The sequence below is a fragment of the Carcharodon carcharias genome, chromosome 2, assembly GCF_017639515.1.
Source record: "Carcharodon carcharias isolate sCarCar2 chromosome 2, sCarCar2.pri, whole genome shotgun sequence".
Classification (NCBI taxonomy): Eukaryota; Metazoa; Chordata; class Chondrichthyes; order Lamniformes; family Lamnidae; genus Carcharodon; species Carcharodon carcharias.
Genome location: NC_054468.1, coordinates 101,160,557 through 101,232,645, shown reverse-complemented (window position 1 = coordinate 101,232,645; position 72,089 = coordinate 101,160,557).

Genomic DNA, 72,089 nt, shown 5'->3' with positions numbered 1-72,089 from the left:
ACATGGATTAATGAATAAGCTTATCTATTGGTTTTGGCAATATGTTGGAGTGTCAGTTTGCTGCTTCTAATATCATACCACTCTTCAGTGTCCCTTCAATACTGTGTAACTTTCCTCAACTGTTGTGACTGTTTAAAAGTGCCTCACCTTCTGCAAAAATTGTTTGGCAGGAACCTTTTGATTCCTTTGAAGCACATTAGTCAAGCTTGTTTTTTTTAGTCAGCACATAGGTTGGTTACTCAACCACATGGAATAACCTCTATTATTGACCAGTGGTTGTTAAGCTCATTTCAAACCCTGAAATAAGGTGTAATGAAGGCTTCTGAAGCAGTGATTTTCACAGCCATTTTTCTGAGCACTGCAACGTTGAATACAGAGCAAGATGTGAGGCAGAGGAGAAAGAGAATTGGCTCATGGGTGAATGCAGCAGGATCTGGAAAGGCTTTTATAAGTAGAGAAATCTGCTACAGTAGAATGATAGAATTACAGCACAGAAGGAGGCTAACCTGTCATACCTGTGCTGGCTTTTTGAAAACTGTCCAACTTAATCCCACATGCCTGCATGTTCCCCGCCCCTCTGCAAATCAATCCTCCAATGAGTACATGTCCAATGGCCCTTTAAAAGTTTCCCTGGAAGCTGATCCCACTGCCATTTCAGATAAAGAATTTCAGATCTTAAAAACCTTCTATATGATTTTTGTTCTCTCCTTTCCCCTCTAATTATTTTGTCAATTATTTTAACCATATGACCCAGTGCCAGAGGAAACAATTTCTCCCTATTTGCTCTTTATATTATCTGTGCAGAATTTTGAACACCTCCATTACCACTTAACCACCTCTGCTCTATAGAGAGTAATCCCAATTTCCCCAATCTCTCCATATGGCTAAACTCCCTCATCCCTGGTTGGATTTCCAGCATCCGCAGTTTTTTGCTTTTATCTTTTAAGATCCTAGTAAACTTCCCCTGGAACCTCTCCTTAGCCTTCACACCGTTTCTAAAGTTCAATACTCGGTATTAATACTCCAGCTGAGGACTAAACAGTGAGTTGTCATGGTTTAGCATGACATCCCTGTCTTTGTACTCAGTGCCCCAATTTATCAAGCCATATGCTTTCTTAACAGTTTTATCAACTTGTCCTGCCACCGTGCAGCTTTGTGAATGTACCTCCTCAGATCCCTCTGCTTTTGTACCTACTTCAAAATAGGACTTTTCGGATGATTTTGCCTCCCCATTCACACTTATTCCTATTAAATTGTATCTGCCATGTACATGCCCATTTCACCAGACTATCTGTGTACTCCTGTAGTCTGCCAGGGCTGGAAAATTACAGCTAATTGCAGAGAGAAGATTGGACAGGCTGTGGTTATTCTCCTTGGAACAGAGGAAGCTGAGGGGAGATTTAATTGAGATGTACTAAATTGAGGAGTCTGGATAGAATGGATGGGAAGGGCCTATTTACTTTAGCAGAGAGGTCAGTGACTAGGGGGCATGGATTTAAAGTGATTGGTAGAAAGGTTAGAGCGGAGATGTGCAAAATCTTCTCAGCCAGAGGGGACACTGGAACTGGTAAGGGTCTGGAACTCACTGCCTGAAAGGGTAATAGAAGCAGAAACTCTCCACGTATTTAAAAGTTATCTGGATATGCACCTCAAGTGCCATAACCTGCAGGGCTATGGACCAAATGCTGGAAAGTGGGATTAGGCTGGGTGGCTTGTTTTTCAGCCGGCACAGACATGATGGGCCAAGTGGCCTTTTTCTGTGTCATAAACTTTCTATGATTCCATCATTATATTTGCTCACTATTTATTACTTTGTTAAGTTTTGTGTCACCTGCAAACTTCAACGTTGTACAATTCTGTTCGCTATACAAAAGCCAAGTGATTTATATATGACAAGCAACACAATGCTGATTCTCTGCAGACTCCACTGGATACTTCTCTCCAGTCAGAAAAAAATCCCTTTATCACTACTCACTGCTTCCTATCCCTTTCACCATTTACATCATAAGACCATAAAATCATAAGAAATAGAAACAGGAATGGGCCATTCGGCCCCTCAAGCTTCTCCACCATTCAATAAGACTATGTCTGATCTGATTGTGGCCTTAACTCCACTTTTCTGCCTACCTCCCATAACCCTTAACTCCCCTACTGATCAAACATGGGAAACCCATTATTTTTAAACTGTGTTCCCTGGTTGTAGATTCCCCCACGAGGGGAAACATCCTCTCAGCATCTACCCTGTCAAACTTCCTCAGACTCTTATATGTTTTAATAAGATCACCTCTCATTCTTCTAAACTCTGAGTTACCACTGTCTCTTTAATACCATGCACTTCTATTCTTTGAACAATTTTGTTATGAGGGTACTTTATAAAATATCTTTTGAAAATCTACATATACAATACCTACTACATGAGTAGACTGATGGGGCGGTAATTGGCTGGGTTGTATTTATCCTGCTTTTTATTTGTGTACAGGACATACCTGGACAATTTTCCACATGGCCGGGTAGATGCCACTGTTGTAGCTGTACAAGAACAGATTGGCTAGGAGCATGGCAAGTTCTGGAGCACAAGTCTTCAGTACTAAAAACAAAAAACTGCGGATGCTGAAAATCCAAAACAAAAACAGAATTACCTGGAAAAACTCAGCAGGTCTGGCAGCATCGGCGGAGAAAAAAAGAGTTGATGTTTTGAGTCCTCACGACCCTTCAAGAGAACTAGGTGAATCCAAGGAGATGGGTGAAATATAAGCTGGATTAAGATTAAGGTGCGTGTGGGGGGGGACGGGGTTGGGGGGAGGGGGGGGGCGGGGGGTGGTGTTGGGTGTGGGGAGAGAAGTGGAGGGGGATGGTGTGGTTGTAGGGACAAGCAAGCAGTGATAGGAGCAGATCATCAAAAGATGTCACAGACAAAAGAACAAAAGAACACAGAGGTGTTGAAGTTGGTGATATTATCTAAACGAATGTGCTAATTAAGAATGGATGGTAGGGCATTCAAGGTATAGCTCTAATGGGGGTGGGGGGAGCATAAAAGATTTAAAAATATTTTAAAATAATGGAAATAGGTGGGAAAAGAAAAATCTATATAAATTATTGGAAAAAACAAAAGGAAGAGGGAAGAAACAGAAAGGGGGTGGGGATGGAGGAGAGAGTTCAAGACCTAAAATTGTTGAATTCAATATTCAGTCGGAAGGCTCTAAAGTGCCTAGTCAGAAGATGAGGTGCTGTTCCTCCAGTTTGTGTTGGGCTTCACTGGAACAATGCAGCAAGCCAAGGACAGACATGTGGGCAAGAGAGCAGGGTGGAGTGTTAAAATGGCAAGCGACAGGGAGGTTTGGGTCATTCTTGCGGACGGACCGCAGGTGTTCTGCAAAGCAGTCGCCCAGTTTACGTTTGGTCTCTCCAATGTAGAGGAGACTGCATTGGAAGCAACGAATACAGTAGACTAAGTTGGGGGAAATGCAAGTGAAATGCTGCTTCATCGAAAGGTGTGTTTGGGCCCTTGGACGGTGAGGAGAGAGGAAGTGAAGGGGCAGTTGTTACATCTTTTGCGTGGGCAATGGGAGGTACCATAGGTGGGGGTTGAGGAGTAGGGGGTGATGGAAGAGTGGACCAGGGTGTCCCGGAGGGAATGATCCCTACGGAATGCCGACAGGGGGGGTGAAGGGAAGATGTGTTTGGTGGTGGCATCATGCTGGAGTTGGCGGAAATGGCGGAGGATGATCCTTTGAATGCGGAGGCTGGTGGGGTGATAGGTGAGGACAAGGGGGACCCTATCATGTTTCTGGGAGGGAGGAGAAGGCGTGAGGGTGGATGTGCGGGAGATGGGCCGGACACAGTTGAGGGCCCTGTCAACAACCGTGGGTGGAAAAGCTCGGTTAAGGAAGAAGGAGAAGATCAAGAGGAGGTAAGAATCCAGAGGGAGGGGTCCAGGTGGAGGGAGAATATTGGAGGTGAGTAAAAAGATCCGTTGAATGGGGAGAGGAACTGTTTTTGAAGGAAGCATCATCGGAACAGATGCGATGGAGGCTAAGGAACTGAGAGAATGGGATGGAGTCCTTACAGGAAGCGGGGTGTGAGGAGCTGTAGTCGAGGTAGCTGTGAGAGTCGGTAGGCTTGTAATGGATATTGGTAGACAGTCTATCACCAGAGATTGAGACAGAGAGGTCAAGGAAGGGAAGGGAAGTATCAGAGATGGACCACGTGAAAATGATGGAGGGGTGGAGATTGGAAGCAAAATTAATAAATTTTTCCAAATCCCGACGAGAGCATGAAGCAGCACCGAAGTAATCATCGATGCAAAGGTTTTGGTTTCATACCCTTACGCCCTCATCTCAATGAATTTCGGGCTTGGCACGATGCTGAACTCTTCTTCCGCCATCTTCATCTCCTGGCTCACTTCTTTGGGCAGGAGTCCTCTCCCCATTCAATGGATCCTTTTACCCACCTCCAATATTCTCCCTCCACCTGGACCCCTCCCTCTGGATTCTTACCTTCTCTTGACCTTTTCATTGAGAACTGTCGGCGCGACATTAGTCGTCTCAATTTCTCTGCTCCTCTCACCCATTCTCATCTGTCTCTCTCTGAATTTACTGCACTCCATTCTCTCAGGTCCAATCCTGACATTGTCATCAAACCCGCCGACAAGGGTGGTGCTGTTGTTGTCTGGCGCATTGACATCTACCTCGCAGAGGCTGAGTGTCAACTCGCAGACACTTCCTCCTACCTCTCCCTGGACCATGACCCCACCACTGAACACCAAGCCATTGTTTCCAGGACTGTCACTGACCTCATCTCCTCTGGGGATCTTCCTCCCACAGCTTCCAACCTGACAGTCGCCCAACCTCTGACGGCCCGCTTCTACCTCCTGCCCAAAATCCACAAACAGAACTATCCCGGTATACCGATCGTGTCAGCTTGCTCCTGCCCCACGGAACTCATTTCTCGTTATCTTGACTCCCTTCTCTCTCCCCTTGTCCAGTCCCTTCCCACCTACATCCGTGATTCCTCTGACACCTTATGTCACATCAACAATTTCCAGTTCCCTGGCCCCAACCGCTTCCTCTTCCCCATGGACGTCCAATCCCTCTACACCTCCATCCCCCACCAGGATGGTCTGAGGGCCCTTAGCTTCTTCCTCGAACAGAGGACCGAACAATCCCCATCCACCACTACTCTCCTCCGTCTGGCTGAACTTTTCTCACACTGAACAATTTTTCCTTCAACTCCTCTCACTTCCTCCAAATAAAAAGGTGTGGCTATGGGTACCCGCATGGGCCCCAGCTATGCCTGTCTCTTTATGGGGTATGTGGAACATTCCTTGTTCCAGTCCTACTCCGGCCCCCTTCCACAACTCTTTCTCCAGTACATTGATGATTACTTCGGTTCTGCTTCATGCTCTCGTTGGGACTTGGAAAAATTTATTAATTTTGCTTCCAATCTCCACCTCGCCATCATTTTCACATGGTCCATCTCTGACACTTCCCTTCCTTTCCTTGACCTCTCTGTCTCAATCTCTGGTGATAGACTGTCCACCAATATCCATTACAAGCCTACCGACTCCCACAGCTACCTCGACTACAGCTCCTCACACCCCGCTTCCTGTAAGGACTCCATCCCATTCCCTCAGTTCTTTCACCTCCATCGCATCTGTTCTGATGATGCTACCTTCAAAAACAGTTCCTCTGACATGTCCTCCTTCTTCCTTAACCGAGGTTTTCCACCCACGGTTGTTGACAGGGCCCTCAACCGTGTCCGGCCCATCTCCTGCGCATCCGCCCTCACGCTTTCTCTTCCCTCCCAGAAACATGAGAGGGTCCCCCTTGTCCTCACTTATCACCTCACCAGCCTCCACATTCAAAGGATCATCCTCCACCATTTCCGCCAACTCCAGCATGATGCCACCACCAAACACATCTTCCCTTCACTCTCCCTGTCGGCATTCCGTAGGGATCGTTCCCTCCGGGACACCCTGGTCCACTCCTCCATCAACCCCTACTCCTCAACCCCCACCTATGGCACCTCCTCATGCCCATGCAAATGATGTAATACCTGCCCCTTCACTTCCTCTCTCCTTACTGTCCAAGGGCCCAAACACTCCTTTCAATGAAGAGCATTTCATTTGCATTTCCCCCAACGTAGTCTACTGTATTCGTTGCTCACAATGTGATCTCCTCTACATTGGAGAGACCAAACGTAAACTGGGCGACAGTTTTGCAGAACACCTGCGATCTGTCCGCAAGAATGACCCAAACCTCCCTGTCGCTTGCCATTTTAACACTCCACCCTGCTCTCTTGCCCACATGTTTGTCCTTGGCTTGCTGCATTGTTCCAGTGAAGCCCAACACAAACTGGAGGAACAGCATCTCATCTTCCGACTAGGCACTTTACAGCCTTCCGGACTGAATATTGAATTCAACAACTTTAGGTCTTGAACTCTCTCCTCCATCCCCACCCCCTTTCTGTTTCTTCCCTCTTCCTTTTGTTTTTTTCCAATAATTTATATAGACTTTTCTTTTCCCACCTATTTCCATTATTTTAAAATATTTTTACATCTTTTATGCTCCCCCCACCCCCACTAGAGCTATACCTTGAGTGCCCTACCATCCATTCTTAATTAGCACATTCGTTTAGATAATATCACCAACTTCAACACCTCTGTGTTCTTTTGTTCTTTTGACTGTGACATCTTTTGATGATCTGCTCCTATCATTGCTTGCTTGTCTCTACAACCACACCACCCCCCCTCCACTTCTCTCCCCCCACCCAAACCCCCCCTCACACACCTTAAACCAGCTTACATTTCACCCCTCTCCTTGGATTCACCTAGTTCTGTTGAAGGGTCATGCGGACTCGAAACGTCAACTCTTTTCTTCTCCACCGATGCTGCCAGTCTTCGGTATTAAGCTGGTATATTGTCAGGGCCCATAGCTTTTGAGTATCCAGTGCCTTCAGCCATTTCTTGATATCACATGGAATGAATCAAATTGCTGAAGACTGGCATCTGTGATGCTGGGGACCTCTGGAGGAGGCCAAGAGATATTATCCACTCAGCACTTCTGGCTGAAGACTGTAGTAAATGCTTCAGCCTTATCTTTTGCAATGTGCTGGGCTCCCCCATCATTGAGGATGGGGATATTTGTGGAGCCTCCTTCTCCAGTGAGTTGTTTAATTGTCCACCACCATTCACATTTGGCAGGACTGCAGAGCTTAGATTGGATCTGTTGGTTGTGGGATTGCTTAGCTCAACCTATCACTTGCTGTTTCTGCTGTTTGGCACACAAGTAGTCCTGTATTATAGCTTCACCAAGTTGACACTTCATTTTTAGCTATGCCTGGTGCTGCTCCTGGCATGCCCTCCTACACCCTTCATTGTACCAGGGTTGATCCCCTGGCTTGGTGGTAATGATCGTGAGGGGGATATGCCGGGTCATGAGCTTACAGATTCTGGTAGAGTACAATCTGCTGCTGCTGATGGCCCACAGCACCTCATGGATGTCTAGTTTTGAGTTGCTAGACCTGTTCAAAATCTATCCCATTTAGTGCAGTGGTAGTGCCACACAACATGATGGAGGGTATCCTCAATGTGAAGGCAGGACTTCATATCCACAACGACTGTGCGGTTGTCACTCCTACCAATACTGTCATGGACAGATGTATCTGTGGCAGGCAGGTTGGTGAGGTTGAGGTCAAGTATTTTTTCCCCTCTTGTTGGTTCCCTCGCCACCTGTCGCAGACCCAGTCTAGCAGCTACGCCCTTTCAGACTCAGCCAGCTCAGTCAGTAGTGGTGCTAGTGAGTCAGTCTTGGTGATGGACATTGAATTCCCCCACCCAGAGTACATTCTCTGCCCTTGCCACCCTCAGTGCTTCCTCCAAGTGATGTTCAACATGGAGGATCACTGATTCATCAGCTGAGGGAGGACAGTACGTGGTAATCAGCAGGAGGTTTCCTTGCCCATGTTTGACCTGATGCCACAAGACTTCATGGAGTCCGTAATAAATGTTGCGGAATTCCAGGGTAACTCCCTTCCGACTGGATATCACTGTGCCACCACCTCTGCTGGACCTGTCCTGCTGGTGGGACATAAGTCATTGAAGAAGGCAGGGCATGTTGAGAGAGCAGTTAATAAAGCATATTGTATCCTATGTTTTATTAATAAGGGGCATTGTGTACAAGAGTAAGGAGGTCATGTTGAATTTGTATAAGACACTAGTTAGGCCTCATCTAGAGTGCTGCATCCAGTTCTAGGCACCATACTTGAGGAAAGATGTGAAGGCACTGGAGAGAGAACAGAGGAGATTCACAGGAATGGTTCTCAGGATAAAGAACTGCAGCTAGGATGAGAGATTGGAGAGGTCGTGATTGTTTTCCTTGGAGAAAAGGAGGCTGAGAGGAGACTTGGACAGAGTAAATAGTGAGAAACTGTTCCCAATCAGGACAACATCAAGAACTAGAGGGCACAGATACAAAATAATTAGCAAAAGGAGTAAATGTGATGTGAGGATTTTTTTTTCACCCGGAGGGGGGTTGGAGTCTGGAACAAACTTCCTGAGAGGGTGGTGGAGGCAGGTTCGATCGAGGTATTAAAAAGGGAATTGGATTGTTGTCTGAAAAGAAAGAATGTCCAAGGTTATGGGGATAAGGCAGGGGAGTGGGACTGGGAAGAATGCTCTTTCAGAGAGCCAGTACAGAATAGATGGGCCAAATGGCCTCCTTCTGCACTGTAAAGATTCTGTGATACTGTTCTGTGAGACAATTGCTGTTTTTAGATTCTCAGTTGAAGAATGAAAAGCAGACATCTCCTCTCATCATTTACATTCTTTACCTTTTTTTACATCTTTTGTTCTGTCACTTGCTCGGTGTTTTCCTCTGTCACTTTCTTTGAGTCTACCTGGTCCTTTCTTTGGATGTTTTTCTGAAACAATGATAAGTATTTGATAATAGATTTCTGCCTAAAACTTACGTCAGAAATATCTATGCCTCACATTCCATCTTGTTTATAAACCATTTGGAAAAATAAACAAATCATTCCTGTTCGAGAAGACATGTACCAGGAGGTAACATATTAGCTCAGAGAACCACATTGATATGTAGGGGAAATTCTTCATGGTATATTGCTCAGAATTTCACACTCTGGAAATTCAGCCACAGCCTCAGCAGACACAGTTTTTCAGGGATGTTCAGGGCTTATTGTTCAGATGCTAGAGAAGATATATAAAGACATTAAAAAAAATGTATTTTATTTAAAAACTGACACATTTAATTGTTTAGGCTGTGTCTATGTGCACTGCAGTGTTGTCTGGTGTACAGGTACACAGCCAAAGCTGAGGTATTTGAGGTTTAATTGAATGCCAGCGCGTTCAGCATTAAATCTGGCAAATATAATATGAGCCATTCACTGACCAGCAGGCTGGAGACAGGCAGTGCAGCCTTCAAATTCCATGCTAAAGCCCCCAAGTTCAGGCAGGGCACAGCACTAACACTCAAGTTCAAAGAGTGCACAATGCTTATACTCTGACGTTCTGATGATTGAAACCACTGAAACTCCCGGATTCCAACAATGTACAATGTTGACATTCAGGAAATGCTCCTGAGTTCAGTGTACACACAACGCTAACAAGACTGAGTTTAGAGAGCACATAGCACTAACACTCCTAAGTTCAGAGAATGAAAAAGGTTAATAGTCAAGAATTCAGTGAATATACAAATGCCTATACCCCAAAACTCATAAAACCTACAACTCTCACACGAAGGAGTTCAGGCAATGAACTGTGCTAACACACCCAAGTTCAGAAAATGCTCAGAGTTTATCCTCCCAAGCTCAGATTGAGCTGCATCTTGTCATCATCCTCCACGAACCTTGCGGATATGAGGGCCTCCCAAGTGTGCCTGCCTCACCAGTGCGATGGCCTCACTGCGTCAACCTCACCTTCGAAGACCTCGTCATCATCATCCCCTTCGACATCCTCCTCCTTGGAGGAGAGGTGCAGTTCTTCCTCAGCCAGGTCCTCCCACTGTTGCAGCGCCAGGTTGTGAAGCATGCAGCAAGCGATGATGATGCACGACACCCTCTGGGGACTGGATTGCAGTGCTCCACTGGACCTGTCAAGGCACTGGAACCTCGTTTTCAAAATGCCAATAGTTTGCTCCACCAAACTCCGGGTCACGGCATGAGCCTCATTGTACCGTCACTCTGCTGCAGTCTGAGGCAACCGCATGGACATCATCAGTCACGGCCTCTGTGGGTAACCTTTGTTCCTGAGGAACCAGCCCTGCAGCCTCTGTGGACCCTGGAAGACTTCAGGGATCTGAGACCTGTTGAGGTTGTAGGAGTAAGGACACTCCCTGGAAACTGTGTGCAGACCTACAGGATGCATTTGTGGTGGTCGCACACCAGCTGCACATTCAGTTTGTGGAAGCCCTTGTGGTTGACGTAGTTCATCGCTTGTTGCCACGGAGATCTGAGCGTCACATGAGTGCAGTCGATGGCACCCTGCACCTGTGGGAAACCTGAGATCTGGGAAAATCCCAACACTCTTGCTTCCTGAGCAGAATACAAAAACTCTGTGCCTTCGCAAAGATGACATCCATAACCTCCTGGATATATTTGTCTGTGGAGGCTTGTGAGATCCCACACAGATCACCTGTGGAGCTCTCGAAGGAGCCACTCGTGTAAACATTGATTGGCGCAGCTACTTTTACGGCCACTGGCAGTGGATACCCTTTGCATCCCAATGGCACCAAATCCTGCACATGGTGACAGAAGTGACCAACCAGTTCCCGAGACATGTCCAGTTTTCAGCTACACTCGGTCATGTTAAAGGAAGGTCTTGCCTCACAAATTTGATTGAATTCTTTGAGGAAGTGACAAGAAGGGTTGATGAAGGTAGTGCAATGGATGTTGTGTACATGGATTTTAGCAAGTATTTGACAAGGTCCCACATGGCAGATTGTTCAGGAAAGTAAAAGCCTATGGGATTCAGGGTAATGTGGCAAACTGGATAAAAGGTTGGCTTTGTAACAGGAAACAAAGGGTAATGGTCGATGGATGCCCTTGAGAATGGAAAGTTGTCTCAAGTGGTGTTGCACAGGGCTCGGTGTTGGAACACTTGCTGTTTGTGTTATATATTAATGATTTGGACGTGAATTTGGGGGACACGATTGAGAAATTTGCAGGTGACACAAAGATTGGCTGAGTAGTGGATAGTGTAGAGGATAGCCATAATCTCCAAAATGATATAGATGGGTTGGTGGAGTGGGCGATAAAGTGGCAGATGGATTTTAACATAGAGAGGTGTGAGGTCATACATTTAGGGAGGTCAAACGGTTACAGGGATTACACAATAAATGGGAATATACTAAGAGGGGTAGATGAAGTGAGAGATCTTGGCGTACAAGTACACAGGTCCCTGAAGGCAGCAGTTCAAGTAGACAAGGTTGTAAAGAAGGCATATGGAATGCTCTCCTTCACTGGCAGAGGTATAGAATATAAAAGTAAGGATATAATGTTGGAATTGTATAAAACACTGGTGAGGCCATAACTAGAGTATTGTGTGCAGTTCTGGTCATCACATTACAGGAAGGATGTAATAGCTCTGGAGACAGTGCAGAGGAGGTTTACAAGAATGTTGCCAGTGTTAGAAAAGTGGAGAGATTGGATAGGTTGGGGTTATTTTCCTTAGAACAAAGAAGGCTGAGAGGTGACTTGATTGAGGTGTACAAAATTATGAGGGGAATAGATAGACTGGACAGGATAAAATTGTTTCCAATGGTGGAGAATTCTAGAACCAGGGGACATAGATTCAAGATAAGTGGCAGAAGATGTAGGGGGGACATGAGGAAGAACTTTTTTACGCAGAGGTAGTGGGTGTCTGGAATTCGCTGCCCAAGTTGGTGGTAGAGGCAGAAACTTTAAACTCTTTTAAAAAGTACCTGGATCTGCACCTAAAATGCTGTAAGCTGCAGGGCTATGGGCCGGGTGCAAGAAGGTGGGATTAGAAAGGGCACCTAGGTGTCCTCGGGCTGGCATGTACAAGATGGGCCGAATGGCCTCCTTCTGTGTTGTAACTTTTCTATGGTTTTATGGTTCTATGTACAGGAATGACAGGTGCTGTCTATAGACCCTGAGTCTAGTGAGGCACATATGAATATGAGTAACAGCTCACTGTGGATCTTTAGCTGCATGCACAGGAGGCCCTGACACCCCTTCATCATAAGGGAGGTGCTCCTCCCATTGGTGAGGCAGGTGCCTCCACCACTCTCTTCTTCTTCTTTTTCTCTGTTTCCTGTAAGCCATGAGGCATCACACTAAATCACAGGCTCCATGATCCTGATGTCCTTCTTCTGCAGGATCAGAGAGAGAGAGACACATGGGTTAGCATATGTGTCCTAAGGACCTCTCTAGGTTAAGACTGAAGCTCCCTAAAAAAATGCCAGAGAGCATTGGCACCGCTGTGATGGCCTGTGTGTAGTGCACTTCCTGGCTGTCCGAAACCCCACCCACCTCCGCCCCACTCCACCTAACCAATTGGGGCAGCTTTGCCCATTGGACTGCATGCTGGGCTCTCTACTCAGGCACAGGCATTCTCCTAACCCACACTGCAAGGCGGCACTGTTAGCTTCAGCCATGGGGAGACTGGTCCAAACCTGAATAAAGATATTTCAGGCGGCTCTGAGCACCTCCACCAGTGACTGCTCGATGGCCGCCTCTCACAGGGGGATTGTACAACTGGCCCATTCGGCCATTTGTTCTGCTGCCCCAAAAAACACACATTAATTTGCTGTCTGCACCTGAGGGGTGAAAATTTCTGGAGCATTTGGTGGCACATTCATGCTTTTGTGTTGCTTGAGTGGACAGGAAAGATTCAGAGGCCCGAAAAGCATGTCAAAGGAGCTGCTGCTAAATGGTCTCAGTCCAGAAGAATGTTCACTTTTGACAAACTTTTCCAAGCACACGGCCGCTTCCTTCACCACCACCAACCCCACCCCCCCGGCTTGTGCTTCAGTCTTTCCTTCAGCCTCTGTTGCCTTTCCCCCCAAACACCCAGCATGTTGTTTTTTCCCCTTTTTATCCATTTGAGCAATGTGGACATTGCTGGCTAGGCCAGCATTTATTGCCCATCCCTAATTGCCCTTGAGAAGGTGGTAGTGAGCTGTCTTCTTGAACCGCTGCAGTCCATGTGGTGTAGGTACACCCACAGTGCTGTAGGAAGGGTGTTCAGGATTTTGACCCAGCAACTGTGAAGGAACGGTGATATATTTCCAAGTCAGGAAGGTGAGTGGCTTGGAGGGGAACTTCCAGGTGGTGGTGATCCCATCTATCTACTGCCCTTGATCTTCTAGATGGTAGTGGTCGTGGGTTTGGAATGTGTTGCCTAAGGAGGCTTGGTGAATTCCTGCAGAGCATCTTGTAGATGGTACACACTGCTGCTACTGTGCGTCAGTGGTGGAGGGAGTGAATATTTGTGGATGTGGTGCCAGTCAAACGGGCTGCTTTGTCCTGGATGGTGTCGAGCTTCTTGAGTGTTGTTGGAGCTGCACTCATTCAGGCAAGTGGGTAGTATTCCAACATACTCCTGACTTCTGCCTTATAGATGGTGAACAGGCTTTGGGGAGTCAGGAGGTGAGTTACTCGTTGCCAGATTCCTAGCCTCTGACCTGCTCTTGTAGCCACAGTATTTATATGGCTAGTCCAGTTCAGTTCCAGGTCAATGGTAACCCCCAGGATGTTGATAGTGGGGGATTCAGCAATGGGAAGCCATTGAATGTGAAGGGGTGAGGATTAGGTTCTCTCTTGTTGGAGATGGTCAGTGCCTGGCAGTTGTGTGGCATGAATGATACTTGTCACTTGTCAGCCCAAGCCTGGATATTGTCCAGGTCTTATTGCATTTGGACATGGACTGCTTCAGTATCTGAGGAGTCAGAAATGGTGCTGAACATTGTGCAATCGTCAGTGTACATCCCCACTTCTGACTTTATGATGGAAGGAAGGTCATTGATGAAGTAGTTGAAGATGGTTGGACCAAGGACATTACCCTGAGGAACCCCTGCAGTGATGTCCTGGAGCTGAGATGACCTCCAACTACAACAAACTTACATTGTTCTTGGACTACTCTAACCAGTGGAGAGTTTTCCTCCTGATTCCCATTGACCCCAGTTTTGCTAGGGCTCGTCATTGCCACACTTGGTCAAATGCTGCCTTGATGTGAAGGGCAGTCACTCTCACTTCATCTCAGGAGTTCAGCTCTTTTGTCCATGTTTGAGCCAAGGCTGTAATGAGGTCAGGTGCTGAGTGGCCCTGGTGGAACCCAAACTGAGCATCAGTGAGCAGGTTATTGCTAAGCAAGTGCCACTTGATAGCACTGTTGTTGACCCCTGCCGTAACTTTACTGATGATAGAGAGTAGACTGATGGGGCAATAATTGGCTGGGTTGGATTTGTCCTGCATTTTGAATACAGGACATACCTGGGCAGCTTTCCACATAGCTGGGTAGATGCCAGTGTTGTAGCTGTACTGGAACAGCCTGGCTGCAGTCTTTCCCTCAGCCTGTCCGTGCTGCCTTGCCACCACCCCCATCCCCTCCGCACCTCCCCTATCTGACCCACACCAGAGCCCTTGCCCTAGCCCTCACTGAAAGCCAGCCATGAAAAAGTGGCTTGCCTGTGCGCCCCTGAATGTGCAGTGCCTCATCGTTGATGTCCCATGGATGATGTTCATGATCGTTGCTCAAGGTTCTATGTTCTCACCTCTGTGTTCCCCTCAAAGTTCAGCTCACCAGGTGCACACTTTTTAAAGGCAGTCATGCAGCACATCATTCTGAAATCACACTGATGTGAGCGGTAAATTTGACGTGGGGCAATGATTCCGGTGAGCAGGGCTTTGAAATAGGTGTAAATGTATTAAAATGATGTTCCCAATATCTGGCAGCGGGAAACGCGGATTGAAAACTGGTTTAACGACAGAATAAAACTGATTTTTGTCCTTGGCATATTGTTCCACTGTCCTCAGTTGCCATGATGCCCAACGCCAAAAGCACAGGAAAATTCCCAGCCTCAGCGTTGAAATTACTGTGTTCAGGAAGCCAACAATGCAACAGCAATCAAGTTCAGGGAATGCTCATGTTCCTGAGTTCAGAGAGGCACAGCAATAATATTTCCACATTCAGACAATACACAGCACAGAAGGCACAGCGCTAACACTCTTCAACTACAGACAACACACAGCTAACACTTCATTTCAGGGAAAACACACCGGCGTTGACAGTAACGATCACACCTCAAGAATGAACACATATCACAGAATCACAGTGCAGAAGAGGCCCTTCGGCCTATCGAGCCTGCACTGAAACATGAGAAACACCTGACCTACCTACCTAATCCCATTTACCAGCACTTGGCCCATAGTCTTGAATGTTATGACATGCCAAGTGCTCATCCAAGTACTTTTTAAAGGATGTGAGGCAACCTGCCTCCACCACCCTCCCAGGCAGCACATTCCAGACCATCACCACCTTCTGGGTAAAAAAGTTTTTCCTCACATCCCCCCTAAACCTCCTGCCCCTCACCTTGAACTTATGTCCCCTTGTGACTGACCCTTCAACTAAGGGGAACAGCTGCTCCCTATCCACGCTGTCCTTGCCCCTCATAATCTTGTACACCTCGATCAGGTCACCGCTCAGTCTTCTCTGCCCCAGTGAAAACAACCCAAGTCTATCCAACCTCTCTTTATACGTATGTAAGGCGCTCCTGAGTTCAGAGAATATACAGCACTAATACTGCTGGGATCAGGCAAAAGACAAGACAGCACAGTCTGGACTTCAAATAATGCACTGTGTTCACATTCCTGAGTTCAGACAATGCATAGTGCTAACATTCTGGAGTTTTGTTTCAGCAAAACACACAGCATTAACAATCAGGGCTCCAGAGAACACAAAACATCCCAGAAAGTTCAGAAAATGCATTGTAGAAAACAAAGCAGTTCAGCCACAGGGTTAACATTGTTGAGTTTAGAAAGAGTTAAAGCTAAGGACACTAAGCTCAAATAACGTGAAGCATTCGCATGTTCAAATTCAGAAAATGTATTGATCTAACACACCACATTTCAAGGAGAGTGGAGCATCACGGCGATCCATGAATCCAGTTAATCATGTACTAACACTCCAAAGTACAGAGAACAAGCAGAATTAAAACTTGTGAATTAAAAAAAAACACACAATCAAGTTAGATGCATAGGAACAACACATCCTAGTTCAGTAAATAAGCAGCACTATCCCTAGCTCAGTGAGTACACAGCACTCTCACTAGTCCAGTGAATACACAGTGCTCTCCTTAGCTCAATGAATACACAGCGCTCTTCCTAGTTCAGTGTATTCACAGCACTCTCCCTAGTTCAGTGTATACACAGCACTCTTCTTAGTTCAGTGAATACACAATGCTCACACTAGCTCAGTGAATACACAGCACTCTCCCTAGTTCAGTGAAATTACAGCGCTCTCTCTAGCTCAGTGAATACACAGTGCTCTCCCTAGCTTAGTGATTACACAGTGCTCCCCCTAGTTCAGTGAATTTACAGCGCTCTCTCTAGCTCAGTGAATACACAATGCTCTCTCTTGCTAAATGATTACACAGTCCTTCCCCTAGTCCAGCGAATACTCAGCGCTCTCCCTTGTTCAGTGAATATACAGCACTCTCCCTAGTTCGGTAAATACCCAATGATCTCTCTGGTCCAGTGAATACACAGCGCGCTCACTAGCTCAGTGAATATACAGCACTCTCCCTAGATCAGTGAATACAAGGCAATCCCCCTATAAGTGTGAATGCAGAGCACTCTCCCTAGTTCAGAGAATATGCAGCGCTCTCCCTAGGTCAGTGAATATACAGGACTCTCTCTAGTTCAGTGAATACACAGCACTCTCCCTAGTTCAGTGAATACACAGCACTCTCCCTAGTTCAGTGAATACACAGTGCTCTCCCTAGTTCAGTGAATACACAATGCTCTCCCTAGTTCAGTGAATACACAGCATTCTCCCTAGTTCAGTGAATACACAGTGCTCTCCCTAGTTCAATGAATACACACGGCTCTCCCTATAAGTGTGAATGCAGAGCACTCTCCCTAGTTCAGAGAACATGCAGCGCTCTCCCTAGGTCAGTGAATATAGAGTGCTCTCCCTAGTTCAGTGAATACACAGCGCTCTCCCTAGCTCAGTGAATACACAGCGCTCTCCCTAGTTCTGTGAATACAGAGCACTCCCCCTGGTTCAGTTAGTACACAGTCCTCTCTCTAATTAAGTGATTACACAGCGCTCTCCCTAGCTCAGTACACAAGCTGTGCTATCTGTAATTCAGTGATTACACAGGACTCACCCTACTCCAGTGAATATACAGCACATTCCCTAGTTAGTGAACACACAGTGCTCTCACAAGTTCAGTGAATACACAGCGCTATCCCTAGTTCAGTGAATACAGAGCGCTCTGCCTAGTTCAGTGATTACACTGCAGTCCCCCTGGTTCAGTTAGTACACAGTACTCTCCCTAATTAAGTGATTACACAGTGCTCTCCCTAATTAAGTGATTACACAGTGCTCTCCCTAATTAAGTGATTACACAGTGCTCTCCCTAATTAAGTGATTACATAACGCTCTCCCTAATTAAGTGATTACATAACGCTCTCCCTAGTTCAGTGAATGTACAGTGCTCTTACAATTTCAGTGGACCCACAGGCTCCCTAGTTCAGGGACTGCACAGTGCTTTTCTTAGTAAAGTGAATATTCAGCGGTCTCCCAATTTCAGTGAATACACAGCACTCTCCCTAGTTCAGTGTATACACAGCACTCTCCCTGGTTCAGTGAATATACAGCACTCTCCCTAGTTCAGAGAATACACAGCACTCTCCCTAGTTCAGTGAATACACAGCACTCTCCCTAGTTCAGTGTATACACAACACTCTCCCTGGATCAGTGAATACTCAGCGCTCTCCCTAGTTAACTGAATACACAACACTCTTCCTAGTTCAGAGAATGTACTGCGCTCTCCCTAGTTTAGTGAATGCACGGTGTTCTCACTATTTCAGTGGACACAGGGCTCTCCCTAGTTCAGGGAATGCACAGTGCTCTTCTTAGTTTAGTGAATACACAGTGCTCTCCCTAAATCTGTGAATACACAATGCTCTCCCTAGTTCAATGAATATATAGCGCTCTTTCTGGTTCAGTGCATAAACTGAACTATCCCTACTTTAGTAAATACACAGTGATCTTCCTATTTCAGTGAATACTCAGCACTCTACCTAGTTCAGTGGTTATACAACGCTCTCCCTAGTTCAGTGAATAGACAGTGCTTTCCCTAGATCAGTGAATAGACAGTGTTCATTCTAGTTGTTAATTAGCAGCGCTTTAGCACATTCAGCGAATATGCATTGCTCTCCCTATTTTAGTGAAAGCATAGTGTTCTCACTAGTTTAGTGAAAATTCAGTGCCCTGGTAGTTCAGGCAATGCACAGCACTCTCCTTAGTTCAGGAAATGCACAGCGCTCTCCTTCATTCAGGCAATGCACAGCACTCTCATTAGTTCAGGAAATGCACAGCACTGTCCTTCTTTCAGGCAATGCACACTGCTCTCCTTAGTTCAGGAAATGCACAGCACTCTCCTTAGTTCAGGAAATGCACAGCACTCTCCTTCGTTCAGGCAATGCACAGCGCTCTCCTTAGTTCATGAAATGCACACCGCTCTCCTTAGTTCAGGAAATGCACAGCGCTCTCCTTAGTTCAGGCAATGCACAGCACTCTTAGTTCAGGCAATGCACACCGCTCTCCTTCATTCAGAAAATTCACAGCACTCTTCTTAGTTCAGGAAATGCACACCGCTCTCCTTCATTCAGGAAATGCACAGCCCTCTCCTTAGTTCAGGAGATGCACAGCACTCTCCTTTGTTCAGGCAATGCACAGCGCTCACCTTAGTTCAGGCAATGCACACCACTCTCCTTAGTTCAGGCAATGCACACCGCTCTCCTTAGTTCATGAAATGCACACCGCTCTCCTTAGATCATGAAATGCACAGCGCTCTCCTTAGTTCAGGAAATGCACAGCGCTCTCCTTCGTTCAGGAAATGCACAGTACTCTCCTTCGTTCAGGAAATGCACAGTGTTCTCCTTCGTTCAGGAAATGCACAGCACTCTCCTTCGTTCAGGAAATGCACAGCACTCTCCTTTGTTCAGGAAATGCACAGCGCTCTCCGTTCTGGAAATGCACAGCGCTCTCCTTAGTTCAGGAAATGCACAGCACTCTCCTTAGTTCAGGAAATGCACAGCACTCTCCTTAGTTCAGGAAATGCACAGCACTCTCCTTAGTTCAGGAAATGCACAGCACTCTCCTTACTTCAAGCAATGCACAGGACTCTTAGTTCAGGCAATGCACAGCACTATTAGTTCAGGCAATGCACACCTCTCTCCTTCATTCAGAAAATTCACAGCCCTCTCCTTAGTTCAGGAGATGCACAGCACTCTCCTTTGTTCAGGCAATGCACAGTGCTCTCCTTAGTTCAGGCAATGCACAGCGCTCTCCTTAGTTCATGAAATGCACACCACTCTCCTTAGTTCAGGCAATGCACACGCTCTCCTTAGTTCATGAAATGCACAGCGCTCTCCTTAGTTCATGAAATGCACAGCGCTCTCCTTAGTTCAGGAAATGCACAGCGCTCTCCTTCGTTCAGGAAATGCACAGCGCTCTCCTTCGTTCAGGAAATGCACAGTGTTCTCCTTCGTTCAGGAAATGCACAGCGCTCTCCTTAGTTCAGGAAATGCACAGTGCTCTCCTTTGTTCAGGCAATGCACAGCACTCACCTTAGTTCAGGCAATGCACACCGCTCTCCTTAGATCATGAAATGCACACCGCTCTCCTTAGTTCAGGCAATGCACAGCGCTCTCCTTAGTTCATGAAATGCACACCACTCTCCTTAGTTCAGGCAACGCACACCGCTCTCCTTAGTTCATGAAATGCACACCGCTCTCCTTAGTTCATGAAATGCACAGCGCTCTCCTTAGTTCAGGAAATGCACAGCGCTCTCCTTCGTTCAGGAAATGCACAGCGCTCTCCTTCGTTCAGGAAATGCACAGTGCTCTCCTTCGTTCAGGAAATGCACAGCACTCTCCTTCGTTCAGGAAATGCACAGTGTTCTCCTTCGTTCAGGAAATGCACAGCACTCTCCTTCGTTCAGGAAATGCACAGCGCTCTCCTTCGTTCAGGAAATGCACAGCGCTCTCCTTCGTTCAGGAAATGCACAGCGCTCTCCTTCATTCAGGAAATGCACAGCACTCTCCTTCGTTCAGGAAATGCACAGCGCTCTCCTTCGTTCTGGAAATGCACAGCACTCTCCTTAGTTCAGGAAATGCACAGCGCTCTCCTTAGTGCAGGAAATGCACAGCGCTCTCCTTCTTTCTGGAAATGCACAGCACTCTCCTTAGTTCAGGAAATGCACACCCCTCTCCTTAGTTCAGGAAATGCACAGCACTCTTCTTAGTTCAGGAAATGCAGAGTGCTCTCCTTAGTTCAGGAAATGCACAGCGCTCTCCTTAGTTCAGGAAATGCACAGCGCTCTCCTTAGTTCAGGAAATGCACAGCACTCTTCGTTCAGGCAATGCACAGCAGTCTTAGTTCAGGCAATGCACACCGCTCTCCTTTGTTCAGGAAATTCACAGCACTCTTCTTAGTTCAGGAAATGCACAGCGCTCTCCTTCATTCAGGAAATGCACAGCACTCTCCTTCGTTCAGGAAATGCACAGCGCTCTCCTTCGTTCTGGAAATGCACAGCACTCTCCTTAGTTCAGGAAATGCACACCGCTCTCCTTAGTTCAGGAAATGCACAGCACTCTTCTTAGTTCAGGAAATGCAGAGTGCTCTCCTTAGTTCAGGAAATGCACAGCGCTCTCCTTAGTTCAGGAAATGCACAGCGCTCTCCTTAGTTCAGCAAATGCACAGCGCTCTCCTTAGTTCAGGAAATGCACAGCACTCTTCGTTCAGGCAATGCACAGCAGTCTTAGTTCAGGCAATGCACACCGCTCTCCTTTGTTCAGGAAATTCACAGCACTCTTCTTAGTTCAGGAAATGCACAGTGCTCTCCTTCGTTCAGGAAATGCACAGTGCTCTGCTTCGTTCAGGAAATGCACACCGCTCTCCTTCGTTCAGGAAATTCACAGCACTCTTCTTAGTTCAGGAACTGCACAGCACTCTCCTTAGTTCAGGAAATTCACAGCACTCTCCTTCGTTCAGGAAATGCACAGCGCTCTCCTTAGTTTAGTGAATTCACAGTACTCTCACTAGTTTAGTACATATTCAATGCTCTCCCTAGTTCACTGAATGTATATCAGCACAGCACTCTCCCTAGTTCAGTGTATACACAGAGCTCTGCCTACTTCAGTAAATACTCAATGATCTCCCTATTTCAGGAAATACACAGCACTGCCCCATGATCAGTGAATTCTCATTGATCTCCCTAGTTCAGTGAATACACAGCACTCTCCCTAGATGAGTGAATATCCAGCACTCTCCCTAGTTCAGTGAATACACAGCGCTCTCCCTAGAAGAGTGAATATACAGCGCTCTCTCTAGTTCAGTGAATACACAGCATTCTCCCTAGTGCAGTGAATATGCAGCACTCTTCCTAGATCTGTGAATACAGAGCGCTGTCCCTAATTCAATGAACATACAGCACTCTCTTTAGTTTAGTGCATAAACTGCGTTTCTGTTGTTCAGTGAATATATAGCGCTCTTCCTAGTTCAGTGATTAAACGGCACTCTCCTTAGTTCAGTGAATAGACAGAACTTTCCCTAGATCAGTGAATAGACAGCGTTCTTTCTAGTTCAGTCAATAAACAGCATTTTCCCTCGTTCAGTGAATATTCAGCGCTCTCCCTAGTTCAGTGAATACACAATACTCTCCCTAGTTCAGTGGATATACAGCACCCTCCCTAGTTCAGTGAATACACAGCACTCTCCCTAGTTCAGTGGAATTACAGCACCCTCCCTAGTTCAGTAAATACACAGCGCTCTCCTTAGGTCAGTGAATATACAGCAGTCTCCCTAGTTCCGTGAATACATAGTACTCACCCTTGCACAGTGAATGCACAGCGTGGTCCCTAGTGCAGTGAATACACAACTTTCTCCCCAGATCAGTGAATACACAGTGGTCTCCCTAGATGAGTGAATATACAGCGCTCTCTCTAGTTCAGTGAATATACAGCATTCTCCCTAGTGCAATGAATACACAGCGCTCTCCCTAGTGCAGGGAATACACAGTGCTCTCCCCAGATGAGTGAATATACAGCACTCTCCCTAGTTCAGTAAATACACAGCGCTCTCCCTAGTTCAATGAATATATAGCTCTCTCTCTGGTTCAGTGCATAAACTGAACTATCCCTACTTTAGTAAATACACAGTGATTTTCCTATTTCAATGAATACTCAGCACTCTACCTAGTTCAGTGGTTATACATCGCTCTCCCTAGTTCAGTGTATAGACAGTGCTTTCCCTAGATCAGTGAATAGACAGTGTTCATTCTGGTTGTTAATTAGCAGCGCTTTAGCACATTCAGCGAATATACATTGCTCTCCCTATTTCAGTGAAAGCATAGTGCTCTCACTAGTTTAGTGAAAATTCAGTGCCCTGGTAGTTCAGGCAATGCACAGCACTCCCCTTAGTTCAGGAAATGCACAGTGCTCTCCTTAGTTCAGGAAATGCACAGCACTCTCCTTAGTTCAGGAAATGCACAGCGCTCTCCTTCATCCAGGAAAGGCACACCACTCTCCTTAGTTCAGGAAATGCACAGTGCTCTCCTTAGTTCAGGAAATGCACAGCGTTGTCCCTAGTTCAGTGAATACACAGCACTCCCCCTATATGTGAATGCAGAGTACTCTCCCTAGTTCAGAGAACATGCAGCGCTCTCCCTAGGTCAGTGAATATACAGTGCTCTCCCTAGTTCAGTGAATACACAGCGCTCTCCCTAGTTCCGTGACTGCACAGAGCTCTCCCTAGTTCAGTGAATACACAGCGCTCTCCCTAGTTCAGTGAATACACAGCGCTCTCCCTAGTTCAGTGAATATACAGTGCTCTCCCTAGTTCAGTGACTACACAGTGCTCTCCCTAGTTCAGTGACTACACAGTGCTCTCCCTAGTTCAGTGAATACACAGCACCCTCCCTTGTTCAGTGAATACACAGCACCCTCCCTAGTTCAGTGAATACACAGCACTCTCCTGACTCTTTGAATAGACAGTCTTCTTTGCTCTAACGAAAACAACCCAAGTCTATCCAACCTCTCTTCATAACTTAAATGTTTCATCCCAGGCAACATCCTGGTGAATATCCTCTGCACCCCCTCCAGTGCAATCACATCCTTCCTATAATTTGGCGACCAGAACTGCACACAGTGCTCCAGCTGTGGCCTCACCAAGGGGCTATTCAACTCCAACATGACCTCCCTACTTTTGTAATCTATGCCTCGATTGATAAAGGCAAGTGTCCCCTATGCCTTTTTCACCACCCCACAAACGTGCCCCTCTGCCTTCAGTGATATATGGACACACACGCCAAGGCCCCTTTGTTTCTCAGAACTTCATAGTGTCATGCTGTTCATTGAATATTTCCTTGTCAAATTACTCCTTCCAAAGTGTATCACCTCACATTTTTCAGGGTTAAATTCCATCTGCCACTTATCTGCCCATTTGACCATCCCGTTTATATCTTCCTGTTGCCCAAGACACTCAACCTCACTGTTAACCACCCAGCCAATCTTTGTGTCATCCACAAACTTACTAATCCTACCCCCCACATAGTAATTTATGTCGTTTATATAAATGACAAATAATAGGGGACCCAGCACAGATTCCTGTGGTACACCACTGGACACTGGCTTCCAGTCACTAAAGCATTCTTCTGTCATCAGCCTCTGCCACCTACGACTAAGCCAATTTTGAATCCACCTAATCAAATTACTCGGTAAACCATGTGCATTTGACTTCTTTATAAGTCTCCAATGTGGGACCTTGTCAAAGGCTTTGCTGAAATCCATATAAACTACATTAGCTGCACTGCCCTCATCTACACACCTGGTCACCTCCTCAAAAAATTCAATCAAATTTGTTAGGCATGACCTCCCTCTGGCAAAGCCATGCTGACTAGCCCTGATCAAACCTTGCCTCTCCAAGTGGAGATAGATACTCTCCTTCAGAACTTTCTCCAATAGTTTCCCTACGACTGACGTGAGACTCACTGGCCTGTAGTTCCCTGGTTTATCTCTACAAACCTTCTTAAATAGTGGAACCACATTAGCTGTTCTCCAGTCCTCTGGCACCTCCCCCATAGCCAGAGAGGAATTCAAAATTTGGATCAGAGCTCCTGCGATCTCCTCCCTTGCCTCCCTCAGCAGTCTGGGACACAAATCATCCAGACCTGGAGATTTGTCCACTTTTAAGCCTGCCAACACCTCCAATACCTTGTCACTCCCTATATCAATTTGCTTTAAAACCTCACAGTCTCTCTGCCCGAGTTCCATACCTTCATCCTCATTCTCTTGAGTGAAGACAGATGTGAAGTATTCATTCAACACTCTAACGATGTCCTCTGGCTCCACCCATAGATTGCCCCATTGGTCCCTAATGGGCCCTACTCTTTCCCTGGTTATCCTCTTCCCATTGATATACTTATAGAATATCTTGGAATTTTCCCTACTTTTACCAGCCAGAGTTTTCTCAAATCCCCTCTTTGCTCTCCTAATTGCTTTCTTAAGTTCCGCCCTGCACTTTCTGTATTCCACTTATGCCTCTGCTGATTTGCTTCCCTTGTACCTGCTAAAAGCCTCTCTTTTCCTTCTCATCGTAACCTGAATATCTCTGGTCATCCATGGTTCTCTGGCTTGTTACCCCTTCCTATCACCCTAGAGGGAACATGTTGAGCCTGTACCCTCCTCATTTCCTTTTTGAACACCCCCCACTGTTCCTCTGTAGATTTCCCCACAAGTAGCTGTTCCCAGTCTACCTTGGCCAGATCCTGCCTTATTTTACTAAAAGCTACTCTCCCCCAATCCAAAACATTTTTTTGCAACTTGTCTATTTCTTTGTCCGTAACAAACTTAAACTGTACCTGTGGTCACTTTTGCTAAAGTGCTCACCCACCCCCACATCAGCTACCTGTCTGGCTTCATTCCTCAGAACTAGGTCCAGCAAATCATCGTCCCTTGATGGACCCTTTACATATTGACCTAAAAAGTTCTCCTGTACACATTTCAAGAAATCCACTCCATCCAAGCCCTTAACACTATGTCTATCCCAATTAATGTTGGGAAAGTTGAAATCACCTCATATAATTGCCCTATTGTTATTGTTTTTACACACCTCTGCAAATTGTGCACATATTTGCTCCTCAATTTCCCACTGATTATCTGGTGGTCTATAATAAGCACCTAATAATGTGGTTGCCCCTTTTTAATTTCTAATCTCCACCACAAAGCTTCATTCGATGCCCCCTCCAAGATATTATCTCTCCTTACTGCAGAACTGACTCCTTAACTAATAATGCAAGGTCTCCTCTCTTTTACTCCCTCCCCTCTCTTGCCTGAAGATTCTATATCCAGGAATGTTGAGCTGCCAATCCTGCCCCTCCCTCAACCACGTCTCAGTGACTGCTACTATATCACAATTCTACATGTCAATCCTCACCCTCAACTCATCCGTTTTACCTATAATACTCCTGGAATTAAAGTAGAGGCCATCGAGCCTTGCCTTACTCCCTTGAAGCTTATTGCAGCAGTACTCCCTCTGTCTTCAGTGAAAACACATTGCTCTCCCTAGTTCAATGAATACATAGCACTCTCCCTAGTTCAGTGAACACACAGTGCTCTCCCTAGTTCAGTCAATGCACAGTGCTCTCTCTAGTTCAATGAATAAACAGCGCTCTCCCTAGTTCAGTGATTACACAGCGCTCTCCCTAGTTCAAAGAATAAACAGCCCTCTCCCAGTTCAGTAAGTACACAGCCCTCTTCTTAATTCAGTGAATGCACACTTTTTCTCTTGTTCAGTGAATACAAAGTGCTCTCCCCAGTTCAATGAATACACAGCACTCTCCCCAATTCAGTGAATACACAGTGCTCTCCCCAGTTCAGTGAATACACAGCGCTCTCCCCAATTCAGTGAATACACAGTGCTCTCCCCAGTGCAGTGAATACACAATGTTCTCCAAAGTTCAGTGAATGCACAGTGCTCTCCCTACTTCAGTGTATACTGAGTGCTCTCTCTTGTGCCATGAATACACAGCACTCTCCTCACCTCAGTGAATACACAGTGCTCTCCCTAGTTCAGTGAATACAAAGTACTCTCCCTCGCACGGTGAATGCACAGCGCTGTCCCTAGTGCAGTGAATACATAACCCTCTCACCAGATCAGTGAATATACAGTGCTCTCCCGAGATCAGTGAATATACAGTGCTCCCCCTAGTTCAGTGAATACACAGCACTCTCACAAGTTCAGTGTATACACAGAGCTTTCCTAGTTTGCTTAAAATACAGCACTCACCCTCAATCAGTGTATGCACAGCACTCGCCGTTGTACAGTGAATACACAGCATTCTCCCTAGTTCAGAGAATATACAGTGCTCTTAATAGTTCAAGAAATACACAGTGCTCTCCTTAGTTCAGTGAACACACAGTGCTGTCCATGGTTCAGTGAACACACAGTGCTCTCCCTAGTTCAGTGAACACACAGTGCTCTCCCTAGTCAGTAAATACCAATTGATCTCCATGTTTCAGTCTGTACATAGTGCTCTCCCTAGCTCAGTGCACCGGCAGTGCTTTCCCTAGTTTAGTGAATACACAGCACTCTCCTTACTTCAGTGATTACACACCGCTCTCCCTAGTTCAGAGAATACACAGCACTCTCCCTAGTTCAATGATTACACAGCACTCTCCCTACTTCAGTGAATACACAGCACTCTCCCCATTCAGTGAATACACAGTGCTCTCCCTAGTGCAGTGAATATACAGTGCTCTCCAAAGTTCATTGAATGCACAGCGCTCTACCTACTTCAGTGTATATTGAGCGCTCTCTTTTGTGCAATGCATACACAACGCTTTCCTCTCCTCAGTGAATACACAGTGCTCTCCCTAGTTCAGTGAATACACTGCGCGTGCCCGAGTTGAGAGAATACAGAGCACTTTCCCTAGTGCAGTGAATACGTAATCCTCTCACCAGATCAGTGAATATACAGTGCTCTCCTGAGATCGGTGAATATACAGCGCTCCCACTAGTTCAGTGAATACACAGCACTCTCATAAGTTCAGTGTACACACAGAGCTTTCCTAGTTTGGTTAAAATACAGCAGTCTCCCTCAATCAGTGTATACACAGCACTCTCCGTTGTGCAGTGAATACACAGCAACCTCCCTAGTTCAGAGAATATACAGTGCTCTAAATAGTCAAGAAATACACAGTGCTCTCCCTAGTTCAGTGAATACACAGCGCTCTCCCTAGTTCAGAGAATACACAGCACTCTCCCTAGTTCAGTGAACACACAGTGCTCTCCCTAGTTCAGTGAACACACAGTGCTCTCCCTAGTTCAGTGAACACACAGTGCTCTCCCTAGTCAGTAAATACCAATTGATCTCCGTGTTTCAGTCTATACATAGTGCTCTCCCTAGCTCAGTGCACTGGCAGTGCTTTCCCTAGTTTAGTGAATACACAGCACTCTCCCTACTTCAGTGATTACACACCGCTCTCCCTAGTTCAGTGAATTCACAGCCCTCTCCCTACTTCAGTGATTACACAGCGCTCTCCCTACTTCAGTGAATACACAGCACTCTCCCCATTTGGTGAATACACAGTGCTCTCTCCAGTGCAGTGAATACACAGCACTTTCCCTAGTTCAGTGAATATACAGCACTCTCCCTAGTATAGTGAATATGCATTATTCTCCCTAGTTCAGTCAATACAGAGCGCAGTGGATACACAGTGTTCAGTGGATGCAGAGCACACTCCCAAATTCAGTGATTAAACAGCAGTCTCACAATTTTAATGAATATACAGTGGTCCCCCTGGTTCAGTCAATAGGCAGCACATTACCTAGCTCAGTGAATACACAGCACACATCACAGTTCAGTGAATGCAGTCTTCTCTTTCATTTCGTAAATAAACAGTGCTCTCTTTAGCTCAGTAAATGCATAGCACTCTCGCTAGTTCAGAGAATGTACAGCGCTCTAGTAATTATACAGTGCTCTCCTTAGTTCAACATATGCAGTGCTGTCCCTAGTTCAGTAAATGCAAAGTGTTCTCTCTAGTTCAATGAATACACAGTACTCCCCCTAGTTCAGAGAATGTAGAGAGCTCTGTTTAACTCAGTAAATACACAGAGATCTCCTTAGTTCAGTATATGCACAGTGCTGTTCCTAGTTCAGTAAATGAACCGCGCTCTCTCTAGTACACAGAAAACAGAGAGCACTCACTCGTTCAGAGAATACACAGTGCTCTCTCTAGTTCAGTGAATACACAGTACTCTGCCTAGTTCAGTGAATACACAGCACCCTCCCTAGTTCAGTGAATGCACAATGCTTTCCCTAGCTCAGTTAGTTGACAGTGCTCTCCCTAGTTCAGAGAAAACAGGACTCTCCCTAACTCAGTGAATACACAGTATATCCCGAGTCAACAAAGTGCACAGCACTCTCTATAGGTAAGTGAATACACAATGTTGTCTATAGTTCAGCATATACACAGCAGTCTCCCCAGTTCAATTAACACACAGCCCTATCCCTATTTCAGTGTACACATTGCGATCTCAATTGTACAGTGAATATACTGCACTATCCCAAGTTCAGAGAATACACAGCACTCTCCCTAGTCCAATGAATACACAGTGCACTCCCTAGTTCAGTGAATGCTCAGCCCTCTCCCTAGTTCAGTGCATACACAACACTCCCCCCAGCTCAGTTAGCACACAGCGCTCTCCCTAGTTCAGTATCTACGTAGTGCTATCCATTGTACAGTGCATACACAGCACTGTCCCTTGTTCAGAGGATACACAGCACTCTCCCTAGTTCAGTGTATACAGAGCGCACTCCCGAGTTCAGTGAATGCACAGCGCTCTCCCTAGTTCATTGAATACATAGCATTCTCACTATTTCAGTTAACACACTGCTCTCCCTAGTTCAGTGAATACACAGCATTCTCCCTCGTTAACAAACAGTACTCTCCCTAGTTCAATAAATAAACAGTGCTCTCCCTAGTTCAGTTAACAAACAGCACTCTCCCTAGTTCAGTAAACACACAGCGTTCTCCCTGGTTCAGTGAATACACAGTGCTCTCCCTAGTTCAGTAAATACACAACGCTCTCCCTGGTTCAGTGAATACACAACGCTCTCCCTAGTTCAGTGAATACGCAGCAATTTCCCTAGTTCTGTGAATACATAGCACTCTCCTCGTTGTTGTGAATACAGAGCTCTCTCTGTCTTTCAGTGAATATGCAGCATCTCCCTGGCTTTTTGAATGCACAGCGCTCTCTATACTTTATTAAATACACAGTATTCTCTCGGGTTCAGTGAATACACAGTGCACTTCCTATTTCGTTGAAAGCAAAACACTCTCCATAGTTCAATGAATATACAACACTTTTCCAGTTCTGTGAATACACAGCAAGTCCCTTGTTCTGTGGGGATGCAACACGGTCCCTAATTCAATGAATCAAAGCGCTCTCCATAGTTCAAAGAATATACAACACTCTCCTAGTTCAGTGCATACACAGCACTCTCCCCAATTCAGTCAACATACATCACTGTCCATAGTTCAGTGTATACATTGTGCTCTCCGTTATACAGAGAATACACAGCACTTTTCCTAATTCAGTGCACACACAGTTCTCTGCCTACTTAAGTGAATACACAGCACTCTCCCAAGTTAAGTGTAACCACAGAGCACTCCCTAGTTCTGTGAATACATAGCACTCTCCCTAATTTAGTGTGTACATAACGCTCTCCGTTGTACAGTCAATACACAGCACTCTCTCTAGTTCAGAGAATACACAGTGCTATCAATAGTTCAGTGAATGCACAGCACTCTCCCTAGTTCAGAAAACACATAAGTGTTCTCCCTAGTTCAGTGTATACATAGCATTCTCCATTGTACAGTGAATAAACAGCACTGTCTCAAGATCAGAGAATACATGGAGCTCTCACGAGTTCAGTAAATACACAACCTTCTTCCTAGTTCGGTAAATACACAAGGCTTTCGCTAGTTCAGTGAATACATAGAGCTCTCCCTAGTTTGGTAAACACACAGCACTCTCCCTAGATCAGTGTATACATGGTGCCCTTCATTGTACAGTGAATGCACAGCACTATCCTTGGTTCAGGGAGTACACAGCACTATCCCTAGTTCAGGGAATACACAGCACTCTCCCTAGTTCAGTGAAAATACAGCACTCTCCCTAGTTCAATGAATATGCAGCACTCTCCCTAGTTCAGTGTAGACACAGCAGTCTCCCCAGTTCAGTTAACACACAGAGCTCTCCAATGTTCAGTGTGCACATAGTGCTCTCCATTGCAGAGGGAATACACATCACTTTCAGTTCAGAGAATACACATTGCTCTCCCTAGTTCAGTGAATACACAGCACTCTCCATAGTTCAGTGAATACACAACACTCTCCCTAGTTCAGTAAATACAAAGCACTCTCCATAGTTCAGTGAATACACAGCACTCTTCCTAGTTCAGTGAATACACAGCACTCTTCCTAGTTCAGTGAATACACAGCACTCTCCCTAGTTCAGTAAATACAAAGCACTCTCCCTAGTTCAGTGAATACACAGCACTCTTCCTAGTTCAGTGAATACACAGCACTCTCCCTAGTTCAGTGAATACACAGTACTTTCTCTAGTTGCGAAAATACACAGCGCTCTCAGTAGTTCAGAGGATACACTGCACTCTCCCTAGTTCAGAGGATAAATAGCACTCTCCCTAGTTCACTGAATACACATTGCCCTCCCTGGTTCAGTGAATACACTTGTTTGGTGAATACAGAATGCTCTCCCTAGCCCAGTGTATATTTAGTGCTCTCTCTAGTTCAGTGAATACACTGCGCTCTCCCTTCTTCAGATTATACACAGTATACCACTAGGTCAGTGAATACACAGCACTCTCCCTAGTTCAGTGAATACACAGCGCTCTCCCAATTTCAGTGCATAGATAGCGCTCTCCCTAGTTGGTTAACGGACAGCACTCCCCCTAGTTCAGCACATAGATAGCGCTCTCCATTGTACAGTGAATACACAGCACTCTCCCTAGTTCATAGAATATACAGCACACTGTCTTGTTCAGTGAACACACAGCACTTTCCTCTGTTCAGCAAATGCATAGCATTCTCCTGAGTTCAGTGAATATACAGAATTCTCCCTAGTTCTGTTAATACACAGTATATCCCTAGTTCCAGAATGCACTGCACTCTCCCTAGATTTGTGCATACACAGCACTCTCCCCAGTTCAGTTAACACATGGCACTCTCAATAGTTCAGTTTATACACAGGGCACTCCCTACTTCAGTCAATACACAACCCTCTCCCTAGTTCGGTAAATACACAGTGCTCTCCATAGTTCAGTGAATAAACAGAACTCTCCCTGGTTTGGTTGCCACACAGCACTCTCCCTAGACCAGTGTATACATGGTGCTCTTTGTTGAACAGTGAATGCGCAGCACTATCCCTAGTTCAGGAAATGCACAGCGCTCTCCCTAGTTCAGTGAGTACACAGCACTCTCCCAAGTTCAGTGTAAAAAAAAAGCATTCTCCCAAGTTCAGCCAATACACGTATACCCCTAGCTTAGTGAATACACAGCCTTCTCCCTAGTTCAGGAAATACACAGTGCTTTCCCTAGTTCAGTGAATACACAGTGCTCTCCCTAGTTCAGTGGATACACAGCACTCTCCCTAGTTCAGTGTGTACATAGTGCTCTCCCTACTTTGGTTAATGCACAGCACTCTCCCTCGTATATAGTGTATACATAGCGCTCTCCATTGTGAAGTGTATACACAGCACTGTCCCTAGTTCAGTGAATACACAACGCTTTCCCTAGTTCAGTGAATACACAGCACTCTCCTTAGTTCAGTGAATACACAGCACTCTCCCTAGTTCAGTGAATACACAATGCTTTCCCTAGTTCAGTGAATACTCAGCACTCCCCCTAGTTCAGTGAATACTCAGCACTCTCCCTAGTTCAGTGATTATACAGTGCTCCCACTCGTTCAGCAGATACACAGCTTCTTCCTTGTTCAGTTAACACCCAGCACTTCCCATAGTTCAGTGTATACACAGCGCACTCCCTACTTCAGTAAGTACACAACCCTATCCTTAGTTCGGTAAATACACAGTGCTCTCCCCAGTTCAGTGAATACACAGCATTCCCTCTAGTTCAGTGAATACACGTTGCTCTTCCTACTTCAGTGATTACACAGTGCACACCCTAGTTCAGGAAATACATTGTGCTCTCCCTAGTTCAGTGAATACACAGCACTCTCCCTAGTTCAGTGAGTACACAGCGATTTCCCTAGTTTAGTGAATACACAGTATTCTCCCTAGTTCAGTGAACACACAGCACTCTCCCTAGTTCAGTGAATACACAACACTCTCCCTAGTTCTGTGAGAACACAGCAATTTCCCTAGTTTAGTGAATACACAGCACTCTCCCTAGTTCAGTGATTACACAATGCTCTCACCTGTTCAGCAGGGACACAGCTTCTTCCTAGTTCAGTTAACGCCCAGCACTTCCCATAGTTCAGTGTATACACAGCGCTCTTTCTACTCCAGTAAATACACAATCCTCCCCCAGTTCTGTAAATACATAGTGCGCTCCCCAGTTCAGTGAATACATAGCACTCTCCCTAGATCAGTGTATACATTGTGCTCTTAATTGAACACTGAATACACGGCACTATTCCTAGTTCAGTGATTACACAGTGCTCCGACTCATTCAGCAGATACACAGCTTCTTCCTAGTTCAGTTAACGCACAGCATTTCCCATAGTTCAATGTATACACAGCGCACTCCCTACTCCAGTAAATACAAAACCCTCCCCCAGTTCTGTAAATACACAGTGCACTCCCCAGTTCAGTGAATGCACAGCACTTTCCCGAGATCAGTGTATACATAGTGCTCTTAATTGAACACTGAATACACAGCACTATCCCTAGTTCAGTGAATACAAAATGCTCTCCCAGTTCAGTGAATACACAGCGCATTCCCAAGTTCAGTGTATACGCAGAGCTCTCCCTAGTTTGGTTAACACACAGCACTTACCCTCATTCAGTGTATACATAGCACTCTCCATTGTACAGTGAATACACAACATTCTCCCTAGTTCAGAGAATACACAGCACTCTTCCTAGTTCACTGAATATGCAGTGCTCTCCCTTGTCCATGAATACACAGCTCTTTCCTTCGATCCGTGAACACACAGCATTCTCCCTATCTCAGTGAACATACAGCTCTCTGCGTGTTCAGAGACCTTGCTGTGCTCACTGTAGAGTTGAGAAACTATTACAGGTATGAGGTTAATAAAATTCAAACTCTTTCTTTAATTTGGCGCAAATTGAAGGATGTCTTGTGCCTTGTTCTGAGAAGTCTGCATCTCAGTAAGCCTGTGTCTTTGTGATTTTGGGATAAGTATTCCAGGGTTGTTTCATTGTCAAGATGGTGTAATGTGCTCACACTTGGAGATAATTGCAGCTGCCTTTGTGCTAACCGTGGCTAGACTGTAAGTCTCCAATGTTCCGTGCAAGTATTGAGAATGATGGGTTGTGCTTTAAACTGTCTTGTTAGCTCTAAGATGAAAGAGAATTGGGCTCACAAGGATAACTAATCAGCATCTCCACATTTCTACTTGGATGCAAGCCCCATGTTATTCACTTTGCCATGGTGATGGAGACAATGTTGGTATGGTTGGACCGGTCAAACACAAAATGTTTTCTTGGGGTGCAGCCTTGCTCATGTGAGAAAGCTCAGCATGGATGGAGTTTAGCCAATGTCTCACCACTTGAATAATATAGTGGTTGTCATTCTTTAGTAATACTGTTTTGTCCTGCACCTTGTCAAGAGCTCACAACTGTCTTTATAAAGATTTTACTATGATTCACACAGAATTTTGACCGTTCCCGCCCAGAGGAGGGTGGTAATTGCTGATGTGACAACCTTTTGAAGAGAGCTCAGTGAGAAGGCACAGAACTAGTTCAATGGCCAAGCAGAGGTGCAGCACAGCAGCTACTTCCTGGGGCTGAATCCCAAGTGGTTCTGAGGACTGACCAGAATAGCAGGCCAGGCCCTGCTCCACAGGCTATTACTTGGCAACAATTTGGGCCAGCGGCTGTGAACCTGGAATCACACTTGACACACTGTCAGCTTGGCGTGCAAAAGCTGCCACTGATCTCCCCTGTCAACAGGAGGAATGTTCTAGATTGAGCCTCTCCCATCTTGCTTGACTCTGAAATTCTGGCACCTCAGGCCAAAATAACAGTTGACTTGTGATTCTCTTCAAATATGTGACCACATGAATGGACATTTGTAGGAACCTGTGAGATGCTGTGACCCTTTCTCTGGGGCTGTATTTCACCAATCCATTGCATTGACGATTTTACATTATGTGAGCTTCCCATTTGTTTTAATGAGGGACATTTCAATCAGTGTGAACGGGAACACAAACAGCTCAAGATGATGTCATCAGAAGGGAATGCTGTCAGCATAGCCAATTCTTTAACACACATCTGGAGAGTGATGTCATCAGGTGACCTGCTTTGGTGCCCCAGCTCCTGTGCTGGAGGATGATGTCATCAAATTTGCAAGAACCAAAAGCACCCATTCTGTGTCACTAATCGCCCCATCAACATGAACACTACAGGCGAGAGCTGGGCTGGCAATGTGCATGTGCCATGGATTGCTTCCAGGCTTATGGACTAAGAAAATGGCAGCATCACTTTAAATATTGATATAGGTCATCATGTTCTCCCCAACATGGACCACAAAACTCCCCAATCAGCTTGTGCATAATTTCTCCTAATCCTAGATCCTATGATCTGGATTGTGCTCCCTCTCTCTCTGTAATCCTCAATCAGATTACCCGAAGTCAATGCTACTCTTTAGTCTAAAGTGCCAAATCTTTTAGCCTTTCTTTGTAACTAAGATGCTTTACATTGTAAACCAGTTTAGTGGCCCTCTTTAACAACCATTCTAAAACCTCAATATCTCCCATTATATGAGGATACCAAAATTTGAAGCAGTATTCCAAAGGAGACCAGATCAATGCCTTGAACAAGGACAAAGCAGTGTGCCTGACCTGATGATTAACCATCCAATGAATGCATCCTAATGCCCTATTTGCTCGAGCTATGTACCTTTAGATAACCAAGCATGAGAACACCCAGATCCCATTCGTTCTCTATCTTCTTTAATGCTTTCCCCTGAAGGGTGTATGAATGTCAAGATTTTGCCCTGCTCAATGCACCATATAGCAGTTATTTTATTGCTTCATTAGATATTACTGTTGCTAGCAAGGTCAAAGTTTATTGCCTATCCCTAATTTCCTCTTGAGAAGCTGGTGGTAAACAGCCTTCTTGAACCGCTGCAGTCCATGTGGTGTATGTACACCCACAGTGCTGTTAGGGAGGGAGTTCCAGGATTTTGGCCCAGCGACAGTGAAGGAACAGCGATATATTTCCAAGTCAGGATGGTGAGTGGCTTGGAAGGGAACTTCCAGGTGATTGTTGTTCCCATCTGTCTGCTGCCCTTGTCCTTCTAGATGGTAGTGGTCACAGGTTTGGAAGTTGTTGTCTAAGGAGCCTTGCCAAGGAGTGAATGTTTAAGTTGGCTGATGGGGTGCCAATTGTAGTAATTGAAAGTATAGCCTTTCCTACTGCCTATCAGGGGTCATGTGATCATTCCTGGAGACTCCGACCAATGAGCCCTAAGTGTGGATAATCCGGAAGGGTGTGGCTTTCTCATCGAGGACCTGGTTCAAGCATGTAGCTTCCGAAGAAATCTCTGTATTAAAGGTATCAGTTTCAAGTAGAAGCTGGTATGTCAAGCTGGACGGTGTGGAACGTCTTGAGTGTTGTTGGAGCTGCACTCATCCAGGCAAGTGGAGAGTATTCCATCACACTCCTGACTCATGCCTTGTAGATGGTGGACAGGCTTTGGGCAGTCAGGGGGTGAGTTACTTGCCTCAGAATTCTCAGCCTCTGACCTGCTCTTGTGGCCACAGTATTTATATGGCTGGTCCAGTTCAGTTTCTGATTAAACGCAACCCCCAAGATGTTGATGGTGGGGCATTCAAAGGGTAATGCAGTTGAATGTCAAGGGGAGGTTCTTCGATTCTTGTTGGAGATGGTCATTGCCTGGCACTTCTGTTGATGCCAATGTTATTTTCCACAATCAGCCCAAGGGTGAAAGCTGCCCAGGTCTTGCTGCATATGTTCATGGAATGCTTCAATATCTGAGGAGTTATAAATATTACCCAACATTGTGCAATCATCAGTAAACATTCCCACTTCTCACCTTATGATGGAGAGAAGTTCTTTAATGAAGCAGTTGAAGATAGTTGGACCGAGGACAATACCCTGAGGAACTCTTGCAGTGATGTCCTGGAAATGAGATGTTTGACCTCCAATAACCACAACCATCTTCCTTTGTGCTAGGTATAACTCCAACTATTAGAGAGTTTCCCCCCTGATTCCCATTGAATCCAGTTTTGCTAGGGGTCCTTGATGCCACACGCGGTCAAATGCGGCCTTGATGTCAAGGGCAGTCACACTCACCTCACATCAAGAGTTCAACTCTTTTGTCCATGTTTGGGCCAAGGCTGTAATGAGATCAAGAGCTGAGTGACCCTGGCGGAACCCATGCTTAACGTTAGTCAGCAGGTTAATGCTGCAAAAGTGCCGCTTGATTAAACCGTTGACAACAACTCCCATCACTTTCCTAATGATGGAGGGTAGACTGATGGGGTGGAAATTGACCTGGTTGGATTTGTCCTGCTTTTTCTGTACAGGGCATACCTGAGCAATATTCCACATTGTTGGGTGGCTGTCATCATTGTAGCTGTACTGGAGCAGCCTGGCTAACAGCATGGCTAGTTTTTAAATAGAAGTCTTCAGTCCTACAACTAGGATGTTGTCAGGGCCCATAGCCTTTGCAGTATCCAGTGCCTTCAGCTGTTTCTTGATATCATGTGGAGTTAATCACCTTGGCTAAAGACTGGCATCTGTGATGCTGGAGACTCTGGAGGGGACCAGGGTGGATCATCCACTCTTCACTTTTGGCTGAAAATTGTTGCAAATGCTTCATTCTTATCTTTTCCACTGATGTGCTGGGCTCCCCCATCATTGAGGATGGGGTTATTCATGGAGCCTCCTCCTCCAGTGAGCTGTTTAATTGTGCGACACCATTCACGATTGGATGTGAAACAACTGCAGAGCTTTGTTCTGATCTCTTGGTTATGGAATCCCTTAGCTCTGTCTTTTCTATGTTGGCTTCCCCAGCTTGGCATGCATGTAGCTTCACCAGGTTGACACCTCATTTTTAGGTATGCCTGGTGCTGCTCCTGCCATGCCTTCCTGCACTCTTCCTTGAAACAGGGTTGACCCTCTGGTTTGATGATAATGGTAGAGTGGGGGATATGATGGACAATGATATTACAGGTTGTGGTTGAGTACAATTCTGCTGCTGCTGATGATGTCCAGTGCCTTACCTAAATTAAACATCATTTGCCAGTCATGAGCTGAATCTCACAGCACATTAAGATCTGCCTGAAGCAGCCTAGCATTCTCGACAATCCTAATACAGGCACACATCTTAGTAGCATCTGCAAACATGCAGTTATACCCAACTCTGACTTCTTGATCAGTCATACTTGAAGTGATTCAATTAGTTCCATTTCTAGTTGGCAGATTTTACTCATTTTTACAATTATGCATTTTTTGCTTTTCTACGAACATGGAATTTAGAAAAATAAAATGCAAATCTGGCACGGATTTTGAATTTCCCAAGTGTGATGCCTGAGGTCTGACACACGAGTGAACGGTCTGCAGACTGCCCAACAGATTGTATGGCCACATATGATTTTTCTTTTTAGACATATCCAAATGAGTACAAAAATTAATTACCTTTGGCCTTGACGTTTTCTTCCTCAGTTGGTGACCCTGCAAGAAGTTTTAATTGTCAGATCATATGAAGAGAGTCTGTGAAATGAAACTTGTTGATACTGTGGGGTTAATGGGACAGATGATCTTAACTTTCCTCACTGCCCCGGGATACAGCATTCTGATTTGCTGCTCTTTCAGAAAGGAAATTTAAGCCAATCAGAGGCAATGTAACAGGGACTTTGTCACAATTGTTATTCCTGAGCTGTGACACAGAAAGTTGACACAGGAAGTGAGAACAGGTTCCCTCTTTTTATGATAGTATGAGTTCCCTGTGTGGCTGGTCACTGTTTTTGCTTTTGGCTAGCAGCTCTTCAGTATTGTGCCATTTGCACCTCCAGACCTATCTTATGTTCCTCTACTTATCCCAACAGCACTTCATTTGGCTATTCCCACCGAATCTTTTGTCATTTAATCTCTCCCATTTTCGATCCTGTCACAGATCTTCCCTTTTGTTTTCGTTCACCCTGCCCCATTTAACCTCCTTAAAACCTGTTACATGTCCTGGTTTGGATGAAAGTCATCAAGCTGAAAGATGAACTCTGTTTTACTCCGCACAGATGCTGCCAGACTTGCTAAATGTTTCCAGCATTTCTGCTTGCTATTTCCAAAGAGGCAGGCCCCACTTACACACACAGAAAAACTAAAGAAACAGCAGATAAAAGCAAAATACTGCGGATGCTGGAAATCTGAAACAAAAACCAAACTTGCTGGAAAAACCCAGCAGGTCTGACAGCATCTGTGGGGAGAAAGACAGAGTTAACATTTTGAGTCCAGATGACTCTTTTTCAGAACTAAAGAGAAGTAAACATGTGGTGAAATATAAGCTGTTTAACGGGGGCTGGGGCTGGTGAAACTGAATAGAAGACCAGTGATAGGTGGAGGCAAAGGAGAAATTGCATAAGATGTCATAAACACAAGGTGGAAGGGGTGTTGATGGTGGTGATACTGGCTGAAGGAAGTGCTAATAGTGACATTAAAAGTAGAAAGCAGGATGAGCAAGTGACTGATGGCTCTAGTGAGGGTGGGGTGGGGGGAGGGGACGGTGTGGGAGCAAGGATCAAAATAGGCTAAAAGTAGGGATAAAACAATGAAAGGAAATAAGTTTAAAAAATAATAACAGAAATAGGTGGGAAGGATTCCATCCATTCCTTCAGTTCCTTCGTCTCCGTCGCATCTGTTCTGATGATGGAACTTTCCAAAACAATGCTTCTGACATGTCTTCCTTCTTTCTTAACCGAGGGCCCTCAACCGTGTCCGGCTCATCTCCCGCGTATCCGCCCTCACACCTTCCTCTCCCTCCCAGAACCATGATGGGATCCCCTTGTCCTCAATTTTCACCCACCAGCCTCCGCATTCAAAGGATCATCCTCCGCCATTTCCGACAACTCCAGCATAATGCCACCAAACACAATTGCCTTTCACCCCCCACCCCCCCAACCCCCTCCTCACGCCGCGCCCCACCCCCCCCCCCCCCACCACCACCGTCGGTATTCCATAGGGACCATTCCCTCCGGGACATCCTGGTCCACTCCTACATCACTCCCAGCACAACCCATGGTACCTTCCCATGCATTCGCAGAAGGTGCAACACCTGCCCCTTTACTTCTCCCCTCCTCACCGTCCAAGGACCCAAACACTCCTTTCAAGTGAAGCAGCATTTCACTTGCACTTCCTTCAATTTGGTCTACTGCATTCGCTGCTCCCAATGCAGTTTCCTCTACATAGGGAGACCAAACGCAGGCTGGGTGACCGCTTTGCGAAACACCTTCGGTCCGTCCGCAAGCATGACCCAGACCTTCCTGTCACTTGCCATTTCAACATTCCACCCTGCTCTCATGCCCACATGTCTGTCCTTGGCTTGCTGCATTGTTCCAGTGAAGCTCAACGCAGACTGGAGGAACAGCACCTCGTCTTCCAATTAGGCACTTTACAGCCTTCCGGACTGAATATTGAGTTCAACAATTTTAGATCATGAACTCTCTCCTCCATCCCCACCCCTTTTTGATCCCTTTCTTTCCAATATTTATTTTCTAATTCTTATATATATATTTTTCCCCCACTTATTTCTATTAGTTTTAAAAATTTATTTCCATTCATTGTTTTATCCCCACCTTTTAGCCTATTTCGATCTTTTTCCCCACACCGTCCCCTCCCCCCACCCCACCCCCACTGGGACCATCTGTCACTTGCCCATCCTGCTTTCTACCCTTAATGTCACCATTAGCACTTCCTTTAGCCAGTATCACCACCATCAACACCCCTTTCACTTGAGGCTTGCCAAATGAGGCATGTTTCTCACACTCTGGCATGAAGAACAAGATCTTCAAAAGAAGCAAATGCGATGTGAGAAAAAGCTTTTTCACACAACGTGTGAATCAGGTCTGGAATGCACTGCCTGGAAGTGTGGTGGTGGCGGGTTCAATTGAGGCATTCAAGGGAGCATTAGATGGTTATTTGAATAGAAACAATGTGCAGGGGTATGGGGAAAAGGCAGGGCAATGGCACTAGGTCATGATGCTCATTTGGAGAGCTGGTGCAGACACAATAGGCCAAATGGCCTCCTTCTGTACCTTTAAAATTCTGTAATTCTATGATTTTGCCTGGTTTCAATGTCTAACTCCAGACCAGGCCACCAGAAATAGCTTCTTGCAATCTCTTTCATGTGAACTATTCCACAGTGTCCAACATGCAGTTGATCCAACACTGGTTTCTTCAATGTTGGTGGAATAATAACTCACATACCCCAAAGCAAACATCCTGAGTGACTGAAAAATCCATTCTCCTGGAAATGTAAGGATGAAGGTCAGGTGAGACTTGGAAGTTTGGCGAAGAGTTGCCATGCATCACAAGGTCCATGACTTTGGACAACCGAGTGTCCTTCTTGATTTGGACTGAAGTGAAGATGTGTTCTCTACATGTGCAAAGCAGGAGATGTCTTTCTGAGCAGTGTCCACAGGGCTGATTGGTAGGGGCAGACTCAAAAGGCCATCTGCATTGCCATGCAAGGTAGATGTTCGATATTTGATTTCATATTTGTGAGCACTCAGCATCAATGCCCAACACTGCATCCTGTTTGCAGCTGAAGAAGAGATGCCTGTGCGTGGAATGAATATTGAGGTGAGTGGTCAATGATTGGTCAGAAGTGTGACTTTCCATCCCAACAAGTACTGGCGAAATTTCCAGATTCTGAAAATGATTCCCAGTGCTTCATGTATTGGCTCTCTGCTTTGCTTAAAGTCCATGAATCTAACACTATGGGCCTCTCCACACCTGAGGACATTATATGTGAAACAATGGCCCCAACTCCACACAGCAAGTTGTAGAGTAAGGAGGGATCAAAGTGCATCAGTGCCTCAGAATCTGTCAGCGCTGCTTTAGCCTTCTTGAATGCAGAATCACAGGCTTCTGTCCATTTCCAGGCTTTATTCTGACACAGAAGCTCAAGAAGGGGTTTCAGCAGGGTTACCGGCTGTGGAATAAATCTCCCCTAATAATTCAGCAGCCCTAAGAATGAGTGAAGCTGGCTGGTATCCTGAGGAGCTGGAGCTTCCACAATAGCTGTGACCTTGGAGGGCACTTTGTGAAGCCCAGCAGTGTCAATGACGTGCCTCAAATATTCCACAGAGGGCTGAAAAAACTCACAATTGTCTTTGCAAACCCATTGGCCACACTCCTCTAGCCTATGAAGGGTGGCATCCAACTTCTTGAGGTGATCCTCATCAGCCTTGCCCGTCACCAAGATGTTGTCAAGGTAGCACTGACCTCCAGGCAAGCCACGCAGGATCTGGTCCATGGCCCCCTGAAACAAGGCTGGGGCTGATGTGATTCCAAAAGGCAATGACAATATCAATAGGTTCCCTTGTGCGTTGTGATTTTTCATCAAGTACCTTTGTAACTAGGCCTGGAATAGATTTACTTTGTTGAATTTCTGTGCACCATCGAGGCCAGCAAAAAAAATCCTCAATATGGGGAAACGGATATTGTTCAGCACACAACACGGGGTTAACAGGAATGTTGAAACCTTCACAGACACGTGTCTTTCTTGAACACTGGAACTATGGGTGTTGCCCATTCACTATGGGAAACAGGTACCAAGTCTCCTATCTTGACCAGACGCTCCAGGTCAGCTTTGACTTTTGGTCATGTGGCATAAAGCACAGTTCTGACCTTCAGAAAGTTTGGTTGAGAGTCAGCTTTGTATTTAATTTCACAGTGATTCCCTTCATGGTTCCCAAATCTCCTCCAAAAACAACGGCATTTTTTCTATAACGGTTGTCAGACCAGTTATTCTTTTGCAATGTTGTGTCCTTCTGCCCAGTTTAACCGGATCTTCTGAAGCCATGACCGACCAACTAAAGCTGGGTAGTTGCCTTTCACAATAAACAGTGGTAGCTCAGAAATCTGACCATTTAGTTCCACCTTAACTTCCCTTTTGCCCTTCATAGGCACAGATTCCCCTGAATATGTTTTCAGAATGAGTTTTGCAGGCATCAATGGAAGATGTTTAAGCTTCTTCTTATACACAACATCTGGTTGGCCCTCCAGCAGCAGTGTTACCCAGTAGCCCTGTGAACCACCTGTTACTGAAAGAGTGTGGAGGGGTTTACTGGTTCCGACTCGTTATCACTCTGGTCCCCTCGTTTCTGCTCTGTGACATGCAGATTTTTCTTCTTGTTACGCCAGGTGGCAGATTTCTTTTTTCCCTGGTTTGCTTTACTGATTCACAGCTACTTTTTTGTTTTTACAGGGGCGCTCAATGTGTCCTTTCTTGCCACACCGACGGCATTCAAGGTCCCTGCACCAACGTTCAGATGGATGGTGACCAGGCTTTCCACAATGGTAACATTCTTGGCTGCTTGCTATCTTGTGTATACACCCAGCTGTCACGTTATGCAGTCGAGCTGATGGACTCAGCTGCTGTGCTCCTTTTGCAGCCTGCTCCATGGAGACTGTAATCTCTATGGGTTTCTGCAAAATTAGGTTAGCCTCTGTCAGGAGGTGTTTGTGGATTGCTTCAATATGAAGGCCACAGACTGACCTGTCACAGAGGGTATCGTTCAGTACTTCCTTGAATTCACAATGCTCAGTGAGCTTTTTAAGTACTGCAACATACTACACAATTGTTTCCCCCTCTTCTTGATTTCTTTAGTGAAACCTAAATCTTTCTGCTATGACAAGTGGCTTAGGGGAGAAAATGCACCTCCAGAACTTTTACAATGTCTTCATATCATTTTGAGCCAGGTTTGTCAGGCTGCACCAAGTTTCTTAATAAGCCAAAGGTTTTAGCTCCCATCACACTTAAGAAAATCCTTTCTATCAATTTCAATTCCATTTGCAACGACAAAAAAATAACATTCAGTGTAGGAGCTCCTCTGTTCAACAGTCTTATTGAAATGTCCCATAGGTCTGGCAAGTATAGTTATTTTCCACATTTTTATCATTCTATCATCCATCCTATTACAGCACTGGGTGACTGTCCTCTTTTGAAGGGCATTGGCGCTGACCACAGCTGCCACCGCCTTCCAAGCCTGGTTGGTCACAATGCTGCCTGCTGCCCATCCTGTGGCCAGAGCGGGTGTAAAGGACATCCTGCCACCTCCATGGCATCCATAAGGAGTTCCAGTGACATGTCACTAAACCTGGAGGCTGCAGTCTTTTTGCCTTTCGTGGAAATCTTCCCTACAGCAGTCCTGGGCTGGAAGCACTGAGCTGTATGCGCGCAGCTGGACTTTAAATATGGCACCTAGCATGATGAAGCGGCGAGGTGATGGTGGGTGGGTGAATGAGAGCCCACTCGCCATCAAGACAGTGCGTTTACCAGGAATGCAAAATAACTTGGCGGGGTTGGAACAGCATGAAAACCCATTATTATGGCTGGTGGGTAAAACGTGGTTTTGCCTGCCCGGTTCCGAACTTAATGCATACCTTGGGCAATTCTGCCCAACAGTATCATGTACCATGTAAAGACAATGTACCATATCCCATGTGAGACACAATATATATCATGTAAAACAAAATGTACTATGTAAAACACAATGTCTTATGTACCCTGTAAAACACAATGTACCATGTAAAACACAAAGTACCATGTAAAACACAATGTACCATGTACTGTGTAAAACACAATGTACCATGTACCTTGTAAAACACAAAGTACCATGTAAAACACAAAGTACCATGTAAAACACAATGTACCATGTACCTTGTAAAACACAAAGTACCATGTAAAACACAATGTACCATGTACTGTGTAAAACACAATGTACCGTGTAAAACACAATGTACCATGTACTGTGTAAAACAAAATGTACCATGTACCACGTAAAACACAATGTACCATGTAAAACACGATGTGCCATGTACTGTGTAAAACACAATGTACAATGTACCTTGTAAAATAAAAAGTACCATGTAAAACACAATGTACCATGTAAAACACAATGTGCTATGTACTGTGTAAAACATAATGTACAATGTACCTTGTAAAACACAATGTGCCATGTAAAACACAATGTACCAAGTACTGTGTAAAACACAATGTACCATGTACCACATAAAACACAATGTGCCATGTAAAACACAATGTACCATGTACTGTGTAAAACACAATGTACAATGTACCTTATAAAATACAAAGTACCACGTAAAACACAATGTACCATGTACTGTGTAAAACACAATGTACAATGTACCTTATAAAATACAAAGTACCACGTAAAACACAATGTACCTTGTAAAATACAATGTACCATGTAAAACACAATGTGCCATGTAAAACACAATGTACAATGTACCTTGTAAAATACAATGTACCATGTACCATGTAAAACACAATGTACAATGTACCTTGTAAAACACAATGTACCATGTACTGTGTAAAACACAATGTACAATGTACCTTGTAAAATACAATGTACCATGTAGCATGTAAAACACAATGTGCCATGTAACACACAATGTACCATGTACTGTGTGAAACACAATGTACCATGAACCACGTAAAACACAATGTGACATGTAAAACACAATGTAACATGTAAAACACAATGTGACATGTAAAATGCAATACACCATGTGCTGTGTAAAACAACGTGCCATGTAAAGTACAATGGCCCAGATCCTTCGTCAGCTGCGATGCTGGGATGAGTGGGGTGTGAGTGGGTGGTTGGGTGAGTGGATGGATGCATGGTATGTGGTATGCAAGTACAGCAGGTAATTAGGAAAGCTAATAGGATGTTATCATTTTTTAGCAAAGGGATTGATTACAAAAGTAGGAATATTAATTCAGTTGTACAGGGCATTTGTGAGACCACATCTGGAGTACTGTGCAGAGTACTGGTCTTCTTGTTTAAAGAAAAATGTAAATGTGATAGAAGCAATTCAGGGAAGGTTTACTAAGCTAATACCAGGAATGGGTGGATTGACTTATGAGGAAAAGTTGGACAGGTTAGGCTTGTATTCACTGGAATTTAGAAGAAAAACAGGCAACTTAATTGGAATCTTTAAGATCCTGGGGGTCTTGACAATGTGGATGTGGAGAGGATGTTTCCTCTTGTGGGAGAATCTAGAACTAGGGGTCACTGTTTAAAAATAAGGGGTCGCTTACTTAAGACAGAGATAAGGAGAGATTTTCTTCTCTCAGGGGTTAATGAGACTTTGGAACTCTCTTCCTCAAAAGAAGGTGGAAGCAAAGTCTTTGAATATTTTTAAGGCAAAGTTAGATAGATTCTTGATTAACAAGGGGGTGAAAGGGCATCGAGGATAGGTAGGAATGTGGGGCTGAGGTTACAATCAGATCAGGGGTGGAGCAGGCTTGAGGGGCCGAATGGCCTACTCTTGCTTTTAATTCATGTGTTAGTATGTATGTTTGTATGTTCGTGAGTGGGTGCATGACTGGGTGGGTGAGTGGGTGGATGAGTGGGTGGGTAAGTGGGTAGGTGAGTTGGTGGGTGAGTGAGTGGCTGGGGGAATAGGAGTGTGAGTAGGTGAGTGAGTGGGTGGGTGGGTGAATGGGAATGTGAGTGGGTGGGTGAGTGGGCGGTGAATGGGTGGGTGAGTGGATGGGTGAGTGGGAGTGTGAGTGGGTGGTGAGTGGATGGGTGAGTGGGTGGGTGAGTGGATGGGTGAGTGGGAGTGTGAGTGGGTGGTGAGTGGGCGGTGAATGGGTGGGTGAGTGGATGGGTGAGTGGGAGTGTAAGTGGGTGGTGAGTGGGAGTGTGAGTGGTTGGGTGAGTGGGTGGGTGGGTGAGTGAGTGGGTGCGTGAATGGAAGTATTGAGTGAGTGGTGAGTGGGTGGGTGAATGGCAATGTGAGTGGTTGGATGAGTGGATGAATGAGTGGGAGTGTGAGTGGGAGGGTGAGTGGGTGGGCGGTGGAATGGGAGTTTGAGTGAGTGGTGAGTGGGTGGGTGGGTGAATAGGAGTTTGAGTGAGTGAGTGTGTGTGTGTGTGTGTGTGTGTGTGTGAGTGTGTGTGTGTGAGAGAGAAAACAGTGTGTGTGCGTGAGAGAGAGAGACAGAGAGAAACACAGTGTGTGTGTGAGAGAGAGAGAGACAGAGAGAAACACAGTGTGTGTGTGAGAGAGAGAGACAGAGAGAAACACAGAACAAAAACAGAATTACCTGGAAAAACTCAGCAGGTCTGGCAGCATCGGCGGAGATGAAATGAGTTGACGTTTCGAGTCCTCATGACCCTTCGACAGAACTTGAGTTCGAGTCCAAGAAAGAGTTGAGATATAAGCTGGTTTAAGGTGTGTGTGTGTGGCGGAGGGGGGCGGAGAGAGAGAGAGAGAGAGAAGTGGAGGGGGGGTGTGGTTGTAGGGACAAACAAGCAGTGATAGAAGCAGATCATCAAAAGATGTCAACAACAATAGAACAAAAGAACACATAGGTGTTAAAGTTGGTGATATTATCTAAACGAATGTGCTAATTAAGAATGGATGGTGTGGCACTCAAGGTATAGCTCTAGTGGGGGTGGGGAGAGCATAAAAGATTTTAAAAAATTTAAAAATAATGGAAATAGGTGGGAAAAGGAAAATCTATATAATTAATTGGAAAAAAAAAGGAAGGGGGAAACAGAAAGGGGGTGGGGATGGGGAAGGGAGCTCACAACCTAAAGTTGTTGAATTCAATATTCAGTCCGGAAGGCTGTAAAGTGCCTAGTCGGACGATGAGGTGTTGTTCCTCCAGTTTGCGTTGGGCTTCACTGGAACAATGCAGCAAGCCAAGGACAGATATGTGGGCAAGAGAGCAGGGTGGAGTATTAAAATGGCAAGCGACAGGGAGGTTTGGGTCATTCTTGCGGACAGACCGCAGATGTTCTGCAAAGCGGTCGCCCAGTTTACGTTTGGTCTCTCCAATGTAGAGGAGACCACATTGGGAGCAACGAATGCAGTAGACTAAGTTGGGGGAAATGCAAGTGAAATGCTGCTTCACTTGAAAAGAGTGTTTGGGCCCTTGGACGGTGAGGAGAGAGGAAGTGAAGGGGCAGGCATTGCATCTTTTGCGTGGGCATGGGGTGGTGCCATAGGAGGGGGTTGAGGAGAAGGGGGTGATGGAGGAGTGGACCAGGGTGTCCCGGAGGGAGCGATCCCTACGGAATGCCGATAGGGGGAGTGAAGGGAAGATGTGTTTGGTGGTGGCATCATGCTGGAGTTGGCGGAAATGGCGGAGGATGATCCTTTAAATGCGGAGGCTGGTGGGGTGATAGGTGAGGACAAGGGGGACCCTATCATGTTTCTGGGAGGGAGGTGAAGGCGTGAGGGCGGATGCGCGGGAGATGGGCCGGACACGGTTGAGGGCCCTGTCAATGACCGTGGGTGGAAAACCTTGGTTAAGGAAGAAGGAGGACATGTCAGAGGAACTGTTTTTGAAGGTAGCATCATCGGAACAGATGCGACGGAGGCGAAGGAACTGAGAGAATGGGATGGAGTCCTTACAGGAAGCGGGGTGTGAGGAGCTGTAGTCGAGGTAGCTGTGGGAGTCGCTGGGTTTGTAATGGATATTGGTGGACAGTCTATCACCAGAGATTGAGACAGAGAGGTCAAGGAAGGGAAGGGAAATGTCAGAGATGGACCACGTGAAAATGATGGAGGGGTGGAGATTGGAAGCAAAATTAGTAAATTTTTCCAAGTCCCGACGAGAGCATGAAGCGGCACCGAAGTAATCATCGATGTACCGGAGATGATCATCTCCGCCGATGCTGCCAGACCTGCTGAGTTTTTCCAGGTAATTCTGTTTTTGTTTTGGATTTCCAGCATCCGCAGTTTTTTTGTTTTTATCAGAGAGAAACACAGTGTGTGTGTGTGTGAGACAGAGAGAAACACAGTGTGTGTGTGTGTGAGAGAGAGAAACAGTGTGTGTGTGTGTGTGTATGTGTGAGAGAGAGAGAAACACAATGTGTGTGAGACAGAGAAACACAGTGTGTGCGTGTGTGTGTGTGTGTGAGAAAGAGGAACACAGTGTGTGTGTGAGAGAGAGAGAAACACAGTGTGTGTGTGTGAGAGAGAGAAACACAGTGTGTGTGTGTGTGTGTGAGAGAGAAACACAGTGTGTGTGTGTGAGAGAGAGAAGCACAGTATGTATGTGTGTGAGAGAGAGAAACAGTGTGTGTGTGTGAGAGAGAAACACAATGTGCGTATGTGTGTGTGAGAGAGAAACACAGTGTGTGTGTGTGTGAGAGAGAAACAGTGTGTGTTGTGTGTGTGTGAGAGAGAGAAACAGTGTGTGTGTGAGAGAGAAACACTGTGTGCGTGTGCATGTGTGTGAGAGAGAAACACTGTTGTGTGTGTGTGTGAGAAAGAGAAACACAGTGTGTGTGTGTGAGAGACAGAAAGAAACACTGTGTGTGTGTGAAGAGAAACAGTGTGTGTGTGTGTTTGTGTGTGTGTGTGTGTGAGAGAGAAAAACAGTGTGTGTGGGAGAGAGAGAAATACTGTGTGTGTGAGAGACAGAAATACTGTGTGCATGTGAGAGAGCGAAAGTGTGTATGTGTGTGTGAGAGAGAGAAACACAGTGTGTGTGTGTGTGAGAGAGCGAGAGAGAAACACTGTGTGTGTGAGAGAGAGAAACACAGTGTGTGTGTGTGTGTGTGAGTGAGAGAAATACTGTGCGTGTGAGAGAGAAATACTGTGCGCAGGTGAGAGAGAGAAAGTGTGTGTGTGTGTGTGAGAGAGAAACACAGTGTGTGTATGTGAGAGAAACACTGTGTGTGTATACGTGTGTGTGAGAGAGAGAAACACAATGTATGTGTCTGTGTGTGCACACGTGAGAGAGTGTGTGAGTGAGAAAAAGTGTTTGCGTGCGTGAGAGAGACAGTGTGTGTGTGGGAGAAACACAGAGTGTGTGTGTGTGTGTGTGTGTGTGAGAGAGAGAGGCAAAGAATGTGTGTGTGTGAGAGAAACAGAGTGGGTGTGTGTATGAGAAAGGGAGAGAGTTTGTGTGTGTGTGTGTATATGTTTAGGAGGGAGAAAGAGAATGTGTGAGAGTGTGAGTGAGCGTGGGAGGAAGAGAGGGAGTGTGTATGTGTGCACACTTGTGTGAATGTGCACGTGTGTGTGCACGCATGTCTGTGTGTGAGTGAGAGAGAGAGGGGTAGAGAGAGAGAGAGAGCATGTGAGCGGAATCATCCCAGATTTGCACGAAGTGTGGTAGCAGGTAGGAAACAGGACATTTTATCCACTGGCCGCAATGGCGGCTTTTCATGTCATAACATCCCATTCCTGGCACATCCTGCCTCATTAATAATGCATTCATGGGGAGCATGCCGGATGGTTGACAGGTGGTCTCGGATTTTCCTGCCCTGCCGTGAGCTGAGTGCTTCCTTGCTCTGGGCACCATATTTAAAATGCACCAGATCCTACTTCATGTGTTCAGACCAGGACTGCTCCAGCCGACAGACAGCCCTGAATGCAAAGAAGATGGCAGCCCCAGACTTGGCAACACCTCTCTGAGGCACCGAGTGGGTGTTGTGAAGGCCCACTGCCAAGCCCCCTACCCTCGCAAATTCAGCATGTGATCAACATCAACATCCTGCAAAAGAGAACAGCCACCCAGTGCCACAAGAGGATGAATGGTCTCCTCCGTTCCATCAGGGTAACTCACTCTTCTCATCACTCTCAACTCACGTACTCACAAACCTATCACACACCCACAAGGATCTCACTCACTGCCAGTTCAAGGGACATCACCATTCACTCTCTCACACACACCTTCGTCTGCCCTGCAGGTCATGTCCTCATCCCGTCCATAGCACAACTCACCACCCACACACACATGCCAGGCATCCTTATGATCTGGAAAAACTCAGCAGGTCTGGCAGAACTTGAGTTCTGTCGAAGGGTCATGAGGACTCGAAACGTCAACTCTTTTCTTCTCCGCCGATGCTGCCAGACCTGCTGAGTTTTTCCAGGTAATTCTGTTTTTGTTTTGGATTTCCAGCATCCGCAGTTTTTTTGTTTTTATCCTTATGATCTGGCCTGGCAGGTGTCTTGCTTACACTCTCTCTCCATCTGTCTTCATGCAGGGCAAGCTTACAAGATGGAGAGGTCACAGGCTGGTGGAGGAATGCCTAACATCAAGGTCCTCACAGTCTTTGAAAACAGAGCCATCCAGCTGGCCGGCGAGGATCTGGATCAAGCAGCAGTGTTCAACTAAGTGAGGACCGAGCAGTGCAACATCTATCAGACAACCATACTGTGAGTGATGTGTCCTCTTTCACAGGCCCTGCCATGCAATAATTGTTTCTCCTTGTTTTCACAGGCACATCTATGAAGCAGCTGAGGGGTCCACGACCCAGATCCTCGACTCACGCCCCAAAGACACATCAGAAGAGGAATCTGATGGCACCCTCCCTGAAGTCCCGTCATAGCGCTCACCCACACCCCACCACCAGCGCAGAGACACACACCTCGGTGGGACCTAGCTTTAGAGTAGCCTCGGGAGCACAATCTGGTGAGCACATCACACAGTCTGATTCACAGCAGGCGGAGGCAGGGACACTCGGAGGACTGTTGGAGACCAGAAATCTGCTGAGTGTGAGTCAGGTGACGAGCCTCTGGACTCGGTCATGTCACAGTTGCTGGAGGTGCAAAGGCAAGCTCGGGAACATCAGGAGGATGTCCGCTGCACTCCTCAGATTGCAAGGCACGATGGAGGAGTCAGTCCGCCTTCAGTCTGAACTGATAGCGCCGGCATTGCAACACACTGGGGTCAACACTGGCAGGATGGCGGCTGCCATGAAGATCTTGGTCCAGGACAACGTTTCTGTACTGCTGCACGGGCTCAACTCCATCACTGATGCAATAGTAGCCTCCAACAGTGTCAACGTGAGAGGGGTGCGGGGCAGCTTGATCTCACTCCAGCTTCCCCTTCTCCTCAAGGAGTCAGCCAGGGGCCCTCGGGCACCCATAGGAAGGAGGGTCAGCAGGTGCATACGCCGGGGCCATCCACCCAGCTGACTCTAGGAATGTCCAGCCCATCTAATTCCCCTCTTGCTGCGACCCCAGCAGCTCCAGCTCCACAGGCTGAGGAGGGTGCCATTGCCACACAGCAGGACCCTGAAAGCAAGCTGGGGCTCTCCAGGTCTCAGCCCTCCAGGGGACGCCAGCCAAGGTCATCACAGACAGGGTGTTACAATCTGCCGGCTGCCTCCACCTCCACTGTGGATGTCCGGGCAGAACCAAGACATAGTGGTAGGGTTAGGAAAGTTAATAAGATGTTACTCCTTTGGGAGTCAACCAATTAAGCTAAATGTACAAAGTAAGGGATAAAACAAACACAGCCCCTAAGTCAGGTCAGCTGTAAAACCAAGGACAAAGTTTAAAGGAAACTTACAAACATTAAACCAAAATGTGATTAAAGGGGTCAACAAAACACCCCAGTCTCCGCGGTGCCCACTGAGCACGGAAGGCCTCGAGAGTGCCAGCAGACACCGCGTGCTCCCTCTCCAGGGACACCCGGCGGTGAACGTAGCCGCGGAAGAGGGACAAACAATCGGGCAGGACTCCCCCCTCGATTCGCCCGCTGCCTGGACCTGTTAATGGCCAACTTGGCCAGGCCCAGGAGCAGGTTCACGAGGAGGTCCTCCTCCTTCCCGACCCCCTTCCGCACCGGGTGCCCATAGATCAGGAGCGTGGGGCTGAAGTACAAACAAAACATTAATAAAAGGTTTTTCAAGTAACTGAAAAGGAAGTTAATAAGAAGTAATTGCACAGCCTGGACATGGGTGTTAATAACTTGTACATAATATTGTTAATTGTAAAATAAAGGCAGGTGTCTCAGTCCAGGGCCTCCTCCCTGTGCTTTGTGTAACTTTCCCTGCACTGATGGTGCATCTTCACTGTCACTGGTCACATCAGTCATGCCTGCACCTCAATGGGGCTTGTCATTGCTGCCAGAATGTCCTGGGCCAGCAGCACAGAGTTCCATCATTCTCTCTGTGTGCTCTCAGCACCCTTGAGGTGCAGCTGGCCCCCGTCTCATCGGCATCTGTGTCCGGAGACAGTGTGGTCCTGAAGGGTTCAGCTCTTGAAAGATGCATAGGACCAGGAGAAGTTAAAGTTTCCCCACTGCATCTCCATGATATGACCCTGTTCACAGGATGCAAGCAAGCTGCCATCAGCCAGAAAGGAATCAGATAACACGGAAGCTATGTGAGGATCCATGGCGTGCCCCCACTGCATGTCGTCATCATCCTCCTGGAATGTCGGGACTATGGGCATCTACTGTGTCTCCATAACAGGAGCGTTATCACAGAGGGTATGTGAGCTGTCATCAGACAGACTGGAATCAAACGTTCACAGAGGCAATGTGAGGATCTATAGTGTCTCTCACTGCATATCGTCATCATCCTCCACAAATCTAGCACCTTTGAGGGCCTCCCGAGCACGCCTGTCTCACCTGGTCAATGCGATGGCCTCATCACTGTCATCCTCGCCTTTGAGGACCTACTCATCCTCATCCCCATCAACATCCTCCTCATTGGAGGAGAGCTCCAGCTCCTCTATCTCCTCCTCAGCCAGCTCCTCTCCCCGTTGCAGTTTCAGGATGTCAAGGGCACAGCAGACAATGACGATGTGTGACACCCTCTGTGGACTGTATTGCAGGGCTCCACCAGACATGTCCAGGCACCAGAACCTCATCTTCAGCATCCTGATGGTCTGCTTCACCGAGTTGTGAGCTGCAGCATGAGCCTCATTATAGCGTCGCTCTACTGCAGTCTGAGGATGCAGCACGGGTGTCATCAGCCACGGCCTCTGTGGGCAGCCCTTGTCCCCGAGGATCCATCCCTGCAGCTTCTGTGGACCCTGGAAGATGTCAGGTATCTGAGACCAACTGAGAATGTAGGAGTCAGGGACACTGTCTGAGAACCATATGCAGACCTGCAGGATGTGTTTGTGGTGGTCACACACCAGCTGCACATTCAGTGAATGGAAGCCCTTGCGGTTAACATAGTTAACCACTTGTTGCCACAGAAATCTGAGTGCCATGTGAGTGCAGATGATGGCACCCCGCACCCATAGAAAACCTAAGATGTGGGAAAATCCCAGCATTCTTGCTTCCTGGCTTTCCTGATCCTGGCTAAAATGCACAAAGTTGTGTGCCTTCAGGAAGGCAGTGTCTGTGGCCTTTGGATGCATTTGTGGGTGGAGGTTTGCAAAATCCCACAGAGGTCAGTTGTGGAGCCCTGAATGGAACCACTGACATAAGAATTGAGTGCCGTGGTCACTTTTACAGCCACTGGCAGTGGATGCCCTCTATATCCCTGTGGCACCAAATCTTGCAGGTGGCAGATGTGACCGACCAGTTCCCTAGACATGTGCAGTCTTCAGCAACACAGGTTCTCGGTCATCTGCAGGAATAAAAGGTGTCATCTATAGACCCTACACGACCGCATACAGGCAGGATAGTGTACCATCCCCCTCTCTCCTCTCTCTCATTTGCTTTATCTCTTGTTTGTACTCTCTGTCTGTCATGCTGGCCTTTGTACTGGATTGTTCTGCATCTCTCTCCCCTTCTCTCTCCCTTTCTCTCTCTCTCTTCCTCTCTCTCCCTTATCCTCTCTCACTCATAAGCCACCTGGATATTGAATGCTCTCTCTCTTTTTCACTCCCCTTCTCTCCCTCTCTCTGACCTGGATCTTGTTTTGTCTCTTCCTTTCTCTCTCTTCTTCCCTCTCTCTCTCTCTGTCCCATCCTCTCCCTGCCTCTATCTCTCTCTCTTTCCTACCCACCCCACCCCACGGCTAGGCCTAGGTAATGCTCTCTCTCTCGCTTTTTCTCTCTCGCTCTTTGACTCCTCCCCTTTAGTCTCTCTCTCTCTCTCCCACCATCTCTCACTCATCCTCTCTCTTTCTCGCTCCCTTCGACCATGTGATTCCCCGGGAAAGGCCAAAAGACAAATTAAAAGTGTGAGTGTTTAAATTATTTTCGAATGTACCAATAAAAATATTTCAAATTCAGAAAAAAATTGTGCATTGTTTGCATCCAATGATCATACAACATTACATCAAATAGAAACTGCCTGTAGGGATACGCGAAAAATTGGCAAATCTGAATCGGGATACATGACCAAAAAATGTTTGAGAACCTTTGGCCTAGGTGACTGTAAACAGCCCAAGAAGATCACGCTGGACCTGGTTGTTCATTGTATTTCCTACCTTTTGTATGAGGTGATCCCCATCGCGACTCCTCCCACCCCTCATCCATCCCCACCTCCGAACAACCAGAAACAGCTCCAGCTCTCGCTTGAAGGAATTCAGTGAATCAGTGTTCACCAAACAATCTAACAGCCTGTTCCAGAGATCCGTTATTCAATGGGGACTGAACCAGCTCCTGATTTCTAACCTAGATCTGACCTTACACAACTTAACATTCTCACCACTGGTCCTTCCAAACCTGTTGAATTGTAGGAAACTGTGAATTGGAACATAATCTATTCTCTTCAGCACCTTAGAAACCTCAATCAGATCTCCCCTAAGTTGATACTTCTCTAAAGCATAGAGTGCCAACTCTAGAGCCTATCTTGTTGCTTTATATTGGTTAATTAGCTATTGGCCCTCATCTGCACCCTCTCCAAAGCCTCAATTTCTCACATATGAGAAGGCCAAAATTGGATGCAATATTCCAAATAAGGTCTCAGCTCAGTCTTAGTATGCCTTGTGTTTGTTAATCAGTTGCCCTGTGAATGCATCCCAATGCCCTATTCGCTTGAGTTATCATGGCATGGCTCATGTACCTTCAGAGATCCATGCATAAGAACACACAGATCTTTCTTTCTCCCCTTTCTTTAATGCTTTTCCCTGAATGGTGTATGTTTTTTGAGCATTCACTCTGCCTGCATGCTTCACTACCCAATCTCCCAACACACTGAAGGAGTCAAGCATTGTTTACAATTCTAACACTCACACAGATCTTAGTATCACCTGCAAGTTTGCAGATCATTCTCCCAAAAACTACATCCGGATCATTAAATACTTTAAATTATTTGATTAGTTCCATTTCTTTGTAACAAATTTTACTCATTTGCACAATTCTGCTTTCTTTGCTCTTCCATGAACATGGAATCTCAGCCAACAAGTTCCAAGTTTGGCGTAGAGTTTGCATATCAAAAGTGTTGCACTTGAAATGTGACTGAGGAATGGGCTGCCAGCAGCGTAAGCAACAAAATTAATGGCTATTGCCATTTGGATAATGTTGATAAATCTAAGGTGAATACAAAAAGTAATTACCTGAAGTCCTTTTGATATTTTCTTCCTCATCAGATGATTCTGCAAAAAAATGTAATTGTCAGTTCAAACAAAGAGATTCTGTGAAATAAAACAAGCCAATCTTCTCAGGTTAATGGAGCAGATTATCTTAGCTTTCCTCACTGCCCGGGATACAGCATTCTGATTTGCTGCTCTTTTGGAAAGGAAATTTAAGTCAATCAAAGACAATTTGACAGGGACTTTGTCACAATTGTTATTCCTGAGCTGTGACACAGAAAGTTGACATGGGAAGTGAGCACAGGTTCCCTCTGTCCATATTATATTGCAGTTACTGTGTGACTGGTCACAGTATGTCAGCGATTTATGTTTTTTATTCGGGGAGAACCAACTTGTCATGTAAAACATAATGCATTAATTCACTGATAAAGTATAGTTAAGCAGTTACAAAATACATTTGATGCTAAGTAAAAATTGAATGAATTCATTCAAAGATATTCAGGCTTAATTGCCTGTTCAACTCCATTGTAAAATCAGTGGCTTTTAGCAACCCCCCCTGGGGTAATCGTCCAATTATTCACCACTGATCAGAAACTTAACAGGCTAGGAGTGGCTACAAGAGGAAGTCACAGGCTGAGTTTCTGTGGCAAATAACTCACCTCCTGACTGACCAAAGTCTGTCTGCCATTCACAAGGCACAAGCCAGGAGTCTGAAGGAATAGTCTTCACCCTCCAGGACAAAGCAGCCCCCTTGACTGGCATCTCATCCATAAATTGTAGTATTTATAATTCTGATAAATGTAGGACTTCAGCTTTAAGAATAATCCTGTGTTGTAAGATCACATGATCTGCATAAACCAATGAGTTAGCAGCATGGGGAACCTTGAGGGTAGAGTTCTTCTCGAGTTATAGAGTTAGATGCACACATGTAGCTGCTGTTGCTATCTCATAAATAAAGTTCAATGCTTCCAATGAGAAAAGATGCCTAGAAAATCAATTTGATAAAAACTGGCAATGGGCTTAAATCAGATTCGGTGCTGTCCCTTGTCCAGCAATTGTGGGTATTTAAGATAATTAGAAATAAAGGGAGATATACTTATCCAAGATGCCACAGTTTGGCAGAATCAATCCCTTTGAACCAGCCACAGACGACTGGTCTGAATATATATAACATCTTGCATTTTACTTTCAAGCCAATGAAATCACGGGGGAGGAAAAGTGGAGAGCAATTCTCCTGAGTATTTGCGGGAGCAAGACCTACAGTTTAGTTTGAAGCTTGATGGCCCCCAGTGCCCCAGATTCAAAGACCTTCAGTGAATTAGTAGACCTTGTGAAGGAACATTTTCAACTCAAGTCCTCAGTCACAATGCAGAGGTTCAGGTTCAATTCACGGAATAGAGCTCTGGGAGAGATCATTGCTACCTATGTGGCAAAATTAAAATGACTAATGGAATATTGTGATTTTGGTGAAACCCTGAATGATAGGCTGAGGGATTGTTTGGTCTATGGCGTGCAAGAGGATGCTATTCAGCGAAGATTGCTGACTGAAGTGGATCTTGATTTTAAGAAAGTGTTAGAAATAGCGCTTTCCATCGCAAGCGCTGTAAAAGATTCACAAACGATTCAAGGTGCACAAAATGGTGCTGATTTCCTAGTTGGGCAGGAACAGTCAGCCAAAAGTGGTGCAAAAAGCCAGACTCCGCCGCAAAGCGGGAAAAAGACCCCACTAACCGAGAATCTAGAGGAAGCAGCTTAGCAGCAAATTTGAAAACTAATTTTTATCGACTTGGCAACAATCATACTCCTAACGATTGACAATTTAAAAAGGTGGAGCGTTATTTTTGTCACAGAAGTGGGCACATATTGGAACATTCCAAAGTGAGTTTAAAACAATTGTTGCTTCCAGGCAACAAACAAAGTCTAATGAAGTATATTGTGTGGAAGAGCCATAAACAACCAATTCTGACATTTATTCTTTATTCAACATGAAAGTTGGGAAGACAGAGTATATTGTTGTCACATTGCAAGTGAATGGTAAGCCCTTATAAATGGAAGTAGACACTGGTGCTTCTACCACTGAAATAGGGGGGCACACATTCAGATATTTAAATAAAGATGCTCAACAATTAAATTTAGAACAACCCTCTGCCAAGTTGAAAATGCACAAAGGTGAAGAAATCCAGATAAAAGGATCACCAGAGCAATTGTTCATTATAGACACAAAACAGATGATGGTAGAAAGTGAAGGGCCAAACCTCCTAGGTTGTGTTTGGTTGAAAGAGATTAAATTAAATTGATCCAAAATCTTCCAGTTGTGAGCAGGAGGACTACCAGAGCTGCTAAAAAATATGACACCATCTTCAAGGATGAACTGGGGAAAATCAAAGGCCTCCAAGCCAAGATTTATATGGACCCAGAAGCAACCCCTTGCTTCTTGAAAGCAAGACCAGCGCCATACACCCTGAGAGAGAAGGTTGACGCTGAGCTGAACCGGCTGGAGAGGCGGGTGTCATAAAAGCGGTTCAGTTCCTCAGAGTGGGCAGCATTCATAGTCCCTGTCCTAAAACTGGATCAGACTTTCCAGATCTGTGGGGACTATAAATTAACGTCAACAAGCAGCCAACCTGGACAGGTATCCTATTCTCAAGACTTCTATACCAACCAGCAGGACGGACAATGTATATAAAGCTTGACATGAGTCACACGTATCAACAACTGGAACTGGATGATGCCTCCCAAGAATTTATAACTATAAACATCCACAAAGGGTTATATCAATACACACGCCCGCCCTTCAGTGTTTCTTCGGCCTGTGCCATTTTTCAGAGGGTCGATGGAGAGCTTGCTACAAGGACTACCTCAGGTTATGGTCTACCTGGATGATGTACTAATAATTGATTCACGGAAACTGAGCACTTGGCTAATCTAGAGGAAGTCCTGAATTGATTTTTAGAAGCAGGAGGCACCTAAAGAAGGAAAAATGCACTTTTCAAGCAAATTAAGTCATTTATTTGTGCCACTGGCTAGATGCCTAAGAATTAAATCCTGTTGAGGAGAAGGTTAAAGCAATCAGAGAAGCACCTATACCTAAGAACATCTCTGAACTTAAATAATTTTTAGGGATGGTAAATTATTATGGCCATTTTCTACCAAATTTATCAACAGTTCTAGAACCTCTAGATTCATTGCTGAAGAAAACCCACGTTGGGTTTGGGAGTCACCCCAAGAAGAAGCCTTCATGAAAGCAAAACAGTTCTTGCAATTTTCAAATTTGTTAGTGCACTACGACCTGACAAAGGAATTGGTGTTAACCTGTGATGTGTCCCTTTATGGAGAGGGGGCTGTGCTATCTCACAAGATGGATGATGGCACAGATAGGCTATGTATCCAGGACCGTTACCACAGCTGAAAAAGGGTGTCAGATCGAACAGGAAGGTCTGTCGATTATTTTTGGTGTAAATAAATTCCACTAATACGTGCTTGGACAACACTTCACAATAGTATAAGACCGCAAACTACTTTTGGGTCTGTTTAGCAAAGAAAAGGCTATGCCACAGCTTTGGCACGAATTGAAAGATGGGCCCTAATTTTAGCGTAATATGAATACACCTTTCTACATAGACCAGGGATTCATATTGCAATTTCCTTTGCAAGAGAACAATGACCATATCCCAATTCCCCAAGAGCCCGTATTAGTGATGCATTTCCTGGATTCCTCACCAGTCTGTGTCAGGCAGATGAGAAACTGGATGAATCATGATCCAGTCCTGTCTCAAGTGAGGGACCAAGTGTTACATGGATGGTCCCAGGAACCTGTCTCTGATGAATTGAAGCCATTTTTCAACTGAAGACACAAATGGTATTCTATTATGAGGTGCACGGGTAGTAGTTCCTTCACAAGGAAGGGAACCACTCTTAGTAGAGTTACACAGTGCCCATCCAGGGATCTCATGAATGAAGACGATAGCGCAAAGCTCTCTTTGGTGGCTGGGGATGGATGACAATATTGAGAAGGTGGTAAAACACCGTGTGCAATGTCAATAACTACAAAAGGTGCCTGTGGCAGCCCCATTACACCCACAGGAGTGGCCGGGTAGACCCTGGATGGGATTGCACACAGAGTACATTGTTCCTTTTCTTGGAACCTTGTTTCTACTGATTATAGATGCTCGTTCCAAGTGGTTAGACGTTTATGAGGTTAAGTCGCTAATGTCAGGCACTATTATAGAAAAACTACACCAAAGCTTTGTTATACATGAATTACCAGAAGTAATCATCTCAGATAATGGTACTGCATTTACAAGCGCTGAATTTCAAAGGTTTGTCAGCCTGAATGGTATCAACCACATGAAGACTGCAGCATACCATCTGTTATCTAACGGACTGGCAGAAAGAGCAGTACAAACTTTTAAGGCATAATGAAAAACAGGTGAATCATTGGAAACTAGACTTGCTCATTTCCTATTTCACCACAGAACAATCATCCATCCCCGCCACGACGACAGGAGTAACACCTGCAGAATTACTGATGAGGCATCATCTTCGAACAAGACTAATCCTGATACTTCCCAATATGGAGGGGAAGGTGGAGAAAAGTTAAGGGAACCAAAAAGTGACTCATGATTTGCATAGTTGTGAGCGACAATTTACTGTTGCAGAAGCAGTATAAGTAAGGAATTTCAATGGAGGACCCAAGCAGTTACCTGGTAAACTCCATGACCAGACCATTGTTGTACCACATGGAAGTGATGGGCCGGATCATCTGTAAGCATGTGGATCATTTAACAGGAAGGGAGATGCCCTAACTAAATGAAGTTCCACCTGTAACCATTGCTGAACCTATGGTTCCTGTTGAAGTTGCTCAACCAAGGATAGACATGCCCGATGTCTCTGTCAGAGTGGAAGACACGGATCAAGAAACCACCTGAAAGACTGAACTTGTAATTTCATGACCTGTGTAAATATTGTAATGTCATGAGATAAAGATCCATTAAATACAAAATGTACAGAAAAGTTAAAGGGGGAGGAATGTAGTAATTATAGTTCTGATAAATATAGGACTGTAGCTTTAAGAATAATCCTGTGATGTAAGATCACATGATCTGTGTAAACCAATGGGTTAGCAGCACAGGGAACCTGTAGGGGAGAGTTCTTCTTTAGTTATAGAGTTTGATGCACACGTGTAGTTGCTGCTGCTGTCTTGTAAATAAAGACAATGTTTCCACCAAGAAATGTTGCCTGGAAAATCAACTCTCTAACACAAACTCTCACTCCCTCCACCACTGATGCACAGTATCAGCAATGTGTACCAAGGTTACTTTGAAAGCACCTTCCAAACCCACAACTCCAAGCATCTAGAAGGACAAGGGCAGCACGCACATGGGAACACCACCACCTGCAAGTTCCCCTCCAAGCCACTCACCATCCTGACTTGAACTATACTCCATGAATGAATAAACAATAAAAACATCTGCCTTTTTCCCCTGAGTTCTATCTAATAGCCCCTCATTTTAACTCTGAAGCTCACCCAGTTTCACTGGGTGGTTAATACCCATGAACATCCTGGAAAGCTCTGTGAGATTGAACTGAAACTTTTACGGCACCCGGTTTCTTGACTTCACCCACCAATTTATTTTGTTGCATTTAGAAAAACAAACTCAAATACCATTATAAAAGTAAAATGCTGCAGATGGTAGAGATGTGAAATAAGAACAGACACTCCGCCGGTCAGGCAGCATCTGTGGAGAGAAACAGAGTTAACATTTCAGCTTGATGACCTTTCATCAGAACTGAGGAAAGGTAGAAATGTGGTAGGTTTTGAGCAAGTGAAAGAGGGGAGGTTGGGAAGGACAAAAGGGAAGGTCTGTGATTGGCTGGAGGAGAGGAGAGATTAGATAACTAAAGGTTTCATGGGATAAAGCCCAAAGTGGGTGGTAATTGGTGAAGTAAAGAAAAAAATGTGTTTAGGTGAAATAAAAACAGAAAATGCTGGAAAAGCTCAGCATGTCTGACAGCATCTCTGGAGAGAGAAAGAAAGCTAATGCTTCAAGTCTGTATGACCCTTCAGTGCTCACATAAGAAGAACTGAGTTCAGTGGGGCAGGAACAGGCTGACATGTTGGGTCTACCAGGACAGTCCTGTTTATGGAATTTTGGGAGGAGGTAGAAGCGGGCTGTCCGAGGTTGGGAGACTATGAGGTGGAAGATGTGGAGGGCAGATCTCCAGAGGAGATGAGGTCTGTCACAGTCCTGGAATGGCTTGATGCTCAGTGGTAGGGTCATGGTCTTGCGGGGGGAGGGGGGGTGCGGGTAGGAGAAAATGCCGGAGATTTGGCACTCAGCCTCTGCAAGGTAGAGGTCAGTATACCAGACAGCAACAGAACTTCAATAATATACAAGCAAAATACTGTGGATGCTGGAAATCCAAGAAGAAACAGAAAATGCTGGGAAAACTTGGCAACTCTGACAGTGCCTTTGGAGGGAGAAACAGAGTTAGGGTTTCAAGCTCAAATGAACCTTCATCAGAGCTCTGATGGTCATATGGACTCGAAACGGTAACAGCAGCACTACCCTTGTCGGCAGGTTGATTACAAAGTCAGGGTTGGACCTGAGAGAACAGGGGTGCGGCAAGCTCAGAAGGAGACAGGTTAGAGTGGGTGAGAGGAGCAGAGAAATTGAGATGGCTGATGTCACGCCGACAGTTCTCAATGAAAAGATCAAGAGCAGGTAAGAATCCAGAGGGAGGGGTCCAGCTGGAGGGAGAATACTGGAGGTGGGTGAAAGGAACTGTTGAATGTAGGGAGGACTCCTACTCCAAGAAGTGAGCATGGAGATGAAGGCAGCAGAAGAAGAGTTCAGCATTCTGCTGAGCCCGAAATTCATTAAGATGAGGGTGTAAGGGTATGAAACTGAATCCCTTGCTGAGTACAGAGTTCAGCATCAGAGAGGGGAAGGTCAGAGGGTATGGTGAATACATGGCTGGGGCTGAAATTAGAAGACGGGATGGGGTCAGGGGGACGGGCAGGGGTGTAGGGTCCTGGATGGGCGTTGGTGTCGATGAGTTGTTGGAGCTTGTGTTCCTTAGCACCTGAAAGAAAGAGACAAAGTTTATTGTTAAGGTTTCGGATGAGACAAAGAATAAAATGAAACTGGGGGCAAGGACAGCTTTGAGATTGGGTGAGGCAGTGCTGCTGGAGGGAGAGGTCGAGTGTGTTCATATAGCAGCACATGGCACTGAGTGTGGATCTCAGGATGCGGCGAGAACAGCAGTCCGAGGAGCGTTGTATGTCCTGGAGATACCTGTAATCCTGGGTGGGTTCAAAACATGAGGGATGGAATTTCAGCTGGAATCCATGTGGGCTAAGTCGGAGATGGAGACAGTCACTGAGGAAAGGAATATGGCTGTGAAAATGAGTTTTGGAAACACCTTGTGAAACACCCAGAGGGAAATGGAGAGTAATGGAGCTGAACAGGGTGAAAGAGATATGTGCAAATCTCATTAGAGGGAAGAGCAGTACTTCTTCAGGGTAGATACGCCTGAGCACTGAAGAAGGGCCATACAGACTTGAAACATTAACTCTCTTTCTCTCCCCACAGATGCTGTCAGACCTGCATTTTCTTTTGATAGATTCAATAGAGATGGAGAAACTGGAATAGAGTCCTTACAGGAAACAACGTGTGAAGAAGTGTTGGCATGGTAACTGTGGGAGTCCCTGTGCCTGCAGTGGATTTTAGTTAATAACCTATCACCAGAAATGGAGACAGAGACATTGAGGAATGGAAGAGTCAGAGTTGGAGCAGGTGAAACTGAGAAAAGGGTGGAAATTGGAAACAGTCAATGAAATTTTCCAATTGATAGTGAGAACAGGAAGCAGCATGAGTAATCATTAATGCACTGGTAAAACAAGGTTGGCGGTTGGGGTGGGGTGGGGGGTGTTTGAGTAGGACAAGAATAAGGAGTACTTCACATATCCCACAAAAAAGCAGGAGACAAGTTACTTGCCACAGAATTCCCAGCCTCTGAGCTGCTCTTGTAGCCACAGTATTTATATGGCTAGTCCAGTTTCTGGTCAATGGTAACCCCCAGGATGTTGATAGTGGGGGATTCAGTGATGGTAATGCCATTGAATGTCAAGGGGCAATGATTAGATTCTCTCTTGTTGGAGATGGTCATTGCCTAACATTTGTGTGGCGCGCCTGATACTTGCCCCTTATCAGCCCAAGCCTGAATGTTATCCAGATTTTGCTGCATGCGGGCATGGACTGCTTCAGTATCTGAAGAGTTACACATGGGGCTGTACATTGCCTTTCTGAATGAAGGTTTATTTTGTCTCTGATAATGAGTTGCAATAATTTGCTCATCACTGATCTTATACAGTAGATTCCTGGTTTCTCATATACCTTCATCTCCCTGAGGCAGCTCTGTGCCTCAGGGAGAATATATAGCACTCACCATGCTCCATCTCTCCCTTTCCTTGAACAGTGGCACAACATTAACAAACCTCAAATATTCTGACATCTGATGTTTGGTTAAACCTGAAAATTTACTTGAAGGGAGGTTTGAAAATTAATTTCTTAATTGTGTTACGGTTAGTTTAAAACATCAAAGAAACTCAGAAATCCTGCTGCATGCAGTGAAATAATTGCATTGATGCATTTTTCGATATCTCTACATGCTCAGATTTGGGACAGAATTTTGCCCTTGGCGTGCGGGCTCGATGGGGGTGGGCTTGGGTGGTCAGGAAGCCGGCCGCTGCCCGCGATCGGGCCCGGAAGGTCATTTCATGCTGGTGGGCCATTTAAGGCCCGCCCAGTGTGAAACACAAGTGGCAGTGCTGAACGCTGTCTGTGCCAGGTTGTGGGGGGAGGGCGGTGGAGTATGTGAGCAGTGAGGAGTGCGAGCGGGGCGAGTGTGACCTTTGTGCGTGTGTGATGGTGCGTGCTACAGAGAGCTGCCTCAAAGAGATGAAGTTATATGAAAAAATATAATTAAAAAAATAAAAATGTAATGAAACATGTGACTCTGTCACATGAGCAGGGACATGTTATTAATTTGATTTTTTATTTGATTTTATTTGCTTTTGGGAACCTCATCCCACTCGTGGATGAGGTTTCCAAAAAAGTGCAAAGGCCATTTCACCTATTCACCTGGCCGCCAGCTGTAAGGTTGGATGGGCAGCGAAAAACTTACGTTAATTACCTTTTTAATGGCCTCAATTGGCCTTTTAATTGTCGGTGGGTGTGCTGCCGACTCCGGTGTGCGCCCGCTGACCAAGATATTGAGCGAGCGCGTGATGACATCAGGGCTGCCAAGCTAAAAATGTTACCCATGGGGGTTGCAGGCATCAATGCCCTTGTAACTGTTTTTAGTGGATAAAATACTCACAGTTAGGAAAATAAAAGACAGACTCCAGATTTTTGAGAAAGGCTGTGCTTTCTGAGTGATCCTCTAGGTCACTAGAGTATAATTTACAGGTAATTTCAAAAATGTTATTGTAACAATTCTACTTTTAGTCATTTGAAAGTACAGAACTTGAGTATTGCTGAAAAAGAGACATTTTTTGTCAAAGCTTTTTGTCTTGCACTCATCAGGACAATTCAGATGAAAATGCCAATGTCAGGAGAAACAATATATTTATACTATATGAGAGGAGAGACATTGGTATTCTTGTGAATTGTCCTGATGAGTGCAAGATGAAAGCTTCAACAAAAAATGCCTCCTTTTCAGCAATTCTCAAATTCCACTTCTGATATTTTTTTTATAACTAGAATTGTAGCCAGCAGATTAAGAGAGTTTGTTATCCTACCTGTAGTTTCTGGATACAATGACATTGAAGGTTTTCTTGTTTGGTGTCCCATTGGTACAGTATAGGGACCTTGAAAAGAAAGCACCATATGTATGGTTTGGAGCATCATTCGGTGAGTTTTACAATAACCCAGATGAGCCTTAATCATGCCCCACAAGACTTAGACTCAGGACTTAGAAATGAAACAAACACAGGACTCTGGAAATGTTGAGGAGCAGGAAGGTACCAGCCTTATGCCCCTTCAACAATTTCTGGTTTAGATTAATTAGGATAATTTGGGTGAGCTGTAGGTGTAACCACATTTAATTAAACTAAAAAGGCCTGTCAGAATAGTGAAACCTCTGATGTCATGTTACAGGAGAACTATCTATCACAATTCAACACTGAGACAAAGAAGGACATAATTGGACCAGTGGCCAAAAGTTTGATCAAAGAGGCAGGTTTTAAAGAGGAGAGAGAAGTATAGAGGCGGAAAGGTATAGGAGGGAAGGCCAGGGCTTAGGATCCAGGCAAGGCCACCAATGGAGAGGTGAAAGCAATTGCAGACCACAAAATGCCAGAATTGCAGGAGGAGCATAGTGATCTCGGAGGGCTATAGGATCATAGAATGAGACAACACAGAAGAATGAAACAACACAGAAGAATGTCTGATAGGTCATTGTGTCTGCGCTGGCTTTTTGGTAGTTATCTAATTGGTCTCACTCCACTGCTCTTTTGCCATGGCTCTGCAATATTTTCCATTTAAAGTGTTTGTTCAGTTTCCTTTTGAGAGCTGCTATGAAGTCTGGTAGTGCATCCCAGTGCACAGAATTATACAACGGTTAAATCACAGAAGGTGGCCATTCATCCTGTCATTTTTGTGTCAGTTCTCGGCAAGGGCAACTGAGCTGGTCCCACTTGCTTATCCTTTCCCTGTAGCCCTACAGTTTATTTTTCTCTTCAGATAATTATCCAATGCCCTTTTGAAAGCCTCCTTTGAATCAGCCTTCACCACACCCTGAGGCATTCCAGGATTAGGGGGAAAACTTCCCACTGGTTGGAGTCATACCTAGCACAAAGGAAAATGGTTGTGGCTGTTGGAGGTCAGTCATCTCAGTTCCAGGACATCACTGCAGGAGTTCCTCAGGGTAGTGTCCTCAGCCCAACCAACTTCAGCTGTTTCATCAATGACCTTCCTTCCATCATAAGATCAGAAGTGGGGATGTTTGCTGATGATTGCACAATGTTCAGCACCATTTGCGACTTCTCAGATTCTGAAGCAGTCCATGTCCAAAAGCAGCAAGACCTGGACAATATCCAGGCTTGGGCTGACAAGTGGCAAGTAAGTTTTACATCACATAAGTGCCAGGCAATGACCATCCCCAACATGAGAGAATCTAACCATTGCCCCTTAACATTCAAAGAAATTATCATTGTTGAATGCCCTACTGTCAACATCCTGGGCATTACCATTGATCAGAAACTGAACTGGACCAGCCATATAAATACGATGGCTACAAGAAGAGGTCAGAGGCTAGGAATCTAGTGAGTGAGTGACTCACCTCCTAACTCTCCAAAGCCTGTCCACCATCTACAAGGCACAAGTCAGGATGAAATACTCTCCACTTGCCTGAATGAGTGCAGCTACAACAACACTCAAGAAGTTTGACACCATCCAGGACAAAACAGCCCACTTGAATGGCACCCCATCCAGCACCTTCAACACTCACACCGTCTAGCACTGATGCACAGTAGCAGCAGTGTGTACCATCTACAAGATGCACTGCAGCAACTCTCCAAGGCTCCTTTGAAAGCACCCTCCAAACCCATGAGCTCTATCAGCTAGAAGGACAAGGGTAGCAGGCTCCGGGGAGCACCACCATTCGCAGGTTTTCCTCCAAGCCACACACCATGCTGGCTCGGAAATATATCGGCGTTCATTCACTGTCGCTGGCTCAAAATCCTTCCTAACAGCATTGTGGGTGTACCTACACCACTTGGACTGCAGTGGTTCAAGAAGGCAGCTCACAACCACCTTCTCAAGGGCAATTAGGGAAGGGCAATATAAATGCTGGCCTAGCCAGCGAGGTCCACATCCCATGAACGAATAAAATAAATGCACAAAGGTCTTTCTTCCTTCACCTCTCATTCTTTTTCCATAGGCTTTAAATTGATGCCCCCAGGTTCTCGAGCCTCCCACCAACGGGAACAGTTTTTCCTCTCCAGACACTGTATTATATTATCTTTACAGTGCAGATGGAGGCCATTCGGACCATCGAGTCTGCACTGGCTCTCTGAAAGAGCATTCCACCTAATCCCACTCCCCCACCTTATCCCCATAACCTTGCATATTCTCTCTTTACAGGTAGCGATCCAATTCCCTTTTGAACACCTCAATCAAACCTGCCTCCGCCACCCTTTCAGGAAGTTTGTTCCAGACTCCAACCACCATCTGGGTGAAAAATTTTTTCCTTACATGACAGTTAATCCTTTTGCAAATTATTTTGAATCTGTGGCCTTGAGTTCTTGATGTCTTCTTGAGTGGGAAAAGTTTCTCACTATTTACCCTGTCCATGCCTCTCAAGATCCTTAATACCTCTATGAAGTCTTCTCTCAGCCTTCTTTTCTCCAGAGAAAAGAGTCCCCACCTCTCCAATCTACCTTCATAGCTACAGTTCTTTACCCCAGGAATTATTCTTGTGAATCTCCTCAGAACTCTCTCCAATACCTTCACATCTTTCCTCAAGTGTTGGGCCCAGAACTGGACACAGTACTCCAGATGAGGCCTAACTAGTTCCTCTTACAAGTTCAACATGACCTCCTTACTCTTGTACTCAATGCTGCTATTAATAAAGTGTAAAATACTATTTGCTTTATTAACTGCTTTCTCAACATGTCCTGCCATCTTCAATGACCTATGTGCATGCAAACAGAGGTTCTTCTGTTCCTGCACCTTGTTTAGAGTTTCTCCCTTTATTTCATACTGCCTCTTCTTATACTTCCTGTCAAAATGAATTACCTCACACTTCTCTGCATCGAACTTCATCTGCCCTTTGTCTGCCCAATCCACCAACAAGACTATGTTCTTTTGAATTTCAAGACCAACCTCATCACAGTTGACGACTTTTCCAATCTTCGTATCATCAGCAAATTTTGAAATCATGCCCGACACACCACAGCCTAGTTCATTAATATATATCAGGAAGAGCAAGGGTCCCAACAATGACCTCTTTGTTCTTTTGTCTGTGACATCTTTTGATTATCTGCTCCTATCACCGCTTGCTTGTCCCAACAACCACCACCCCCCACTTCTCTACCCACCCCACCCCCACCTTAAACTAGCTTATATTTCACCCCTCTCCTAATATTACTCAGTTCTGTTGAAGGGTCATGAGGACTCGAAACATCAATTACTTTCTTCTCCGCCGATGCTGCCAGACTTGCTGAGTTTTTCCAGGTAATTCTGCTTTTGTTCTTATCCAAGTGTCTACTTTCCCTTTTATTCCACGAACTAGAATTTTGCTCATGAGTCTGTTGTGTGACACTTTATAAAAATGCCTTTTGAACATCCACATACACCACATCAACAGTGTTGCCCTTATCAACCTTCTCTGTTATCTCCTCAAGAAAACTCCAGAAAGTTAGTTAAACACGATTTTCCATTAATCAATCCATGCTGGCTTTCCTTAGTTATCCTGCACTTGTCTAAGCGAATATTGATTTTATCCTGTGCTATGGTTTCCAGATGTTTCCTGATCACTGAGGTCAAACTCACTGGTCTGTAGTTTCCAACTTTATCCTTGCAACCCTTTTTGAACAAGGGTGTAACATTTGCAATTCCCCAGTCTTTTGGCACCTCCCCTGTGTCTAAGGAAGACTGGACAATTATCACTAGTGCCTCTGCAATTTCCACTCTAACTTCGTCAGTACATTTGGATGCATCTCATCCAATCCTGGTACCTTATCTATTTTAAGTAAAGATAGACATTCCAACACCTCCTTCTTCTCAATTGTAAGTTCTTTTTGTGTATCAGTTACCTCCTCTCTCACCGTGGCCTGGGTAGCCTCTTCTTCCTTTGTAAAGACAGGTGTAAAACACTTGTTCAACACCTCCATTATTTCTCCAGCCTCCACATGCAAGTCTCCTTTTTGTCCCTAATCAGCCTTACTTTGTCTTTTATCACCCTTTTAACATTTATATGCTTATAGAAGACCTTGGTATTCCCCTTTATGTTTGCTACCAGCCTCTTTCCATGCTCTATCCTTGCTTTTCTTATAGTCTCTTCATGTCCCCTCTGGTTCTTATATATTCAGCCTGATTCTCCATTGTATTTTCTACCTGACACCTGTCATATGCGCACTTCTTCTTTTTCATCTTTACCTCTATCTCTTTCATTATCCAGAGCACTCTGGATTTATTTGTCTGACCTTTCCCCTTCAAGGGAATATACCTGGACACTGCCTGCAATACTTTTTCTTTGAAGGTGGACCATTGTTCAGCCACCGTCTTTTCTGCCAACGTTGGATTCCAACTCCCTCGACTCAGACTCATTTTCCCCCATTTAATTATCTCTGCTCTGGATTTTTCCCTATCGTTTTTCATGATTAACCTAAAATTTATGATACAATGGTCACTGTTCCCTAAAGGATCTTCCACTGATCCACGTGGGCCAACTCATTCCCCAGAAACAGATTCAACAGTACCTGCCCTCTCGTTGGACCGGAAACATACTGCTGTCGAAAATTATCTTAATCACATCCCAGGAATTCTCACCACTTTTGTCTCTTTGCACTATTCCTATCCCAGTCTACATTTTGATAATTGAAGTCCCCATTATGATTACTCTATAATTCTTGCACCTCTCCTTAATTTCTTTGCAAATTTGTTTCTCTACATCTCTTCCACTCATTTGTGGTTTATATGCTACACTGTGTAGTATATTTCCCATATACTTTTCCCATTCTTTACCTCCAGCCAGAGAGATTCTGTCCTTGACCCCTCTGGAACATACTCTCTGTCCAGAACTATAATAGCATCTTTAATCAATACTGCGCCCCCACTGCCCCCTCACCCTTCCCCCCGCCGTCTTTTCCTTCCTATCCTGTCTCTACTAAACAGCTTATACCCAGCAATATTTAACACCCCAGCCCTGCCCTTCTTTGAGCCAGGTCTCTGTTACAGTAATAATATCATGTCCATTCATCAACCTCTGCCTGCAGTTCACCAATCTTATGAATTACACTCTGTGCATTCACAGAGATGCACATTAATCCTGATTTAGGCTTTTTAACATTTCCCCTTGCTCTGACGCCACCTAATGACTAACTAAAGCCAACTCTACTTCCAACAAACTCTCTAACTATTCTATCTACCTTGATACTACTATCTGATATATCCTCATTATGAGTTAATACTTCAGTACTTTCCACTGTCAATTTTTCTCCTCTCCACTCTGAATTTCCTCTCAAGTTCCCATGCCCCTGCCAATCTAATTTAGACCCTCCCCGACAACACTAGCAAACCTCCCGTGAGGACATTAATCCCAGTCCTGTTAAGGTGTAACCCATCCTTCTGGTACAGGGCCCACCTGCCCCAGAACCGGTCCCAGTGCTTCAGAAATCTAAAGCCTTCCCTCCTATTCCATTTCTCCAGCCACGTATTGAACTGCTTACTCTTCCTATTCTTATGTTCACTAGCACCTGCCACTGGGAGTAATCCTGTGATTATTGCTCTTGAGGCCCTGATTTTTAATTACATTCCTAACTCCCTAAAATTTGTTTTCAGGACTTCATCCCTTTTCCTACCTATTCATTGGTCCCAATGTGGACCATAACCTCTGGCTGTTCACTTACTCCCAAAAGAACGTCCTACAGCTGCTCTGTGACATCCTTGACCCTGGCACCAGGGAGGCAACATAGCATCCTGGAGTCACATCTATGGACGCAGAAACACCGGTCTGCTACCTGAACAATGGAATCCCCTACCACTATAGCACTTCCACTCTTCCTCCTCCCTTCCTGTGCAGCTGAGCCACCTGTGGTGCAATGGACTTGGCTCTGGCTACAGTCCTCTGATGAATCATCTCGCTCACCAGTATCCAAAATGGAAAAGCGGTTAGAGAGCGAGATAGCCTCAGGGGATCCTGCACTACCTGCCTGTTTCTCTTAGATATGCTGACAGTCAACCAATCCCTCTCTGCCTGTATACTTCTTAGCTGCATTGTGACCACATCTGCAAATGTGCTAACCATGTAATCCTCAGCTTTGCAGATGCACCTCAGTGATCTCAGCCACTACTCAACCTCTACAACCCGGAGCTCAAGTTTCTACAGCTGGTGACACTCCCTGAAGATGTAACCATTGAGGGCACTTTACAGCTGCCTGACTTCCCACATCCCGCAA